The 72,089-nt window shown below is 47.2% G+C and overlaps 1 long non-coding RNA gene across 1 annotated transcript; it reads left to right on the top strand.

Annotated features, from left to right (window-relative positions):
• Positions 1-12,636: 12,636 nt before the first annotated feature.
• LOC144767533 (uncharacterized) lies at positions 12,637-70,388 on the top strand. The gene is made up of 4 exons (XR_013598247.1): positions 12,637-12,761; positions 19,515-19,648; positions 25,353-25,407; positions 69,650-70,388. It is a non-coding gene; the product is annotated as an uncharacterized LOC144767533 (long non-coding RNA).
• Positions 70,389-72,089: the final 1,701 nt, after the last annotated feature.

Raw genomic sequence — 72,089 nt, 5'->3', positions numbered from 1 at the left:
CCCAGAAGGTACCACCAGACGAAGTGCCTGAAGCAGAAGGACGTCCAGCAGAGGACTCTGCAGGAGCCAGACCAGAAGTAGCTGACAACGTACAGCCCAGTACCAGTCGAGCTACAGAATCAGCAGACGTTGGCCCAAGAATAGTTGACAACGAACTACCAGGAGCCCAGACTGCTGAAGGGGTAACGGAAGCTGAGCCAGAAGTAGCTGAAGACGAGCTGCCTAGCATATGGCCAGAAGAGTGGATTCCCTTGATTGATCTCACCGAAGACCCCATCCGAACAAGTGAACGACTTTGGGAAGGTAGAGAGTGGACTAGAGAGGAAAAGCAAGGCACAGGCGAAGAACCTCAGACTCTTGAGATTCACATCAAAACTGAGGAAGGAGAAGGTCAGACAGGGACAGAGCACGTGAATAATACAGAACAAGTGAATAAGACTGAACAAGTGCCCGATACTGAACAAGTGAAGGATCCTGAACAAGAGAGGAATACAGAACAAGTGATTGATACTCCTCCACTGACACCTGATATCGGGAAGGGACAGACTAGACATAGTGTAATAGTTCGAGCAGAAGAAAGTCCAGAGATCGAAGTGCTTGAACAGGATCAGATAGAATTAGAAGAACGTGTTCAGGAAATAGAGTCAGAGACACTTGAAGTGCAAACACACAAATTACCTGAACAAGGCCAGATTGGTACCCAGGCAGAAGAAACAGATGCTAGCCCTGGAATTAGTCAGATAGAAGAAGAAGAAACTGAAGCAGAATTGCCACAAGCGAATGAAAATAAGAGGGCAAGAGAAGAAAACGAAGTCCAAGTACCAACCAAAAGACTTAAGAAAAGAAAGCATCTTGAGCCTAAATACATAAAGAAATTGAGATTGAGAATAAAAACAGTAGAAGAAAAACGTGCAGAAGAAAGGAGAAGTGCTCGTATAGCAGAACAACCAGAAGACACTTCCAAAAGAAGGAGTGATCGGATAAAGAGACAAAACAAAAAGTACAAGTCACCTGAATGGACACTTGTGTTAGAAGAGCTTGAAGATCTCGATATCACTGACGTAAGCGACGGAGAGCCCGTCCCTGAGTACTCTGACGAAGAGGGAGAAGAGCCACCGTGAATTTGCACAAAGTAAGATACTCGTGTAAAGTCACAAAGAGGGGTCGAGAAACTTCTTCTGAAGCCTAAAATGTCTGATTCAAACGTGAGTGGTAGACCTAGTCGCAGCTGTTGCAAAACATGCTGCAAGGTATGTGTCTGTAGTATAGTTGTCCTGATATTACTCTGGATAGGACTAACAATTTTCATTCCCTTTGCTGTAAGCAAAGATACTAATATTGTCCCTACTGAAATTGTAAATACTGACAGTGAAGAGCTGACAACACAGAGTGTAGCTAGACATGAGAGAGCACTGAGACAAACAAAACAAGACTTAGAAGCATCAGATGAGGAAGAACTACACTATCATAGAATCAAAAACAGGACACGCTTAAATGTTTTCGCAAACTTGTTAATACACTATGTAGAGACTATGGAAATTGAAGATTGCTATGTCTGCATGAAGCTACCTACTTCTGTAGCTGAAGGCGTGACATACCATCACTTGCCACTGACATACGGAATTTCCTGTAGCATTTTAGCTAGTTTATTTTACAAAAGAGGACCGTTACAGTACTATTACTCTAATAATGACGTGATCTTTTCTGAGCTTCCTATACGTGGGAACTTGAATCCTGTACATACCAAAAGTGACGCAATACGATACATGGGGGATTACTTCCTAACAATAGGTAATATCGACATAGCTGACGCACACAGAGATAACTTGACTTGTTCTTTGCATGAGCAGGAAAAGATGTTCCTAAACATGGCAGAGAAAAGGAGAATTAAAATACAAAAGAAGGCTAATGACGAAAGTCAGAAAAGGCCAAAGTGGGCAGAGAACATGGAAGGCACCTCAACTGGTGGGGCGGGTCCTGCTCTGTTGCTGGATTTTGAAAAGAAAGGCAAGCTATGTCTTCACCGCGAGAAGACTAGCTATTATAATAACATTTTCATTGGTTCCAGTGAATGCGAACATAATTACAAGGTAATTGGAGGTTGGGGTTTCAAAAATGGGTCAGAGCCTGTGTTTCCTGGAATTTATTATATTTGTGGGGACAAGGCTTATTTCAAATTGCCGGATCACTGGTATGGAAGTTGCTATTTTGGCATTGTCTTCCCAAAAATATACCATGTGAATGGAGTTGCTGGAAGCAGTGAAAATACTAATGGCTTAGTGCGTAGTAAAAGAGAAAGTATAGGTGAAATTATGGGTAGTATTTTCAGTGCACTGATACCTGGAGTGGGAGTGGTTCTGAACACTCACAGAATTTGTAAATTGTCCACTATAGTGGATGTGTTGTCGACTGAGACAGCTCATGGATTTCTGCTGGTTAATACCGAAATGGTTGCGATCAGATCAATGGTTTTACAGAATCGACTTGCTCTTGATACCTTATTGGCGAAAGAGGGCGGAGTCTGCCGGATGTTGAAGGCGCAACATTGTTGCACTTATATTCCGGACAAAAGTGTGCAGCTCAAAAGATATGTGAGAAACATTACTAATTTGGTAAAGGAACTCAGACCACTCGAGGTTGATAGTGCCTGGAAGAGACTGGTAGATGGTCTCTCAAATGTAGGTCATTGGTTCGCTAGTATAGGTAAAGGCTTATTGCTCAAAGTACTGATGCCAATTGGAATTATAGGTCTCATCCTATTTTTCATATTTGTCTGTTGCAAATTCCGCAAGCACACAAAGAAGTATGAAGTGAATGCAAGAGAAGTAAATACAAGAGGAGTGAAACGGAGTGTGGATGAGCTCGAATTAGAAGAGATGAATAATCAGATCTATAAAAAGGTGAAGAATTCTCACCCTACCAAAACTGAACGAGAAAAGCTGGAGCGATTGCTAGAAGAGATAGAACTGTATAAAGTGTGAAAGAAAAGTTGGCATCTGGTTCCATTTATTTTGTGATGATAGTAAATATCATCAAAGAGGGGATTGATGAAGCAAAGTTTCGCATATTTTGCGACCTTGCCGAAGTCATGAACCTCGTCTATGTGTAACAAGGTAATAAGTGTACGTCTTACTAACGTTTATATTTAGTTTGAATAAGGATTAAGAAGCTTGCCTATGTGTATTCTTAATGATTTTAATCCGTGTCCGTAAAATATGGCCGCCGCTTGTATTTAGTTACTGCGCATGCGTCAGCCACACTCACGTGTCCTGACGGGTCTGCAGAAGTGGAGGGAAATTTATGCGCATGCGTAATTCATAGCTTTGCCTACAACGTGGTACTGCTCGTGCCACTGCTCTTGTGTATGTTATGTGTAGCTAACATTTAGACTGCATAAGTATATTTTGTAGTGATAAGTTGAAAGTTCAAAACCAAATGATGTGTTTTCATAACGTTATTTCTATGTATTAATTTGTTCTCGCTTACTTTTCATGTACCGCGGGGAATGGGGGTCTGTTTGTACCGATGAGCCATCTTGGAGGTCCCTTCTGCGCATGATCGCTTTTCCAGGGACCTGACAACTTTGGCTGATGGAACTTAGCCAGCTGGCAGTGATGGGCAAGATGCTCCTGAGAACTGACCTGAAAAACCCAGGAAAACAGAGACAATTGTCCTAGCTCGGCAACAATGTAAATTGTCACTCATATTTCTGCACAATTTCTCATGGGAACCCCAATCTCGCTAGGCGGTACCCAAATATGTAAATGTAGCATCTAAATAGACTGATATGATTGGTGTGTTACCCAAAGCCTACCTTAGGACCAATCGAAATTGGGGATTCTGACACTTTGCAACATTTGGGGGGTGGTACACTGACCCAAAAGAGTATATCTACCCTGGGTTCACCTAGGGAATTGTCCGACTTGTCTGGTTTAGCTGACCTGTCACTGACCCATCGTACTCAATAGGTGACTGAAGATACAGAGCGCTACGGAGCACTCTGTCCGAAATTGACCATAGACTAAGGTTTTACTGAACCTTAAAGTGCTGGCGAAGCACTCTCCTGGGAGTTCGCTGACCCAATCGGGGTCTTGATCAATAGCTGCAGAAAGGGTGGAACGCAGGCGTTGCTTCCAAACTGCGGGTGTGGTCCTGTCCTGAGCGGTCCTGTCCTTAGGGTTTGCTGTCCTGTCCTGAGGTCCTGTCCTGATTCCTAATCTGAGGGTATCCTGTCCTGTCCGGGGTGTCCATTCTGCACCTGCTGTCCTTTGAGGGGTATCCTTCCTTGAGGGTTTCCTGTCCTTAACTGACCCGTGGCCAGGGTTTGGTTTCCACACCAGTCTAGGTAAATACTGCTCTAAGTTCCTTAAAACTTGCACCTTTCTATATTTCTGTCTTTTGCTCAAATAAAGAGACATCTTGCATATGTTGATTTTTCCATGCTTTTGCCGCAAACTATTGAAACGTAAAGTCATTTGCATAATTTTTCTTGATATGTTCTCATGTTACCCTATCTTTTAGAAATCATATTTTGCATTGCAGTCTGTCATTTTCTGATATGGTCTAGAACGACCTTACTTAGATTTTCTAAAGAATTCCTGCCTTGAATGCATAGCATATTTCCTTTGCATCTCATTATTGCATTTTAATGATTACCCTGACTTTATTTCTCTATAGTTATGTACTTTTCATTATCTTGATTATCGATTGCCTTATTCTTGTAAATCTCATGCTTTCAGAAAACGAACTTTAGATAAACATTTTAAAACTTCCAGTTGTCCGTGGTCATTTACAACAGTATTGAATGTCATTTTGAAATTGCATTTGCTGCCTTTCCTTTTACAGCTAGGCCCCTGATCCATTGAAGTCATAGGTACCCGTGTCGGTGGATGGTAAGTCGGGTACACTAAGTAATAACAGTAGGGAACACACACAATTGGTAGCAGCCCGTGAAGTCGCCTGGTCAATGAATAGTGTGAATTGAAAGTATATGGGCCCTGAAGCCGGAAACGGCGAAATCATTGGCTGGGTGACCTCGCGCGCTCTATCAGTTCAACATCCTGTGATTCTGGCCAAATCACTTTGGACCTCATTTACGAGAAGTGGCGCATCGCTGCATGAAAGCAGCGATGCACCACTTTTCAGTACACCCTCCTTGCGACACCAATGATGCGTCATATTTACAATATGATGCATCATGTTGCAACGTATCTGTCAGTGCAAAAAGTGGCGCATTGCTGGAGTTGTGTCGGAAGCCTATTTAAATGTGGTGTTCTAGGTAGAGTAATACATTTTATAGTTTTGATAATCACTATTGTGGTTTCTAGTATGTGGTTTTCTTTGGGTTATTTTCAATGCACAAACTCTGCTTTTGTTCATGGTGCCATGTTTTAGTATGCCTCACTTAAAGCACTTAATGGCTTGACTAATGTAGTTGTATGCCAAACTTCATCCATATTTGGGCTGTTTAATTCCCCCACACAGGGACCTTAAGTCACAGGCTTAAGTACTGAGCAGCTTCAATTGTTAAATCTTGGAATATGTGCAAATGATAGATCTGGCTCACATGTGATGTCACTTCCTGTCGTGATGTCACTTCCTGTTGTGATGTCACTTCCTGCCGTGATGTCACGTCCTGTCATGATGTCACTTCCTGCCGTGATGTCACTTCCTGTGCCACCACCTAAATTGGAGAGTCCCCCCACTTCTTTTTTTAGGACTTGAGCCCTGTTCACAATAACATATAGGAAGGAAGTAGAAAGGTCACACTTACTGCGGTAATCTTGCATTCCGCCTCTGGCGTCCAAAGGATCACGGGCGAGCAGGGTTCCATGGGGTACAGCCGACCTTACATCCCTGACTGCCAACAACGGAGGACCCGTCCTGCGCTGGCGGAGGTCCGAGAGCAGCCGGACCCTGTCATCAGCGCCTCTGCAGCGGCAGTGTCACCGAGGGGCTGTACACCTTCGACGGCGCCGGTGACCCTCTCCAGCACTCCACGGGGGCGGTATCCGGGGCCGTTGGCACGGTTCCCTCCTCCCGACCGGCGCAGTTTCTTCGAGCCCGAGGTGCCTGACCTCAAAATGGCGTCCACGTGGTGACGGCGCTCGTACTCATCGGCCGACTCGCCCCGGAGGCTTAGAGCACGGTGCTTCAAAAGGTGAGCAGCGCGTGACATTGCCCCCCACTGCTCCTGGAAAAGCCCCCCCCCCCCTGTCTGGCTGGGATGCTTAGGGGCCAGATCAGACTACCCTTGCCATGGCTGCCTGTCCTTAAGATGGCGGCGCCCGGGACAGGGCAAGCGCCTTTTGAAAATTGGCACGAATTCGTCTATTGAGGGCCCTACAAGTTCTCCACTGCAGGCAGTAGGGGGCCTTACATTGACTCAGGCCCAGGGCGCCTTGTGGAGATCTGAAGAGCATCCAAGGCAGCACCTGAGAAAACCACTCTTCCCCGTGCCTGGAAGGAGTCTGGTTTCTCTTGCAAAGCGCTGTAGTTTCTCTTGCAAAGCGCTGTAGTGCTCTCGAGCCAGAGTCGCGCTATATAAAACTGCAAAGATATAGGAAAACAATCTTTCGAAATTAAAGAGCCATTACTCAATGTAGATCATAAAATAGCGCCACCTACAGTCATTTATGAGAAAGGTGCTCCAAAATGGCGCCACCCGACTCCGAGCACAGCACTGCTGAAACTGCCTGAAACTGCCTGAAACTGCCTGTTTTAGCTCAATCTTACTGACACAGCCTCAAACGGTCACCATTTTGGCTCAGTACTGCTGTTTCACGACCAGCCCATGCCACCTGACCTGAAAATGGCGGAATTGGAGACTTCGACGCCGCGCGCAGCGCGCACCTGCACGCCTATTTACCGAGCTGTATTAAGTGAGTCCACAGCCTGTCTTCCAGATGTTTCATCTTCACGGCCAGTGCTTCCTGCAGCATTCGGATAGCCCTATGGGCGTCTGCGAGTAATGCATTCCTCCGTCAAAATCGCCATCCGCTTAACTCTTTAATTGTGTGGTATTTATTTTAAACACTTTTACAGCTGCGCAGCAAGTAGTGCCAGCTGCACCGTTTAGGCCTTTTACAGCTGCGCAGCAAGTAGTGCCAGCTGCATCGTTTAGGCCTTTTACAGCCTGACGGCACATTAGCCCGGATTATGCGCCCCCTTTTTGCCCTCTTATTTCTCCTCACTACCGCTCTCCCAGTAACACCCCTCTCATCTCTCCCCCACCCTCCTTTGCCTCATCTTCCCAACATGGCCACCTCTCGAGTTAAGTCTGGAGCCAATTGCTACAAAATCATTTATCCTCCCGACCAGTCTAAAGCTACAATAAAACGACTGAAGCATAACACTATTGAACGTTTCCCGGACTCCCTTTTTGTGGATCAATTTTACAATGGTCGTCTTGGGAGGCTCAAAAACGATTTCATCTTCTTCACTCGCGACACCCACTCTTGGTCCAACAGTTTTTACAATTCCCTTAACGTCACCTCCTCCTCCTCTATCCCTTATGGGAAACAACTACAAATTTCCCCCTCTGGGTGCTTCAATGGCTACCTCACTATCTCACTCTATAACAACGGTACTGTCATGATCCAAGGCAAAGACTCCTGCCTCTCGCTCTTTGACCACCTCTTCCCCTCCTTACTCCCCTTCTCTGCAACCGGGTTTCCCCTTGACTCTTCCTCCAGCTCCACCCATTACTCCCTTTCTCCTCCGCCGACCCCACCTCACTCCAATTGGCTGCACTCTCGAGAAGCGCAGGTCGGCTCTCTTCCCTCCCCCCCCAACTCACCTCATCTCCTATCCCTCCCCCCCCACAGTATGTCCCCTCCCACATTACTTCAGCCTTACCACTAGCTAACACGCTCCTCGTCCCATCTGCACTATCACGATACTCCAATCTCTTCTCCTCCCCCATACTTCTTCCCATCACCCCCTTCTTCTCCTCCCCCATACTTCTTCCCATCACCCCCCTCTTAAGTCCACCTCTCCTCCAACACTCTCCCCCAATTAACTTTCCCTATGCTCCCCTTAGCCCTCCTTGCATCCCTCCTCTCCAACCCTTCATCCCCTCGTCATACACCCCGTTTTTGCCACATTCCCACTGCATCTCTCTCCTCCCTCCTACTCCTCCAGTACTGCCGCACTACCCCCTTTCCCCTCCTAGTAACCCCTTCCATCTCCCTCCCTTGGGCCCAGCAGAAACACTTCCCCTCCTCAACTTCCCTCTCTCTCAACCCCCCTCACTCTGCCAGATGACCGTTCCCTCAACGCTACCTCTCCTAACTGACAGGACCTCCGCAACCACTGCACCTCTTTTCCTCCCAAACCTCCTACATTCCCATGACGCCACACAGGCCTCCCCCCTCCTACTTCCCTACCGACGTGTTCCGCACCTTTCTCCCTCTAAATTTGTCCTTAATTCCTCCCCCTCATGCAACACCAACAATGACAACTCTCCCTTAACCCCCAATTCACTTACTTCCGCTCCCAACCTCCACCTTTCCCCACCTGTGAACCCCACCCCCGACTCACCTCCTGTTCCCCCACCTCTCCCTGCCTTCCACCACCAATTCCACCCCCCCTTATTTCAATCGAGCCACCCAACCTTCCGTGCTCTGCCTCCTTCTCACTGGAAAATACGCTAGGCTCTCTGATCACCTCCATCTCCCAGCTTACAGCTGCCATTTCACTTTTATGCTCTAAGATCTCCACCCCTCCATGTACCGCTACTCCCTCCCAACTTCCCCGGAGATGCACCTCGCCCCCTCACCCCAACACAGCCAAGCTCAACATGTCGTCTGCAAACGTCGTTAACTCACACAAGCCCGTGAACGCCACCCTTCTTCAACAGGCATACCCTAGCAACCCCACTGTCTACACGATTCCGACCATCACCTCTGTCAGAACAAAGCGTCCACCTAAACCCTCCCGAGCACCCCCGCATATGTACAATATCCCGATCACCCTTCAGAGCCCAAGTGCCCCCGTCACCAAAACAGTCTTGACAGAGCTGCGCTGTATGCTTCACAACTGCAGATCTGCAGTAAAACACAAACTTGAAATCTCCGACACCATCACCCTTCACAAACTTGACATGCTCTTCCTCACAGAGACCTGGTTCAAAGATACCTCTCACTCTATTTTTGATCTCCTACTACCCACAGGTTATTCCATATTTAGGAATGACAGAACTGAAAACACAGGGGGAGGTGTTGCAGTCATCTTCAGAAACGCCCTCCAACTTAAGGCGTCTCCTATCAGCCCCCCCTACACCTTTGAATGCCTTTCTCTTGAGCTTCAATTGCAACACCATTCACCGCTCAGATTCCATATCATTTACCGCCCGCCTCGTAGTGGCTCTTCGTTTATAGAAGATCTCAAAGACTTCATCAGCGACCAATACTCTCAAAGTGACAATCAGACCATCGTGGGTGACTTCAATCTCCACTGGGGCGCACCGCAAGACTCCTCTGCGAACTCACTGGCCACCTTCCTCTCTGCAAATGATCTTATCCAACACTGCACTGAATCAACCCACTCCAAAGGCGCAATCCTGGACCTTGTTATTTCTAAAGCAGGCATGCTTTCTACCAATACCCTAATTCATGTAGACTGGTCTGACCACCACCTCATCCCATTCTCTCTTCAACTTTCACACTCTATAACTCTTGGCCAACCCAAGAGGGCCATCTCCTGGTTCTGTGATGCCAAAAACATTGATGTCGGTTCCCTCTGTGAATCAGCTCTGCTATCACTTCCAAGGCTAGACCCGAACATAGCTGTTGACGATCTCACCTCCCAATGCCTCACAGTTCTTGCAGCTGAAATTAATAACGTCGCTCCACTTAAAAGCAAAAGGATAAGGCCCACTCCCTCAGCACCTTGGTTCAACAAATCCCTTTATGAGGAAAGGAAGCAGCTAAGATTCCTGGAGAAGCAATGGAGGCAATTGCCCTCCACCGACAATTTAGCCATGCTTCGCACAGCAAGATCCAAGTACCACAAGCACATCTTCCTTGAGAAAGCGACGCACTTCAAAACCCTCCTTGATTCTGCCAAAAATAGACCCAAAAAACGTTTCGATCTCATCAAGACTCCGAGTTGCTCTCCCCCAAACTCCAAGGTGGAGGATTCTTCAAAGAGAGCAGCGGATTTCGCTATTTTCTTCGATGGAAAAGTGAAATCACTTGTGGATCAGGTTGCTCATCCTACACCTCCAGAGGAGCGCAAATCCTTAGCCATTTGGCAGAGCTTTGACCCCATATCTGAAGATGCCCTTCTCAAGTGCTTACGCGAAACAAAGCCCTCCAACCATTCTCTTGACCCTATCCCCAGTGCCATTGCCTTTGACTTCTATACCCAATCCCTTTCCTATTGGACCACTCTGATCAACCTCTCCCTCTGACAAGGCTCCCTTCCTGTCTCCTTCAAAACTGGGCAGGTCACCCCTCTGCTTAAAAAGCCCACTGCTGATGCGAATGACCTCAACAACTTCCGCCCCATCACTAACCTTCCCTTTCTTGCGAAGATCACAGAAAGATGTGTAGCAAAACAACTCTCTCGTCATATCAAGGACAATGATCTTCTTGACAATTGTCAGTCCGGCTTCATCCAAAACTGCAGCACTGAAACAGCCCTACTGCAAGTGGTTGATGATGCGCTGAGGATACTCGACTCAGGGGGGTCCTGTCTGCTAATTCTCCTTCACCTTTCCACAGCCTTCGACACTGTCAATCACAACACCCTCCTCAATATTCTTCAACAGAGAATGGGCATGGAGGGCACTGTGCTTAAATGGTTTGCATCCTTCCTCTCTGACAGATCTCAAATTATCAAAATAGCGAACAGTCTTTCTTCTCCTGTGGCGGTGGGTCAAGGTGTTCCCCAAGGCTCTATACTTGCACCCACATTGTTCAATCTCTACTTAGAACCACTGGGAAGCCTCCTAAGCAAATCTGGGATTCACTATCATCTCTATGCAGACGACACTCAACTCTACCTCAAGGTTGCCTCCACTCATGATCTCTCCATCCTAAGATCTACTCTTGACTCCATTCAAAACTGGATGTCAACTCATCAACTGATTCTGAATCCCTCCAAAACTGAATTCCTTCTCTTCTCCTCCTCACTCTCTCCTCCCCCGGTTCAAGCATGGATGGATCAGATGAATCTACTATACAATAAACCCATCATTGTCGACAGTGCAAAATCCCTTGGTGTCATTCTAGACAAAAAACTCAATCTAACTCCCCACATCAATTCTATTGCAAAATCTGCTCGCTACCAACTGCGCCTTCTCTGGGGAATCCGTCGCTTCTTCCCGGAGCAGGACCTTATAACCCTGGTGCAATCGCTGGTCCTCTCCACACTAGACTACTGCAATTCTCTTCTTACTGGCCTCCCCAAATCTCACCTGTCCCCACTTAAGTCTGTCTTCCATTCAGCAGCTCGTTTCATTTATGGGGCCAAAAGAAGCGATCACATCACACCGATGTTATCCACCCTCCGCTGGCTTCCTTTCGAGGCTAGAGCTATCTACAAGACCGCTTGTATCACCCACAAAGCCTTGCACTCCTCCTCTCCCCGCTACCTGGCGAATAAACTGAAACTCTCTGGAGGCTCTAGACCTTCACGCAATGCGGAGAATCTACTGCTTGAACCTCCCACTTTCAAGAAGGAAAGAACAATGGCCCAATCCTTTTCAGGCAACGCAGTGAGAATCTGGAACTCCTTTCCGCCCCAGCTCCGGACCACTGCCTCCTCCCAGGCCTTCAAAAGGGACCTCAAAGTTCTCCTCCTCCAGAGACACCTCCAAAAGTAATTCACGCCCTCTTGCTATTTGTGAGGAAGACTTCCCACTACTGATAATTTCTACTTTCCATGACCATGGAAGTGCCTTCCCAGTGTATGCCTGTGGTTGGAGGGTCTGCCTTTTTGCAGTATTTTCCATGTACTGGTGTTCGGTGCCCTTTTGTAACATGCACACACCACTCTGCCCTTGTAACACACGGTTGCTACCTCTCACATGTTTTTACCTTTGATACTTGCACAAGTGTCACCTTGCCTACGTAACGCTTGTTCTTGTGCCGGAGTGTCTAGCACTTATTGCAGTACTATACCTCTAATTATACTGTTTTCTCTTATAACTGTACATGTCACTTTTCCTCTTGTGCATTTTTAACTACCTCATGTATTTTTGGTTGCTCACAATTTTTACTACCTCAAGTATTTTGTTTGCTCACAATTGTCACTAATACCTTTACTACCTCATGTATTTTTGGTTGCTCACAATTTTTACTACCTCATGTATTTGTGGTTGCTCACAATTGTCACTATTGCCTTATGTAAGTAACGTATGTTTTTGCAATCTGTTCTTTTGTAATGTTTCTCATTATGTTTCATTTCTGTTCCTAATGTGAAGCGCTCTGACGCCTTCGGGTAAAGTCCGCGCTATATAAAAATGCATAAATAAATAAATAAATAAATAAGTTCACAGGCTGTACTCCGTGCAAGGTCCTAACTCGGCAATAGAGAGTAGTGTCTTCGCTCCGCACATGCGCAGCAGTGACGAGCGGTCCTGCACGTGCGCAGCCGTGAGACGCAATGTTTTGTTCGCGCGCTTGTGGCTCGGCGTGAGATTGCGCATCACTCGGGGGTCAATAACACACACTCCTCACAGGCAGCCGGGCCCCCGGCGTGCCCCCACCTCTCCCCAGGCCCTGCAGCCTCCACTGAGCGGTGAACAAGGAGAGGTGAGGCACTCCCAGTTTCCAAGCTCCATTGGTACTGTACTCTTTGCGCGTGCAGGAGACAGTGTCTGTTCTCCGCGCATGCGCCGTTGAGACTGACTATTCTAAGCCTGGCTGCAGTCATCCCCGTTTCTAAGGTGCATTTGTCGCTTTGTATCTGGGACATTTAAACAGCCGCGGGGGATGGGAGGAGTTTGAAGCTGCTGGCTGCTGCTGCCAGCGCTCCCAGTGTGGTTATGGGACGGGCGGGGGAAGTATTGCAGTGTTCAAGAAGCTGAGTCAGTCACCACTTGTACAGACCCTCGAGTGATCATCAGAGTGGCAGGAATTTGATGGTTTTGCAGATTATCTTTTCTGAGAAAACCAAAGCCCCCTGCAAGATGCCGCATTTGTCATACACCAGCCCAGCTGCCAGGGTTTCAGATGTGTGACATTTTCTTAATTTCAGTGTAATTGTGAGTGACATTTCAACAACTATGAGTGACACTTTCTCACAAGCAAAATCAAGCAATGAGGACAAGGGAAACATACAATTATAAGAAATGACACCCATTTGAGCAACGAGAAACTCCTAAAAAGATCTTAAAATATATCTGCAAAGCACCAGAAATTGAAGGGCACAACCTAGTGCCCTTGTAACCTGTTCGGTCAGCGGTCAAAGACTCTCCGCATCAGGCAAGCCTCAGGAGAGTGAGACTGAGGCACACATAAGTTACAGTCAGCCAGGCTCATTGCTGCTCTCAAGCCTGTTAATACTGGACAAACGCTTAGTCAACAGTGGAGTCACAAAGATAGGTGGTAATTCAATTCAGTTGTATGACTTTGGCCATTGCAGAAAAGCACTTGCCTTGTTGTCAGCTGTACGTATATTATTATATCCAGGGCCGGCTTGTTTGTTTGCTGGACCCCCAATGACCACCTTTGCTGCGGATTCCCTTACTACCACCCCTTTAACAGTCCCCTCAATTCTCCATACCCACTGTAGCTCGGATGCATTTAACTAGGTTTATAGCGCCACTCATACCAGTGTAGGGTGTTAGAGCACTTTACATCACACACACACACTCATTCAAAATGTGTAAATCAGTGTATAGGAATGTTACTTAAGACAGAGAACTACAAGCATCCATACTGATAGACAGTATAGTTTAGGTGGACTTGGTCTGGAGAAGCAACAAACTCATAATTCAACATCTTACTCCGTGGTTGGCGGTTCTCTTTAATAATAACTGTTTATTTTTTTATCGAAATGACCCCTTTCTGCAACATTATAATAATGAAAGACTGAGGGAGGATCATAGCGCCCTAATCTGTACCTTCCAGTTTATTTCCAGCTCTTTTATGACAGTTATTAGTTCCCTGTTCTAAACTGGGATTTTAACTTTTACACTTCAAGTAAAAAATGACCTTTCTAACTAAAGCACTGACCAATTTTCCATATATGCACTCCCTGATACGCATGGATCGCGTATTTTGCAGTAGGTATACTAATCTGCTGTGCTACTTTGTAATCAGTCAAAACTTCCACTGGAGAAAATGATCGTACTCCAAGAAGAACATTAATCAGAGTTATCGTGCCATTTTTATTGTTGTATGAACATTTCAGGAGGAAATGAAAGCGACAGCAGGTGCTTCTTAAACTTAAATACTTACAAACATGGTGAACACTACTTGTAGTTATCATTAAGATATTTGCTGAGAATAGACTGTAATCGTGCTCCATTGACCAAGTGCTTCATCCACAGTTACCGTCTTAGAGCTCGAGCCTTGTAAACACTAGAGTAAAAGTCTCATACATTAATGGATATTTAGATATGGCTCTGAAGGCGCCCCAAGGGTATCTTCCAGAGGCCAAGAGACCAGAAAAGAGGAACAGAGTGCCCTGAGGAAAAAGCAGAGACTAGACAATTCAAAGCTTTATCGGACACACGAGCTGTTCGCTTGAAGCTGGTACTGTCAGATATGTGCGTTTCTAAACAAAAGTGTTTGCTCCGATGATACCAGGCATGTTTAGTAAAGTAGCAATGATTACCCCAACACTATCCAGGTCATTTGGTAAACAATTCTTATCACTGAATAAGACACTGCTGGCAGGCAGAGGCTCTAAATTATGGGAGCCACAACATTTGTAACTTTCAATGAACATTCTTCAATGAATTTATGTTATGCGTCCAGGAATTGCCTTCCGCATATACTTACTTAATTATGCAGTGATGGCCGAGAGAGTACAACTGCATTTTCCATGTCGGCCTCGCTTGTGTGATGCCTGACTGCCCGAGCTCGCTTGGGCCGGCTCAGTGTCAGCTGAGAGCTACAGACAGGGGTGCCGGTCCGGTTTGCTCGGGCGGCATCAAGATCACGGTGCCCCCCGTGGTGTCGTCCATGGGGGTCGGACTCATGCTTAATTGCAGAACCACAGCAGTCCTCATTTCACAGCGAGCGGGCTCAGTGGAGAATTAACTACTGCCCGCCCGGTGTCTACCAATGATTGGCGGAAGTAGCTGTGACGTCAGGAAAGTGCGGAATGCGCGCGGCTGCGCGGTGTTTATTTCAACAATCGAATGCATGATGTGGGCTTACCCAGGCCATCCTCTAAGTGTGTGGAGCTGCACGTGCTGTGCGGCCGGCTGCTATACCTTATTAGTAATTAAACAGGCCAGGGCTCGACCGCAGCGCTTGACAGCTGAGGACCACGAGCCCTAATATGCGTGACCTCGTATTTCAGTGCGGTGATGCGGATCACCACACTGAAATGCGTTAGAATCACGCCTGATGCGTGATACTTGGCAGAACTGCACCAGATACTCCTGCAGTGCAATTAGGATGATGATACTAAGATTTGGGCTGGATCTGTGCCTATACCTGCGTAAAATTAGTGTCATTTAAGCAATACATATTCGGAGGGCACGAATGTTTGTTTGTTGACATGGCCGAACATACTATTAAGTGGACTAATAATTACTGTATTGAGTTACTCTTTCTCTTAACTATAATACACTTGCACCGATTATATGGGGCCCCGGACTGAAAGCTGGGTATTTCCGGTTATCATACCAGATTTGGGCACACATACTCATCCTATATGGCTGAGTTTACTAAACCGTCGAATCGGGCGAAACGGTCTAGCTATTGCACGGTTGGCACTCTTTTACAGTGCTTCTGGCATCCGGCTCTGAACTCTCGACCATACTGAGTTGCCGGGTGACGAGTGAGGATCACGGAGGATGCCGCATACAGGTTAGAAGTGACGCCGGTCAGAGTTAACTCGCACCACGCGTCCTTTTTCTTGCTAGATATGGATGTTTGCTCGGATACTAATGGTAGTCCCCGTTTGTCCTTTGTATTTGCCTTGTAGCATCCAAGCACGGACTATTATACAGTTCGCGAAGCAGCACGCATACGAAACCGTGCTTTTTGAAAATAGAAGGATCTTTACAGCGCGCACACATATCGTGCGCTGATTTTGGGGTAAGCCTCATTTCTGCTTCTAATCAATGCACACGGTATAAATAGGGAAGGCGAAACCCTCTGTAGACTAATGATTGCCGAGCACGTAATTAAAGCCGCAAACCACAACACTAGAAGTTGATGTATGTCACCGGATATGAGCACTTACCATATAATCACATAATAGATGCTATATAAGTATGATGCAAGGGCTACATTTACACTTCTATGATAATGATAGTACCCATCATCTTTGTACAGAGAATTTAACAAGATTGACGTTCAAGATTACGTTTATTACCCAGCCAATCTTAGACTGGGTCGGAACTATAACCAGCCAGAAGGTATGTTTCTTACCTCCTGGTACTAAATAAATTCACAATCTTGGGATAATGAGCAATTACTAAATATGGTCACATCTGGCTACCCTCTTTGGGCATACAAAGAGAAGTTGTACTTTACAAGGTAGGTCTGAGCTTTTCTGCTCAGTGTGTGTTTGGGAGAGGACACAGATGAGTGTATTCTTACTGACGTATATTATTAAGTATAGTAATGCGCTTGACCCTTCCTACACTTTCCACCTCGAGCACCATGGTTTTTCTTTGTGATGTTCTTGATCTGTTGCTTATACTTCAACCTTTAACCCAGGATATTGGGGGCTTTTGTCTCTTCCTGTCCCTCACCTTTTTTTTCCCCATCTACTACCTCCAAGTGCTGGTGGGATTTGTGATGTTATATCACAACTTTAGAAATGTCATAGCATGGATTCTGCTAAAGTGATTTTAATGTAACAATGCCCGAGGAATTGCGGGATTACATGATGTTTTCTGTTTTTCTTTCCCAGCCCTGAGGAAGTCGTGGGCCCTACCCCATACGACGAAACACGTGTTGGCTGGATTCTGAGCAAGATACTAACATTAAAAGCATCTTTTCTAACTATTGTGCTCATTCTGTAACTTGAAAGTAATTTAACTTGAACAAATCTGTACTTTGGTGTGATAGGGCTTTACATGTACGTTTGGGATTTGCGGATCTATTTTAGGGGATTTTGCACCCAATAAAACAAATAATCTCCAGTAACCCAATATTGCCGAAAGATCTGACAGTGCCATAATCCATCCAGGATAAAATCATCCCAGCTTTTCTCATAGAAAGAAGTAGTCTACTTTTGTGTGTGGAAGTGGTAGGTCATTCACCAAAGATTAAAGCCACAGGTTTGGATTCGGGCAGCGCTCTTTCAATGACCAGGCTTCTAATTTGTTACTGTGTCAAATCCGTTGGGTCTGGGAACGAAACTAGAATATCTGCAAGAAATGTGAAATACATTGATTGCAACTGCTGTATGTATTAAGGAATTGCTGCTGCCCATCGGAATTGAGACACACATGTACATCAAATAATGCGGCTGGTGATACTAATGTTTCTGCGGAGAGATTGGACTTTTGTTGTCTATTGGCAGTTTTAACTGACCAACATGGCTAGTAGCTCTGATTGTAATTTATCCAGCTCCAAAGAATGCGTACCAGGCTTTTATCACAGAAATGACTGTATTTTATGAGGATTATAGCAATGAGTTACTGGTTTTGTCATAGAGATCCTTTTGCTATTCGTGCAATGTCTGGTGCACTACAGCACCTAGCACTGACCTGGGGGAGTGGAGGGTCAGGTGCTGTATATTCAGAAATAACATGGGTTTAAAACCACCTGCTGACGAATTCCTTGTGTGTCCAAGAGTTCTCAGGCAACAATAAAAATGTAAAGATGCCTCCTGTGAATAATGTTCCTGCTGGAGAGAGATAGGCATTTTGTCTAGTGCCTGTTTTTCCTCATCATGAAGTAGCGGAAAGGGTTAATGTGACTACTGCAAAGAACGTGTACTATGCAGACCACTTAACGGCATTTTATGTGGCTTGCTCAATGAGTTACAGCTTGCCACAGAGGTCCTTTTGTTACTTGCAGTTCATTAGTTACAATCCTAAAATGGCACAGTTAGGTATGAACTGTCTTCAAGAACCTGCATTCAAACTGTGTGTTATAGGTTAGAACATTCTTTTCTCCCCCAGTCTTTCATTATCCTAATGCTGCTAAAAAGGGTTAGTTTGCGTAGATGAGCATTCTTTTTACTTATGCCAATTACTGTGGTATGTTTTAAATCCTGAGTTTATGCTTCTCCAGACCATACACTCTTAAAATATACTGCATACTAGTATCTATGACGTGATTCCTACAACTTGCAATCCTCACCGTCATATGTAACATTTCCTATAGACTACATTTACACAGATATGATTGTAAATGTAAATGTTTTTGTACTTGTATAGCGCACAGCTACCCGCAGTGGGTTTCCCGACGCTTGTACGAATACCGCAAGGGAACCCTTCCTGGCTTTCCCTGTGAAGTGTCCACTCCTGGGCACCCCCATGGTGCAGACCAGGCATCCCTCGCGTTGTGGGGGCCGTTGTGGAGACTAAGCAAGCTATTGCCCAGAGTTGCAGCGCGGGACCCATGATTAGAATAGGCACTGAGGTGAGAATATCCAGTCAGGGGAATTAATGAGCCCGAGACCCGCCGAGGCGGGAATCAAACCCTGGTCCCTGGCCAGAGCTCTGCATCGAGGTCTGCCTGCTCTAACCATTGAGCCACACTTCATTGTCTCTGTATAATGTGTGTGTGATGTATCGATCTCTGACACTCTACATTGTTATGAGCAGCTCTATAAAACAAATAAAACGTATATGAGAAGGTAAGTACCCTTCCATTTTCATAACTTGATTTTGATAGAAAGTGTCACACATTTGGTCGTTGGAAGTCATTCATAAGTACACTGAAACTATGAAAATGTCACACATAAGCAATCTGAAACCTTGGCAGCTATGGAGATTTAGTGTGCCTCACTCACATAAAGGCACTTTTTGCATCAGAGAGTGATTGATACTGCCAGGATTCTGTTCCAGTGTTAGCCAGCCAGGTGTTCGCTTGGGAACATTTAAGGGATGCTACTACTATTATGATAGTAGTATACCAGGGGTGTTAGCGTCTTCCTTGTGGCTTTATGTAGCTCATACAGTCTCAATCTCCCTGATGTACGTACTGTACTATGCAAAGGGAGACCAACTTGGCCCATCAAAAGAGGTTGGAGAAGCAAAGATCATTCATGGAAATGAATTAATAGTTCAAAATGTAATTTTAGATTAGGAATCTAGGAATAGGTTATCTGATTTAAAACAATCAATACTGTGTCTGTCAAACTGTATTTTGTAAAGAGAGTACCACCAATCATTGTTCTTTTTATCTTTATTCCTTTCATAGCACCAAAGGGCAAGAGGGCACCCTCATAAGCAGCTGCCACCACCACCAGCGCCGCAGAACGTTGAAGACAACCACAACCAGGTCGACTCCCACCACCTGGTCTGCAGCCTTGGCAGATGGTTCTGGCGACCCCAGTAAATCATGTTTATTATTATTTCTAACTTGTAACTATTCCCACTAGTAAAAGTATGGCCTTGTACATTTATACTATTTACTTTTCTTCAACTTTACTATCAAAGGTTTTTTATCCCTTAATTTTCCAGTGTTTTTCTATCTTGTGCGGCTGACTTTCTCCTGTCTGTAACTTTTTTGCATGGACATCGATTCATCAAAATGCCAGGGGTATCAGAAGTGACATCACACAGCCTTTGACCTTAATGAATCATAGCATTTGTAAAGCGCACTACTTACTCGTGTTTATAGACGAGGGTTCCTCTGAGAGTGGTGTTGGGGTCGGTGTGGATCTGGAAGTGGAGGTGTTCGGTGGTGGTGAGGGCTTCGTCGGTGTTGGGCGTTTCCTCCTCCTACTCCGTTGGTGCGGTCCCTGCTGGTGATCTTGTAGCCTTCCGGGATGGCTATGGCGATGTCGGGTGCCGAGGAGGGGTTCAGCTAGGTCTCCGTCAGGAAGGTGACGTCTGGGGTGGTTGAGTCGAGTAGGTCTCAGAGTTCAACCGCGTGTTTGCGGGCAGAGCGGGTGTTGAGAATCAGAGGAAGTTATATCATATGACCTTTAATCCTGAGTCTTTCCAGGAGGTGAAGTCATATAACCTTAATCCTTAGGACATCACAAGAATTGACATCAATAACATTCTATAATAACTGCATCATTATTATGAAAATACAAGTTAAAGAAATGTCTGTTTTAATTTCCACCTGTATTATGGTGCTGATATGATCTTCGAAAGTGGTGGGAAATAATACTAGCTCTGAATTGTAGAAAGCGAAGCAAATGAGCCAAACCTCCTCTATGGAGTGTGCAGAGAGGTTCAGAAACTGAGGAAATGTTTTTAAGTATTGGGTCAAATAGTGCATTGTAAAGCACATTTTTCAAATAGATTAGCTAAAAGGGCTCTCATTAAATATTCATGTATTTTCCTATTATGCCAAGCCAATCGACCCCATTGTTTCAAAATGTGATCTAGGGCCCCTATATGTTAAAAAATATCTCTAGCATGTCAGGACCAGCATTTGATCATGGCTGCCCCGCTCCCATATCCCACTGTTGTGCTCCCAAATGCAAAGACTTACCTCCAATGTGCAGTAATCATATCTACAAAAACATCAGCGAACACATACAGAGGAAAAACCCTTAAAGTGCAGCTAGTCAATCATCAGTCTTAAAAAAGCAGGGGAAAAACCTTTCCAGTGCAGTGAATGTGTGAAAAGCTTTAGTCAGCTATCAATCCTTCAGAGTCATCAGAGAACATACACGGGCAAAACCATACCATTGCAGTGAATGCGGAAGTAGTTTTAGTAAGTGCTAAAACCTAAGGATGCATCAGAGGACACACACGGGGGAAAGCCATACAAGTGCACTGAATGCAGGAAAGGCTTTAGTCGCTCATCAGTTCTACACCACCATAAGCAAAAACACACCTTCATTGAACACACATGGAAATAATCCAAGAGATGCAGAGAATCTGGCAAGACCCTAAACACATCAACAATAATACTGACCCATTTGTGGACACACACAGGAACATAAAAGTGCAGATAGTGTGATGGAAGACTTGACTAGAAGGAAAGAAATAAAACGGAGATATTTGTGGTATTATGAAAGTGTCTATTCTCAGCAAATGTTCATTTCTCTACATGTAGGAAAAACCAAGAAGTACCAGGAAGCTTATTGGGAGACTAGCATAATGTGGAATAAAAGAAAAGAAACATATCTGTTCGAGTGAAACAGACATAAAGAAAAGCATCCAAGCACAACTGATCACGCTACTAGTTAAAGCAACACTATGAACAATACTTGGACTCATGGGTATTTTCAGCTAAATTTAGGGATTACTGATAAAACCCGATAAGCCATCAACCCAAAACAAATGTACTCCCATGGAATTCTCCTCCAAAAGTCAAAGGTAGTTCCTAATAGTGAACAGTGTAATATACACATCATCCAATCTGAAGGATGGTAAAGAGGCTTTACTCCAGGGGAGTGACAAGCACAAGAAGAGCCAACACAGGCTGACGCACAACATGCAAAATAGGCAAGCTACTGATGACATTTATCAAACAATATCCTAGGATAAAAGCTAGATATGAGCATAGTTTTTGTTCTCTACACTAAATAATACAATCAACCACTCACTCACTCGTGTCTCTCTTTAATGAAGAGTGCTGATACCATCAAATTTCCTGATACTCATTGTACGAAACATAGATGGAAGAAAGGCTGAGTCAGTCATACCGAGCTGACTGGTGTTCTGCCAGTTTATATTTCTATAAACCCTACCTTGGGAAGGCAAGAATAACACTATAACGCTATAAACTCTAAAGTAGAAAATCACTTGTGGGAGGGAGGCAGGAACTTGAGTCAGTCACACGTAATAAAAGAGGCACATATTTCCCCTATTGGAATTTATATCATAAGACAAACATATATGTTCAAAATCCGACTCAATGCCGATGAATATAAAAGATATTTGAAAACTGTAGACTGTATGAAGTGCTTTTTTAGTGTCATCACTGCCAGACGTTCATGGGCATGTGGCATTATTAAGAAATCGTTTTGGTGTAATAGTGGAGGAAGAAGGTGTTAGACAGATGCTGATAACATAACATATAACAAATCGAAATTGATCAGCGTGTGGGGACCATCGGTATATGTATTACACTGAAAGCTGGACTACCTGATCAGGATTTTTGGTTTTTGTCCTCATCTTGCCAACTCTCTTGCTAGGGTTGATCTTACCCCACAAATGTCCGGGAGGGGACGGAGTACATCTCTGCAGAAGAATACTGCTGGTTCCACTTCCAACTCCTTTACGAAAAGGGGACCACAACACAGGAGAGGCCAGGACCCACATCATGTTTGGCTTAATCATTGGACCCACTGATGTTTTCTCTCCAATTTACCAACATTGTCCAGATCTTATCCTGACTCCTTGGGTCACAGGCCATATCAGACTGGCTCGTATAGATGAGAATTTTGAGGCACTCAGAAAAAGATGGGGGACTTTCAGACTTCCAAAGCCTACATATCTCCCGCCTCGCCACCAAAACCACATAGAAAATAAACTTGGGAACAGCAGAATGTATTCGTACATCTTCCTCTTGGTTGAGTCAAAGAAAACAAGACGAGGGCTTACCTTAATCTGTTTACCTATTGCTTCCCCAAGAAAATCACACACCGAGGTCCAGTAAGAAGCGATCTTCGGACACAACATAAACATGCGGATCATCTGCTGATGGAAGCATACACCTTGGGAAGTTGTAGATATTACCTGTGACCTTTGATAGCTTCGCTGGGGACCAATAAACTCTATGGGTGGAAAACAGATGATTACGTTTAAGTGAGGCGGGTTTTACCAGAGTCCAGCGACATTTGCTTCAAATGTCCATCCCCAAGCTCCTTTGCACATAAATTTGAGATTTCAATATCGATCTTTTCATCCGCCTCCATCAAGGTCCAATACCAGAATGAGAATTCCTTTTCCCATCGGTCGACTCTCATGACCTGATCGAACTTAGAGTGGTAGAGTGAGGGCGGTAGAGTGAGGGCGGTATAGTGGCAGAGTGAGGGCAGTAAAGGGGTGGAGTGAGGGCGGTAGAGTGAGGGCGGTAGAGTGGTAGAGTGAGGGCAGTAGAGTGGTAGAGTGAGGGCGGTAGCGTGAGGGCGGTAGAGTGGTAGAGGGAGGGCGGTAGAGTGAGGGCGGTAGAGTGAGTGTGGTAGAGTGAGGGCGGTAAAGTAAGGGCAGTAGAGTGGTAGATTGAGGGCGGTAGAGTAGTAGAGTGAGAGCGGTAGAGTGGTAGAGAGGGCGGTAGAGTGAGGGCAGTAGAGTGAGGGTAGTAGAGTGGTAGAGTGAGGGCTGTAGAGTGAGGGCGGTAGAGTAGTAGGGGGAGGGCGGTAGAGTGAAGGCAGTAGAGTGGTAGAGTGAGGGCGGTAGAGTGAGTGTGGTAGAGTGGTAGAGTGAGGGCGGTAGAGTGGTAGAGTGAGGGCGTAGAGTGAGGGTGTGAGGGCGGTAGAGTGAGGGCGGTAGAGTGAGGACGGTAGAGTGGTAGAGTGAGGGCAGTAGCTTGAGGGCGGTAGAGTTGTAGAGTGAGGGCGGTAGAGTGAGGGCGGTAGCGTGGTAGAGTGGTGAGGGAGTGTGTGAGGGTGAGGGGGTATGTGAGGGTGATGGGGTGTGTGAGGGTGATGGGGTGTGTGAGGGTGAGGGTGTGTGAGGGTGAGTGAGTGTGGTGGTGTGAGGGGGTGGGGGTGTGAGGGTGAGGGGGTGTGAGGGTGTGGGTGAACAGGCACTATCAGTGGAGCAGAAGGCAAGAAAAACGAGTGCAATCAGGGGAGCCGTAGGCAAGAGAACAGACACAATCAGGGGAGCAGAAGGCAAGAAAACGAGTGCAATCAGGGGAGCAGAAGGCAAGAGAACGGGCACAATCAGGGTAGCAGAAGGCAAGAAAAAGGAGTGCAATCAGGGGAGCAGAAGGCAAGAGAACGGGCACAATCAGGGGAGCAGAAGGCAAGAAAAACGAGTGCAATCAGGGAAGCCGTAGGCAAGAGAACAGACACAATCAGGGTAGCAGAAGGCAAGAAAACGAGTGCAATCAGGGGAGCAGAAGGCAAGAGAACGGGCACAATCAGGGTAGCAGAAGGCAAGAAAAAGGAGTGCAATCAGGGGAGCAGAAGGCAAGAGAACGGGCACAATCAGGGGAGCAGAAGGCAAGAAAAACTAGTGCAATCAGGGGAGCAGAAGGCAAGAGAACGAGTACAATCAGGGGAGCAGAAGGCAAGAGAACGGGCACAATCAGGGGAGCAGAAGGCAAGCAACGAGTGCAATCAGGGGAGCAGAAGGCAAGAGAACGGGCACAATCAGGGGAGCAGAAGGCAAGAAAAACGAGTGCAATCAGGGGAGCAGAGGCAAAAAGAACGAATGCAATCAGGGGAGCAGAAGGCAAGAGAACGGGCACAATCAGGGGAGCAGAAGGCAAGACAAACGAGTGCAATCAGAGGAGCAGGAGGCAAGAAAAACGAGTACAATCAGGGGAGCAGAAGGCAAGAAAAAGAAACTGTCTTTCACCACTGCGGTTTTGTGTTTTAAACACAACTAGTACATAGATTGCACGACCAGAGTTTTCCTAATGCAGACTGCATAAATGAAACCAGCGGCACCGTTCGCTTTTGTAAAACAAGCTCTTGGCATTGCTGTGGGGGGGCGGGGCGGGGCGGGAGCGCATTGCTTTGAAGTCTGATGGCGGGGGAGCAGCATGGGAGGCAGCATTCCATTGCGGTGCGAGGCTGATGGGTTTGACGTGCACGTGCGTCTCAGACGACTGGTTCACTTGAACTGGACGTAATCTGCGCTTGGTCAAGAGTTTGTTTCGCCTACTAAATACTCTCGCTATTAATCCCTGCGGGATATAATAGCGAGACCTAACAATGTACATATGCAAGCATATAAAAACTGTATATAGCGTTTTCCTACTATGCTTTCCCGTATGTGTGTGTCTGTTGGTCTCTGTGTTTCTGTCTCCCATTCCCTGTAGGGAAAGTATGTAGCTCCCCGTTGTAGAAGAGTCGGTCAAGAAGGAGCACACTGCATTGAATAATTTCTTGGTATGCACTTTTTATTAGTGTTACAGGAAATCACAATGATTGATTTTCTCTGTTATATTCTTCAGTCCCTTAGGTGTGCCATGACCGCCGCCGTCCCTCGTACAGAAGGAAAAGACTCAGGTAAGTGTTTTTGCTTTATGGTTTAGTCAAGGGAGGATGTGAGGGATAAATAATAACTATGCATAAATGTGAAGGGAGGGTGTAGAGCACAGCTTTCCAAATTTTTCTTGTTGGTGACACCCTTTTGTGAAAATATTTTCAGGGACACGGTAACACGAGAAAGCGCAGCGAGCGAGCCCGAACCACCTATGGTGGGTTCGGGCCCCACACATACACACTCCACCCCACACACACACCCCACACACACCACCCCACAGACACACCACCCCCCCCCCCACACACCACCCCCCCCACGCACAACCCCACACACCCAACACCAACCCCACACACCCCCCACCCCACACACACACCCCCACACACCCCCCACACCCCTCCACACCCCTCCCCACACACACACCCCACACACACACACACCCCACACACACACACCCCACACAGAGAGACTTGAGGGGCACTGTTAAAGGGTACTAGTGAGGGAATCAGTGGCAGAGGTGGCCTTTCCCTGCATCTGTCTCCCTCCATCGGTCTCCCTCCCTCCCTCTCTGTCTCAATCCCTCTCTGTCTCACTCCTGCTCTGTCTCCCTCCCTCTCTGTCTTCCTCCCTCTGTCTCACTCCCTCTCCCTCAGACTGTCTCCCTCCCTCTGTCTCCCTCCTTCCCTCTCTGTCTCACTCCCTCTCTGTCTCACTCCCTCTCTCTCACGCCCTCTCTGTCTCACTCCCTCTGTCTCCCTCCCTCCCTCCCTGTCTCACTCCCTCCCTGTCTCACTCCCTCCCTCTCTCACTCACTCCCTCTCTCACTCCCTCTCTGTCTCATTCCCTCTCTGTCTCACTCCCTCTCTGTCTCACTCCTTCTCTGTCTCACTCCCTCTCCCTCCGACTGTCTCCCTCCCTCTCTGTATCCCTCCATCTATGTCTCACTCCCTCTCTCACTCCCTCTCTGTCTCATTCCCTCTCTGTCTCACTCCCTCTCTGTCTCACTCCTTCTCTGTCTCACTCCCTCTCCCGCCGACCGTCTCCCTCCCTCTGTCTCACTCCCTCTCTGTCTCCTTCCCTCTCTATCTCCCTCCCTCTCTGTCTCCCTCCCTCCCTCTCTGTCTCCCTTCCTCTCTGTCTCACTCCCTCTCCCTCCGACTGTCTCCCTCCCTCTCTGTCTCCCTCCCTCTTTGTCTCACTCCCTCTCTGTCTCACTCACTCTCTGTCTCACTCCCTCTCCCGCCGACCGTCTCCCTCCCTTTGTCTCCCTCCCTCTCTATCTCCCTCCCTGTCTGTCTCCCTCCCTCCCTCCCTGTCTCCCTTCCTTTCTGTCTCACTCCCTCTCCCTCCGACTGTCTCCCTCCCTCTCTGTCTCCCTCCCTCTTTGTCTCACTCCCTCTCTGTCTCACTCACTCTCTGTCTCACTCCCTCTCCCGCCGACCGTCTCCCTCCCTTTGTCTCCCTCCCTCTCTATCTCCCTCCCTGTCTGTCTCCCTCCCTCCCTCCCTGTCTCCCTTCCTCTCTGTATCCCTTCCTCTCTGTCTCCCTCCCTCTCTCTCTATCTCTCCCTCCCTCTCCCTCTGTCTCTGCCTCTGTCTCACTCTGTCTCTCCCTCCGTCTCCCTCTGTCTCTCCCTCCATCTCCCTCTGTCTCACTCTCTCTGTTTCACTCTCTGTCTCCCTCCCTGTCTATCTCACTCTCTCCCTCTCTGTCTCACTCTCTCTCTCTCTGTCTCACTCTATCCCTCTCCCCCGACCAACATATTCTGTGGGTTCCATAAGAGTCTGTGACAAAGAGGAAAAAATGTTGCTTTCATTCTTAAATCTTTTTTATATTTTCCTGTATTGGTGGTGCCCAGGTGCGCAGCGCCCCTACCCACTCCCTCCCCCGCACTCCTCCATGCCCAAGGCTCACACGGGCATTCTCCATTGAACTGAATTGTTTATGTTTTTGTTTTCGTAAGGTTACAAGCCGCAGCGTGCAGTATCATGTAAATGTGAAAGCTTCTATAGGGCTACTTGGCAGCTTTTCTTCCCGATGCACCGCGATCCCGGGGCTGCCCCAAACCCAGGCCAACCCCCTGGACCCAATAACCCACCGTATTCACTCATTGAAGGGGCCTTTGCCAAATGGACTATCCACAAATGAAGACCATTTAACGTGCTAATAAGGCTTTGTTGTTATTCATATAATAGCCCCTGCAGCGCCACTCTGCCTGTTGCTGGAAGGCCCGCGGGGGTGATCTAAACAGCATACTAAAACCGGGACATTTGGATGTTTTACCCGGACGCTGTTGTAAAACCCGGACATTTCTGTGCTTTGGAGAAAAGACACTGGGACACTCCGCCAAAAACTGTGGTCACCCTACTTCAGCACCCCCGCCCAGTCGTGTGTGGCAGCCCGGGACCGCTCACAGCCGCACCCGAGCACTTCACAGGTCTTTAAGACCTTGTGCATGTTAATAGGGCTTTGTTGTTGCTTCGCCCCTTCTAAGAGCCCCTGCAGCTCGACTCTGCCGATGCGACACACCTGCATATGGGTCACGCCACATAGTTTGGAAAGCTGTGGTGTAGAGGTTGGAGCAACCAAAAGAAAAAGAGTAGCCGATGATTTCTGCTCTTGTCTCTGTTTCCGTCTCACTTATTTCCTTTTCCCTTGGTCCCTTTCACCCATCATCCTCCCCTCCCGTCCCTCTCTTACTCAGCCCCTTTCCAAAGGCCCCGTAGACGCCCACGCACCTGGAAGAGCCACGTCACTCCGGGGCCGTGGCGTGGTGACTCTGAGTCCTTCAGTGAGGTCTGGTCTTCTGCTTCGGCTTTCCCTCCTCAGCCAGGTTCGGGTGTTCTGCCCGCCGACAAGCTGTTACATATACAAAGGGGTCCCAGTACAGATAACAGACAAACAATTGAATACTAAATGTAAATACAACTAAACTGAAGTCTTATCACACTTGTTTTTACTCACAGTGTGATAACATAGCAAAGGATTACACACATTACAAAACCAATAAAGGCATTTCATAATCATCATAGAAAAATGTGTGCCCCAAGGGAAGAGGGGAGAAGGGGAGGCAGTGCAGGGTGAAGGTAAAATATAGCAGATCTTAACTCCTATCTAAAGAGTAAACATTTCTTCATAGTTTATAAAACAGTCCGTAATAGCCCTGGCTTCAAATGTAAGCCAGTTATGAAGAACGACATCAACTGTTCATGACCATTTAGTTAGACAACATGCTCAAAAAGCTCCTGCATGTATCAGGTTAACTGTTAGCGTAAGCCGTTGTTGAGGTGAAAACAAAAGTCGACGTTTCGACCCCAATATGAAGGTAGGCGGCTGTTACAGCCTTAAAGCGCAGACAATCTGTGACCCCCCCTGGGCTCCGGTTCGCTCTCTGGTAAGGCTGTTAGTCCTTCTCTGTCTTTCCGGTCTTCCCCCGCTGGTTTCTCCGCCTCGCGTTCCCATGCCGCGTGTAGCTGGACCAATTACTGACCAACCTGACGCGCTCTCCGCCCCCGCCTTCTTCAAGTGTGTATCCTCTGATGTCTGTCCTCAGCTCCGGCTTAAAAGGGCCGCCTGCCGATTCCCCTCTCTCCACTTCTTGATGACAGCAAAGCAAACAACTGGTAAAAGGGGACTGTGAATATAGGAGGGGTGAAATATATGAAGGGATGGCATGGCACTCCTTATCCTATATCCAATCGTCTACCACAGGGGCTACCTGACACACCCCACCCCCAGACGTTTCCCATTCGGGGAAATGAGGGATGCGTGAAAAAAAATCAGCAACTTGGTATGCAGAGTATAAAAGATGACAATTCTAAAACTAGTGCCCAATCTGGAATAAAAGGAGTCACACCTAAAAATAGCTTATCCTAAAAACCCACCTTCCAAAAACAAGATACCAAACAAAAGGAAAATCTTAGGAGCTTCAGGTGATGTCCCTAGTGTCTGATTACTGGTGTTTGTTTAGGTTTACAGGAGTCCAGAGGTTACATAGCAGACCTTGTCTATGCATGCCGTGTATTTTTCACTCATTATTGTAATATTTATGTAATCCACTCATCGCGTGCCAGAAGGTAGATGTATTTGGCTACAGTTTATATAGTGCCAGACTAGATCTGGTCTGTGTCTTCTGCTCCAAAGCTTGTACCCGTAAAAGTGCATCAATGTCTCCTTCCCTTGGAAGCAAATCCACTTGTATTCCAGTTTAAGCATATTTATTCTCATAGAATCACTTTCAAAATCCACTGTTCCCCAAGTAAATTCAAATTCAGTCTGCCCCAATTCATTTTGGGGGTTCTCCCTTCATCAGGGTATGCATGTGAGGAATCTATGTTGTATGTTGTGTGCGGAAAATAGTGACATAAGAATTAACTTGCAATCAATCTAATCCTACAGATACATAAATTAATAGTTTACTACATGTCCTGGTAGAGCCGAACCGCATGTCTGCGTTTGTGTGATAATAATATGCAAAAGGGGGGACAGTGGAGGACGATATTTACCGGGGTCCAATGTACGTGTCCAATGAGCAGTATACAACAATTGTACAAAGTTCCCCTGAAGAGGAGGGAGAAGGGAAAAGGGAGGAGAGGAAACAGCCACTCTCAGGAGTGTGCAGCAGGGAGTTGAGTAAACCCTTTTCGGAATTAGGATGCCTCACACAATTAGAGGATTAGACAACAGTAGCCGCCCGTCCAAATAACTGTATCGTGTCATCATTGGCCTCCTGCTCCAACGACAAGCTGGCGGTGCAATGCCTGCCGGGCAACACGTAGTGTTACTCTTTTAGTGGAGTTCTTTTATTCCTGGCCAGTGGGTGCATGCGTGTGAGGGACCTAAGAGGTGCGATTGTGAGCGTGAGTGAAAGTTAAAAGGAAGTCAGTAGAGTCCATTAGAACATTTTTAATCAGGTGGCTCACTGCTTAATTAAAATTGATAAAGGGAGGGGTAGCGGAGCACAACAATAAGGGTGATGTGGCTTCGTTCGACCCTCGCCTATGGTGTGGTCAACATGTTTCACGCCAGTTATGGCGATTCTTCAGGACCTATGGTTGCTCATCAATTAATGCGAAGTCTCCCCCAAATCGAAGAAACTTCCATATACAACCTGTATATCAAGGCAGCGAGTGCTACTGCGGTGGTCCTTGCCCTAGAAGTTGGGAAGAAACAAACAAAATCAAAGCTGAATGTATTCAGGCTCTTGTGTGTAGCAGCAGATTCCCAACATACTACTGTAGTTAACCTTATATAGGTCCAAACCCAGTGAGATACGGGGAAGGGGAAGGCTATGTGCGAAAAGGGGAACTCGGGAATTGGTGAATCACGCAGAGCAAGTGCTACGGATACCGTGGTTAGATCTCTACCAATAATTATTAATAATAATTATTATTATTATACTCAGGTTGTGGCACCCGTTCGTGCTGTTACAACTTAGTGGTAGTATAAGGGGTATCAATTGAAAAAATTCTGCAAGTACATAGTGAACAGAGTCCCACGTGTGTTCAATCTCGCCATGGTGGTGTTTTCGCCAAATTATACATGCTGGTGAAATCTTACCTAAACCCATGAAGGTCAGGCCCCACCGACTGTCCCTGGGAAGGCCTGAGCGGCGGGGAGTCCCCTGCGTGGGGGGTGAAATAAATATTTATTTAAATTTAAATTTTCATTTTTGTCTTTTTTGTCATGAGAATGCGTGTGATCGCCAAACACGCTTTATTACAGTGTAGGGCCAGAGTTTATGGTGTTGTTGCTCACACGCATGCACCCACTGGCCAGGAATAAAAGAACTCCACTAAAAGAGTAACACTACGTGTTGCCCGGCAGGCATTGCACCGCCAGCTTGTCGTTGGAGCAGGAGGCCAATGATGACACGATACAGTTATTTGGACGGGCGGCTACTGTTGTCTAATCCTCTAATTGTGTGAGGCATCCTAATTCCGAAAAGGGTTTACTCAACTCCCTGCTGCACACTCCTGAGAGTGGCTGTTTCCTCTCCTCCCTTTTCCCTTCTCCCTCCTCTTCAGGGGAACTTTGTACAATTGCGTTTGTGTGATACCAGGGTCTCCACCTTTTTGATAGTGAGAGCTACTTCTGATCGAAGAGAATCATCCTGATCTACTGCCTTTATCACGTGGCTTAGCTAAGGGTAGATGAATGCCAAGCAACTTAATTGCGCCCCTAGTGCGCCCAGTCCTGCTGCAGTGAGCACATAGCATTTGTAGCACTGGGTTAGGAAAGGTTTACCTGTAGGGCCCCTAAGCCTTTGTAGCACTGTTAGGTTTACCTGCGGGACCCCAAGCATTTATAGTACTGTTAGGAACGGTGTATCTGCGGGGTCCCCAGGGACGCGTTATGTTAATTTTATTCTTATTAACGAATCCCATCTGAGAGGTGAGTGTTTCAATGAGGGTTGTGGCCTCTTTGTCATGCAATACATGGGATGCCATTGTTCTCTCTAAGTGCGTGAGAAGACAGAAGACTTCTATTATCTGGTGAGTTGCCCTTCTGTTCATTGGCTCCTGTCCAGATCCTGGCCCGGCTTTAACAATTCAAGATTAATGTTCAGTAGTGGCAGTCACAGTATAAGGACTGTAAGCAAGACCTGCTGTAGAGTTTTCGATGTCCTAGGAAAAATGTCTCAATGTAGGAAAAGTGCCTGTTTTGGACATGGTTAGCCTTCACTTTTTACCCGGAAAATGATGTAGTTTTTACTGGAAGTGGACAGGGTCCCTGCCAACCAGGTCCCCTGAGCCTGATCTCCTTCCCTAAAGTGTACCAGTCGTTTCCACGATTGTCACCCCATTAGCTCACTTATAAGTCCCTTGTTAAAGATACCTCGGGTACCAAGGGCCTTGTTGTTAAAGAGGGTCGCTGAAGGCTGCAGCACAAATTATGCCACACTAAGGGACCCCTCACCAAGCACATACATACATACATACATACTGCCACTGCAGCTGTGTGTCTTGGTGCAGACAAAACTGAAGAGTCGACGTGGCACACATCCCTATATGCGATGCCCATAGGGACTGTCTGAGATATCGGTAAGACACCCCTCTAGCAGGCCTTATAGTGCACGCTGCTTTAGGGATATATCCTGTGAGGGCATATCTGCATGAGCAGATGTGCCCCAGCAATATCCTTGTCGATTCCGGGATATTACAAGTGACCATGGAAGCTCTATTGTAAGTACATTGGCTGCACACTTGTCATTACGAGTTCCACAGCTCCATGAAGGTTTCACTGAAATATGGGATATTTGATGCCAAAGATCTCAGCATAATAAACCTGTGCCAATTGTAGTGTCCGATTTATAAAAAATAGCACACAGAGTGCCACTTAGAGGGGTCCCCTAAGATCTACCAATCCTTAGTGTGATCATCGACTGGCCTCAGCCAGCCTGCTACCACCAGACAGTGTTCTGACCTCATGGAGAGCGTGCCTGTGCACTTTGAGGTTGATAACAAAGCCTTTCCTGGGTGGAGGTGTTCACTCCTCCCCTGGCCAGGAAGAGCTATCTGTGGCAGGGATTTTCAAAGGACTTGCCGCTTTTGTAATGCGACCCCAGCCTCTCCTGTTAGAGGGAGCAAGCGATCTTCCTACCCTCACCCCCTTTTTGGGCGAGGACAGGTGGAAAACCTTAGATAGAATAGGAGGTGTGCCCCCCAACGTCCCCTCTGCCAACTCCAACCCTCAGGTTTTGGAGGCAAGGTGAAGTACACTTTGTAGTGCCCACCATCTTGAAGATGGTGGGACTTATCCAATCAGGGCTAGGACTATGTCCCCTTCCCACAGGAGGTGGGCATGATAAAAGGGTGTAGACACCCCTGGAAAGTGGCCCATTGGCCACTACCTTTTACTCCCTTGTAACACTCTTAAATCAAGATTTTAGGTGGCATCCTCAGACCCTGAATTTCAGTTCCTGGCGACCTAAGAAGAGCCGGGCACTGCAGCCTTCTCTGCTGGTGAGGCTCTGTAAAGAACTATAATAATAATAGGTCCACTTATAAAGCGCAATGGTTACACTCCCGGTGAAGGATAGGATTAGCTTTAAATCTCTCTGTGTTGCCCACCAATCCTTTTGGGAAACCGGTCCATTGATTAATCGCCCTTTAATTACCCCTTATCTTCCCAGCAGACAGCTTCGGTCTACTAACGCTTTACTTGCTGTTGTACCAAAGGTCAAACGGTCTAGATCAGGAGGTCGTTCCTTTTCCCTGAATGCGGCCAAATTGTGGAACAGTTTACCTTTTCACCTAAGGTCCAACCCGGACATTACTTCTTTTAGGAAACATCTGAAAACTTTTCTGTTCAATAAATAGTGTGTTCTTTCTTCTGCATTTCAGCCCTACTGAAAACACTTGTTAGCATTCAGCGCTGGGACGCCCCCGGGCAGCTATCTGCGCTTTACAAAATCCATTTTCATTTCATTTCATTTCATTTCACACTTATGCCAGTGTGTTCCCGCGCTGCGGTAGAGTTAGCCAGTAATCAGATGCCCACTACCCTCACCCTACTAAACTTGGGGAAAGAGAAACGTTTTTAGTTTTTTCCTGAAGCATCTCTCCTGGGCCTCCATCCGGAGCTCCATTGGGAGAGCATTCCATTGCTTGGCCGCCAATAGGCGGAAGGACCGACCTCCCTTCCTGGCTTTCTTAATGGCGGGTACGCACACCAATCCTACCCCACCTGACCTCAGCTGACGTGTGGAGACATAGGGGGTCAGGAGATCCGACAGATACGAAGGGGCCCTTCCCTGCAGGATCCGAAGACAGACACAAAGTGCCTTGAAAGTGACTCTTTCTTTAATCGGGAGCCAGTGTAACGCGGCCAGGGCTGCCCTAGCCGATGCCCTTCTCGGACGCCTCAAAATAAGGCGGGCTGCCGCATTCTGCACTCCCTGCAGACGGAGCATACACTTGGTTGTTGCGCCTAGATAAAGGACGTTACCATAGTCCAGGCGCGACGTCACCAGGGCATGAACCAGAGTCTTCCTAGCCGCCACAGGGAGTAGGTCCAAGGTTTTACGCAGGACCTTCAGGATCCTAAAACAGGCGCCTGCCACCCGTCTTGTTTGATAGTCTTAGGAAAGACTGGGATCTAACCAAACTCCCAAGTTCTTTGCCTGCACACAGGGCGTAGGTGACCCCCCAAGTCCTGGGGCCACCATGCCGATGCTAACACAGTCGGGGCATTACCCACCAAAAGCACCTCTGTCTTGTTGCTATTCAACTTCAGGCAGTTCTTAGCCACCCATGCAGCCAATTCTTGCATGCATGCCATGAAGTGGGAGGCAGCCGACTCCTGTGCCTGTGTCAGGGAGACCACCAGGTGCGTTTAATCGCCATAGGATACGACCCAGATCCCGAACCCCTCAGCAGTCTCCGTTACGGGAGCTACATAGAGATTAAACGGGGTCGGGCTCAGAGTTGAGCCCTGCAGAACTCCCTGGTTCAGCATGATGACCCTGGAGTACTGTTTGCCCTGTCTCACCTGGAAGCAGTGACCCGACAGGAAATATTTTAGGCAATTCAGGGCATTGCCAGACACCCCACCCTTCCTCAGACACTACCAACGTGTGATGGGCTACAGTGTCAAAGGCGGCACTTAGATCCAACAGGATCAAGGCCACCGTTTGACCTGCATCCACAAATTGCCTGATGGATTCAGTGGCAAGAAGCAGCGCGGATTCTGTCGAGTACCCAGCTCGAAAGCCGGACATGGTCCCAGCCCTACTGGGCTGTCTGCATCCCTGGATGATCCTGAACCAAAAGTCAACTCGTCTTGCAGCCCAGCGACCTCCAGAACCTTGGGAGGACTGCCTGCCTTCGATCAAGACCAAGGTCTCCAGAGAAAAGCAGACCTATTCACAAAGCAACCCTCTTCAAAGTAAAGACTCTGTGACCGGAAGAACTGCGCAGCCTGCCCCCCGGTTTTAACTCTGCACCCGATGCCACCAGCCCGAGTCCAAGTGGCTCACCAGTTCAGCAAGGTTTCCCTGCTCTCAAGAGCCCAACTCCACCATGAGCTGTCCTCTCCTGGACTCCTAGAAGTTGCCTGCAGCTTCTGCAAGAAGACCCCTCAACCGCGACGTGCACTGGTTAGCCATTTCTGACACCAAAAGGCACCCCTTCACCCGTCCATCCTGGGCCTTGGTGAAGAGGACAAAAGGTGTTCCTACGTCCCTGAGCATCATAACTTACCTCAATGGCTGTTGGTTTCCTTAGATCGGCCTCCTGGCTGGAGCCTGCAGCCCTTTTCAGATTTGGCCTGCCTCCATTGCTTTTCATTGGGCACCCGATGCTATGTTGGCACCCTGCATCCAGCCGCCCCTGTGCCGCTAGTGTTGTAGTATTGGTGCTGCCTTAGCCCCTGCTCAGTGTTTTCCTCAGCCCTGGAGACTGTTCCTCCAAGCTACTGCTTCTTAGCTGTAAGCAGCCTCTGTCCGATTGCCCCAGTCCCGTTTAATTTGTATTCAGTGACTGACCTTGAACTTTCACCATGTACCCGCCCACCCCTTTGTCGCTTGTGGTGCACTGTTGGTGCTGAACTGAACCTTGCCCTGTACTGACCTTAACTTCCGAAGACTGGAAGAGGAGCTTCCGCGCCGCCCTTTGCACTTATCCTTTCTCAATCCTGATTTTATCGAAGGGCTTTTGAAGACAAGCTCTGGCTGACTTCAACATTCTTCGAAAAATCGAAATCGGACGCTCGGGTCCCTACTTACATGGCCCGCCCCGAGGCGACACCGGGGGCTCAGTTGCTAGCCGGGGAGTAATCAAACAACATCGGCTGAAGGGGTTGTTCCCCTGGACGGCCTCTGTCTGACTTTCGGTTTCACTTCCTACTCCCGGCGCGGATTGACTATACTGCGGCATAGATCGCCTCTTGCTCTGGCCTGGTTTTACGGCACTGTTCCAACCATTCCGTTTGGCCACCGTGTCCTCCACGCTGCTGATATTTGCACCCATTTGGTCCAGTTTCATGGCTTTTTGGCCTCATCACGTTCGGCCATTTTCACCAGGTCGTGCGGGCCCCTCCGGGGTCCCTATTCTAATATGGCCGCCAGACATGAGTCGGAGAAACGTAAGACCAGGGCACCACTTCGTGGGGGCCCATCCCAGACGAATATTATGGATCATTATTCTCAGCTAAAGGGATCCCCCGGCAGTGCTAGCCGTTCGCCTGACGATCCAAAGTCTATGTCTGCCGCGACGGAAGTATCGTTGCAGGATGTCATGGACGCCATCACCGGCCTTAAGACCTCCATGGGACAGCAATATGAGGCGCTCGCCTCCAAGATAGACACGGTGGCTGTGGATGTTACGCTAATCAGAGCGGACTTGGCGAAGACAAATGAACGGGTCAAGGAGTTAAATTTGAAGACCTCCAGTCTGACTACTGATGTGACAGAAATCCAAACGGAGATCGGGAACCTGCGTTCCTCTCGTGACATGATGGCACGTCGTCTGGAGGATTATGAAAATCGGTCCCCTCGCAATAACGTGCGCATTATTGGCATTCCTGAGACTTCCGAGACCTCTGCTACTGATCTCCTAGTGGAAGATCTGGTATCGAACCATCTTGCTCCCCCCGGGCTCACCAAATTCTTTGCGGTTGAGCGAGCTCACAGGGTTCCGGGAGGGAAGGCTCAGCCCGGGGCTCCCCCGAGACCCATTGTTGCCAGATTGTTCCACTTCAGGGACAGGGACGCTATCCTGCAAGCTTCCCGGGAAAAAGGCCCGGTGAATTCGAGAACTCTAATGTGAATTTCTACCCCGATTTTACTCCATTCGTTCAACGGCAGAGGATGGGGTTTCAGGGAGTCAAGAGATGTTTGCGGGACCTGGGATTTAAAGTATGCCATGCTATTTCCGGCCAGACTTCGTGTGGAAAATGGTGAACGAACGTTTTTCTTTGATCGTCCGGACAGTGTCAGTGACTGGCTTGACTCTTTGCCCAAAAGGGATAATCGCACTGAGCACCCCGGTGGTGCTGAAGGTGGCTTGTCGGAGCAGGAATGATGCTGTGGATACTGGCGTTTGAACTTTTCTATTCTTTCGGCTGAGTCTTGACTTTGGTTTCTTTTGCTTTTATCTTATTGCTTGGGCCTGAGGGTGGCGGGGGTTACTTGGGACTCTTTCTCCTCCTAGGTTCTTCTTGTAGAGTAGTTTCACTATGGGGCGACAGGCACACTGCAAGTTGGGGTGGCTTCTTAGTCGTGTGCAGGGTGGGGGGCGTTGTAACGGGTTTCGGTTGGGGGGTGGTGGGGGGGGACTGTGTGTGTTTTTCTTTTGTCACAAGGCTTCATATTGACTTCTCTTATTGCTCGTGTCATTTGGGTTCGTGTGTGGGGTGCCCTGCCTCATTCTCGGGGATGGGGGGTGGTGAGTTGAGACTATTGTCCTGGAATGTTAATGGGCTGGGAGACAGGATTAAGCGGGGGGGGTCTTGCAGTTCCTCAGACGCCATTCTCCCGATGTTGTACTCCTACAGGAGACGCATCTGATTGGTAACGTTTGTCAAGCCTTGAATAGGCGTGGCTATCGTTTAGTTGCACACTCTGGTTTCACTTCTGGTTCCCGGGGGGGGGGGGCATTCTTATTCGGTCATCTCTCCCGTTCGAGATTGATGAAGTGATACTTGATGATAGAGGGCGCTATGCGACCCTCACGGGTAGATGGGAGGGGAAGACTCTCTCTATTTTTTCGATCTATGTCCCTCCGGGCCTACAAGTTTCTACTTATGCTGATCTGGGTAAGGTTCTGTTAGGGCTACCTGAGGGTCTGCTTGTCCTTGGTGGAGACTTTGACTCTGTTGTCTCTGGTACTGTTGACCGTTTTCCCCCCCGGGAGTTGGTCCGATCTCAGATGTGGCTTGGTGATCTGCTGGAGACTTTTGGGTTCGGTGATAGTTGGAGACTGATGCATCCCACTCAGCTCCAGTACACCTTTCACTCCGGGGCGCATGGTAGTCTCTCCAGGCTAGACTATTTTCTGATGCCATCTGCCCAATCCTCCTTCATTTCTGAGGTTTGTCATCTTCCCAGGGGTATATCAGACCATTCTCCTTTGTGGCTTCGGTTTCGAGTTGGAGTTGGTAGTGCGGGTAGGGTGGCCCCCATCAACCCTTGGTATTTCCGTGATCCTGGGACCCGTTCTGATCTTGTGAAAGCGATTGACCACTACTTCAATGACAATGTGGGATCTGTTTCTTCTTCTGTTTCACTGTGGGAGGCCTTCAAAACGGTTATCCGTGGGCAGTCACTGTCACTTATTGCTGCTGCAAAGAAGGCTAACAATGAAGAGATTGTGCGCATTGAAACTGATATCACTGCACTTGAGAATGCTCTTGGTTCTGGAGAGACACGTTTAGCATCGCATGCCCCCAGTTTGAAGCAGGCTGATTACAGAGCCCTTGTTACTGATGCGCCAAAGGTGATGCACAGTGAGCAACGGGGCCGGCTGTATGATGTGGGGGATAAGGCTGGCAAACTGATTGCGTGGCTGGATAAGAAAGAGAGAGAGAATCGTGTTGTCCCTGTGGATGGTTGGTGAGCGTGTTACTGAGCCAATTGGGATCGTTGATTGCTTTGTTGACCACTTTCAAACTGTGTATGCCTCGGTTTCTGATAGAGACGAGGATGACTCCCGGTCACCAGCCGACTGGACTACGGCAACGCCCTCTACGCCGGAACCACCGCCAAGCTCCAGAAGAGACTCCAGCGGATCCAGAACGCCTCAGCCAGACTCATCCTCGACATCCCACGAAACAGCCACATCTCCGGACATCTGAGAGACCTGCATTGGCTCCCCGTCAACAAAAGAATCACCTTCCGTCTCCTCACCCACGCACACAAAGCCCTACACGATCAAGGCCCGAGCTACCTCAACAACCGAATCAACTTCTACGCTCCCAAACGCCACCTCCGATCAACCAGCCACGCCCTAGCCGCCGTCCCCCGCATCCGAAAAGCGACAACAGGAGGAAGGTCCTTCTCCTACCTGGCCGCCAAGACCTGGAACTCCCTCCCTCCCGACCTGCGCCTGACCCAAGACCACCTCTCCTTCAGGAAGAAGCTCAAGACCTGGCTGTTCGAGCAGTAACGCCCCCCCCCCCCCCCCAAGCGCCTTGAGACCCTACGGGTAAGTAGTGCGCTCTATAAATGTCTTTGATTGATTGATTGATTGATACTTCTTCGGGACATTGCCCTGCCTTGTCTTTCAGAGGACGACAGAGACCTCATGGACGCGCCCATCATGGTGGACGAGATCGCGGGTGCTATCCATTCCCTCCGCTCTGGGAAGGCAATGGGCCCCAACGGCTTACCCATTGAATTGTATAAGTTACGACCGGACGCCTTGGCACCCTATTTAAGGGGGATGTTCTTGGAGGCTTTGGAGCTCGGTTCCCTGCCCGCGGATCAGCGAATTGCCACCATTGTGGTTCTTCACAAGGAGGGTAAGCCTCGTGATCGCTGTGCCTCGTATAGGCCCATTTCATTGCTTAACGCCGAACCCAAAATTCTCGCCAAACTATTGGCTAATCATTTGATTACGGTGATCGGGGACCTGGTCCATCCGGATCAGTCCGGTTTCATTCCTCGTCGTAACACCGCCCTTAATCTGCGTAGATTCCATGGAGTTCTCGCGAGGGCAGAGACCCTCACTGAGTCGGCCATTTTAGTTTCAGTTGATGCTACGATGGCTTTCGATACCATTGAGTGGTCATACCTTTGGGCGGCCCTCTCTAAGTTTGGGTTCGGCCCGGGGTTCATCGCTTGGGTTAAACTTCTTTATGAGAAGCCCCTGGCCCAGGTGGTGGTTAACGGTAAGGTGTCCGGGGCCTTTACGCTAGGGCAGGGTACGCGGCAAGGCTGCCCGCTGTCTCCGTTGCTCTTTGCCCTCGCCTTGGAACCGCTGGCTGAGTGGCTCCGTTGGGAGCCTTCCATGAGGGGCATCCGCTGGACTCCAGATTTTGAGGATCGTATCTCGCTCTATGCGGATGGCATCCTTCTGTATCTTACCTCCCCTCGGAAGTCTCTTAATGTGCTTTTCGATGTTCTGTCCTCCTTCGGAAAGAACTCGGGTCTCATTATTAATTGGACTAAATCTTGTGTCTACGTTTTGGCTGGAGGACTCCCTCCATTGCCTCGTAGATTTCCAATTCAAGTGGCGGAGACCGGCTTTAAATACTTGGGGATCTACGTCTCCTTGGATGCCACCGTGCGTTACGAACGTAATTTGCTACCTCCTCTTCAAAGGCTGAAGTTGGATGTCGCTCGCTGGCGTCAGTTGCCGTTGTCCCCACTGGGTCGTGCTGCTGCTGCTCTTTTTAAAATTATGTCGCTGCCCAGATTTCTGTACGCTCTCCAGAACTCATTTTATTTGGTTCCCTCTCGATATTTTCGTGAGGCAGAGGGTCTACAAAGGCGACTGATCTGGGATGGGCGTGTGCGCATTGCCCTGTCTAAACTCACATTACTGTGGTACGACGGAGGTATCGCCCTCCCTGATATTAGGCGCTACTATTGGGCTTCCCAGCTGAGTGCGGTTAACCACGCAACGTATGCCCCTGGTCCGGCCTCGGCCTCTGCCGGGGGGTAATTTCAACAGGGCGCTTTATTCCCGGAAGCTCTGTAGACCGCTGACGGGACCCACTAAGATTGCGGTACGAGTGTGGCGTGATGCGAATGCGGCGTGATGCGAATGCGGCTTTTGGATGGAATGACAGGCTCACCCGTGCGACCCCTCTGTATGATTCTGACTGTTTGGGTAATTTGTGGGGAACTAAAGGTTTTGATAAATGGGACATGATTGGTATCAGCAAGGTGGAGGATCTCTGGTCCAAAGGAAATGTTAAGTCCTTTGCGGTGCTACAGGCTGAATACGAACTTGGGGACAGGGAATATTTCCGATACGCCCAGGTCCAACATGCCCTGTTATCAGTTTTCCCTGCGGGTACAGAAATTCCTGAATCCTCCCCCCTGGAGGATCGTATCCTTGACGGCCATGTACCTGATAGCTCAATTTCTCTGATTTATAAGAAGCTTATAAATAATAGAGCTGATCTGCTTGTGCGTCTCAGGGCTTCGTGGACCGCTGATGGCCTAGAATTGGACGATGAGGACTGGCAATCCGCCTTATCCTCACCTAAGGAGGTCGCCATACCAGCGCGCCTTTGATTCGTTCAACTTAAGATCCTCCATCGTGTGTACGTCACTGGTCCGAGTCTGGTTCGCATGGGTTATTCTATGGATGATCAGTGTAAGCGTGGTTGTGGCGTGACTGGCACCTTCCTCCATATTCTGTGGGAGTGCCCGGTGGTGTGTGAATTTTGGTCCCGTGTACATGCTGTAATGGAAAGGGTGACTGGTGTTGCATTATCCCCCGAAGTCAGGCGTTGTCTCCTTATCGTCTGGGAACCTAATGACTACAACACGGCTCAGATCACCTGGGCGACCCTGGGCAACATGATTGCAAAGAGAGACATTTCACAGCTATGGGGATCCAATAGGCCGCCAACTGTATCGTCCTGGAAGGAAAACATGGATTGGTGCATGTTTAGGGAGAAAACTGTTTATTTGTCACGGGGTCGCCCCAGGAAATGGAGTAGAATTTGGTCGCAGTGGAACTCCTATCGTGGAAATGTGTGCACCCCCCCACATGCTTTGCTTCCCGACGTCACTTTGTCCCCATGATTGACATTCCTCGTATTGCCTTTTTATGTATTATCACTTGTCTCCTCGCTGCCCCCCCCCTTATTCTGGATGCTGACTGTTTGTTATATGCCGTTACGCTGGCGCGCCTCCTGCGCGGACCCATGACCAACTGGTCAATTGTCATCGAGCCTTGTGATGTTTGTTGTGTTTCTTGTTAATTTTCAATAAAAAATTAGAAAAAAAAAAAAACTTCCGAAGACTGGTCTTTTATGTGAATGTTCCGTATACGTATGTTTAATGTTTTTTTCCTCCCATTGCTTAACATTGTAAAGTCTGAAAATTGCAGTGTGTCCACTTTTTATATTGAAAATGTATTTCTATTGCAAAAAGTATTTACCTAAGAAAAGTTCTGCAAAATAAATCCAACCGAGTGTCATTTTTTTTATGAATTGGTCTCAGATTTAATCATTGAGTGTGTGTCTCTTTTATTGCCACGGTGTGTACAACAAATGCTTACGACTACCCTCGGATAAGCCTAACTGCTCTTTCACACTACTACAAAAGAGAGCATTAGTATTATCTACTTGAGCCTCTGTAAAGCCTTTGGGGATCCACTGGACTCTCTGCACACTCTACCTCTTTTTGATATAGTATATAGAGAGCCAGCTTCCTACACTGGTGGCGCAGCGGTAGGGTACACGACTTTGCATTTGCTGGACCACTCTGACAATAAGTGACAACAAGATTCAATCCAGAAATTGCCTTTCGTTAAATTGTAGTTTTGCAAATTGACTATTTTTCCAAATTTTGAAATATGTCAGGGCCCTGGTTCGGTCCCCTTGAGTACAGCTGTTTCAAAGTCAAACTCTTGCTGTAGTTAAGAAACCAGTATTAGGGATTTTTTTTCTCCAAAAAGGTCCCATCTTTGTAAAGACAATGAGTGCTAGAAGTAGTCACTCAGAAGAGCTGATACAGGTGAAGGAGATCGACCTCACACCTTATGCCTTTAAATATAAAATAGCTCAGAGGCTTGGGTAAAACCTATAGGCTCAGGGCGGGGTCAAACCCTACCAAAGCAAAGCTCCAGGATCTTTTGGCAGAATATGACAAAGAGCATCCAGAGGATGACTCTGATCTTACAGATCAAAATACTGACAGTAGGAGTGACCGTGTGACACCCCAAGACAAAGAAGCCTCTTCAGACGAAGAGCTTGCTCTGCTAAGACTAGCCAGGAGGGCAGCTCTAGAAGCCCAACTCCTAGCTACAGAAGAGGGAGAAAGGAGTTTGGCCGAGGACCCATCTTTGGTGGCATCACAATCATAAATAAGGAGAAAGTAGATTCCTTTGACCCTAAAAACCCCAAAGGGATTGCCCCAATATTATTTGAGGGTGATGATATCACCAAGTGGTTCATTGCTCTTGAGCGGGCCTGTCGTAGCAGGCAGGTCCACAGGAAGCCGTGGAGTCCTATCCCGTGGGAAATGTTCTCAGAATCCTATGACCTCATGAGGGGTACCCTAAGTGAGGGCTTTGGATTCAGTACGGAGTATATCACCAGTTTCAGGGAATCTCGAAAAACCCAAAGCCAGGCCTGGGTAGATTTTGTAGACTATTCACTGAAATCAGTAGGAGGTTGGTTAGTAGGTAAGAATGTGCATGCCTTTGAAGGGCTTTATCATTTGATAATGGAGGAGCATCTTTTAAGTAATCGTTACCAGGGGAAGCTACATCAATTCCTGGTAGACCTTGGTCCACTTTCTCCTCAAGAGTTGGGGAAGAAGGCAGACCACTGGGTCAAAACAAGGGTGACCAAGACTCCTGCTGGTGGGGGGAGACCAAAAGAAAGAGGCCAGAAAGCGACCCTAGGGAAATGGGAGGCCACTGCAGCTTGCACCGCACATTGCATTCAAGTATTCAAATTGCTCCTTATGCAAAATCACGCTTTATCGTATCATATGAGGCCCATGGCAGCAGTTCTTCCACCACTGCTGCTGGCTTTTAACTTAATAAAAAGATTTCTCTGCAAAAGTTACAAGCCAGCAGCTTGCAGCCATGAGCCCTACACTATTATTTAACATGATCGTACATTTCAAAGCTTCAATTGTACACAAATATAATGCTGGTCAAAGGCATTAATTACTTACCTGGAATCCAGGAGAGTCGTCTTAGTTTAAATTAATCAGCGACGGAGGAGGCCTGCTTCTTGACACGCTCATTGCTTCTGTCCTGTGATGATGATTAACTGCTGCAGCTGCGCAGTGTGCTAGGCGGGCCGAGGGTAAAAACAACTACTGATTGGTCCGATTTGGGGAACAAACTTCTAATGTTATATTTTGCAATCTTTTATTGGTAGTGCATTATGCTTGCGCGCTACCAATGAATGACTGCAAAAAGGAAATGAGGATTGACGGTGTTGGTGACCTACGTCGAGACCCAGCCCAGGCCCCAGGCAGTTTCAGTTGCTGGCGGTAATGTGAGGTCTGTGGCTCACATTTAGGCAGGCAGCAGATTAGAAATAGTTTACGCCCGCTTGCATTGATGTTTTATTTCTTCGCAGGGTTGGGAGAGGCTGAAATGGTGGCACCTACTTCGATAATGCGCAGTCAATTATTGATCAATTGCATGTGGGCTCGGCTAGAGTGTAGACGCGGCCCTGAGATATAAGCACCGGCACAAATTAAGCACTGGGTAGTAGTCTCTTCATCCATACCAGTTGATTGTTTTCTTGGCAATGATTTGGAGTCCTTAGCCTGGGCTGAGGCTGAACTGAGGATCCATGCAGAAGTGCTTGGAACCTCACACTGTGTGTGTGAAAACCATAGCTCCGAGCAGAGCCCGGGTGTAAAAGAGGTGCTGAAGTCTCGAATAATGGCCCAGTCCTCCAAGAGAAAAGGCAGGAAAACTGGAGAACCAGCTTCTAGTCAGACACCAGACCGTTCTCCTCAGGAGGAAGAAGGGTCAGCCCCAGAGACAACTGAGCCTCAGGAGCTGAAGTTTTACCAGGATGAGCTTTTGGCCCTGGGGCGACCCTCTAGGGAAGACCTGTGCCAGGGACAGAAAACCTGTCCCACTCTTGAAAACCTGTGACTGCAAGCTGCAGCACAGGAAGGAGGTGATGGCAGTGGTGCCCACAGGACGTATTGGGAGGAAATCCTTTACACTGAGGGCAAAGACCCCAAACCTAGTGCCACTAGGAGAGTGGTAGAGCCTCGGGCGTTTGGGGAGTGTTGGACTTGGCCCTTATGGCAGGTTCACCCCTAGACTTTTTGCCTTTAATGGTGACCTGGGGATGGTGATTTTTGGGTTCTGCGCACTTTCACTGTGTCCCAGTGGAAAGTGCGTGCGCACTTTGAGTGCATGTGATGAGCTAGGCCTGCCCTCCCATAGGAATGCATGGGGAATGGATGTGTCCCTGGTAGTTCCTGATGCGTGGGGTGTACAGGCTCGAGTCTGGTATGTGTGGACTCGTGTGATTGAATGCTGCAAAATGGTGTATGCGGCATGTATGTGTCTAGTGGGGAAGTGCCACTTCTAGACATGGCTACGTGTGTGCTGTGAAGGTGCTGGCGTGTGATTGGCTGGAGCTGGCTGGTGAGCCTGGCTCCAGGAAGGCTGGATGGGTCTGCCCGGTGGTGAGTGGGAGATTAGCATGCTGATGGCTGGGGAGGAGTGTACCTGTGTCCTGAATGAGGCTGGGTTTTCCCCTGACAATACTGGCTCCGTCCCCCTGTGGTGCATTCAACGACCCTAGCCCTGCCAGTGAATAGAGAGGGTGGTTGAGCCCATCAGCAGTGCTCACAGACCAGCTGCGACTGGTTCTGCCCCCACCCTGCACCTACAGACAAAGGATTTACTGTATAAAAATGGGGCTGTGTCCCCACAGAAGTTGTTCTCTTCCAGGATCCTGAGGGGGCTGCTGCTGCTGCTGGGCCAGAGGACCGCCACTTGGAGTGTCTCCCTGCCTGGAGACCCAGTGAGCTGGCTCTGGGCCCAGCCTTGCCCCCCTGCCTACCAAAAAGAACTTTGTTGGGTCTTGACCTTGCAAGTAGCGCTGGGGAGCGCTTTCTCTGGACCCTCTTGACCCCCCTAGCGCTTGGGAGCGCTTGATTCTGCCATAGCGCTTGGAAAGCGCTTTATTTCCCCTCTAGCGCTGGGAGCGCTGTATTTGCCGTTATAGCGCTTGTGCAGCCGGTGCCCACCCGGCATTTGGCCGCTTTAATTGCCGATTTTTGGCCGAGCGAGTGCCCACCTCGCTTTATATTTTAATTGGAAGCCGGTGCCCACCCGGCATTGCCCCGTTTATTGAATTATTTAAAAGCCGGTGCCCACCCGGCATTGCCCCGAGATCACCGCCGCAGCCCAGGGACATCGAAACCGTGGCCGGGCCGCTGCCTAGTGCGACCCGGAAGTCCCGCCTTCATACCCCCAGGGCCACGCTGCCATTGGCGGCCCCAGAGGAAGTCAGGCGGATTGCTGCGTGACGGGGCCAGGCGGAGAAGCAGGAAGCAGCCTACACGTCCAGCCGAGGCTCCCGAGTGAGAGGAGAGCCCCGGACCTCTGCCAGCAGCCGGTGAAGAGGAGCCATCCCAGAGAGGAGCCCCCGCCCGCCAGACTCCCGGTGAGTGAAGCAGTGTTGCCCAGGGAAGGGGGAGGCGTCGGGGCACATTGCCGGTGTCCCCCCCCCCTCGTGCTCTCTCCCCGAATGAGGGGAATTGTTGGTGAGGCTTGAGAGGCTCGGGGGCAGCCTAGTCCGGAAGGTGGCATTTCGTGTGTGAGCCTGAAAGGCTCGAGGGGGCGTTTGTTGGTCTTGAGTCCAGGAGGGACTCCAACGGTGGGGGGCATTTCGTGTGTTCGAGCCCCGAGGCTCCGGGGGCATAATCTGTTAGTTGAGCCAGAGAGGCTCCAAAGTGCCCACTATTATTTAAGAGCCCCAGAGAGGCTCTAGGTGCCCCCATTTTGCTTTGAGTCCCCAGGAGGGGGATTCCAAGGGGGCACAGTGGTTTTACGAGCCCTGAGAGGCTCAGGAGGGCCAGTCATTTGAGTAGCGCCCTGAGAGGGGCTCGTGAGTGCCCACACTGTTATTTAGAGCCCTGAGAGGCTCAGAGGAGGCATTTGGTTGCGTGAAGAGCCCAGCGAGGCTCCAGGGGGAAACAAGTGCTTTGTGCAGAGCCTGAGAGGCTCCAACGTTGTCCCCCCCCAGCATCGCTTCCCAGTTGCCCAGCACTTTGTGGGCAACTGCCACGTTTAGGCTGTGTTCTTGACTGCCTGCGCAGCCTGCCTGACTTTGGACACAGGGCGTCCTAGCCCTAGAGAGACCAGTTGGCCTAGGGACAGTCACAGGTGGTGACTTCTGTGAGTTTGGCGCAATTGTACTTTTCCTGCACCTCTGAATGTGTTTTTATGCGTCATGTGCCTTGTCCTTACACCTCTGAATGTATGTTATGCATTGCATCATGTGTTATGTTCTTACACCCCTACAGGTATTGTGATACTTAGGTGGTTGTTTTTCTCCTAGTGCAGGTGGTGCTAGTGAGGTCCTGCTTACCAGTAGTTACTGGTGGTGTGCTATTTTGTGCTACAGTGATTTATGTTCTATGTCCTAAGTGCTATTTCTAAAAAGTGTTACTTCTAAAAGTACTGATTCCTGACAGTGGTCCAGGTGGCCCTGTCTTGTACATATCCCCTGTAAATTCTGCCCGTGCCTCTGGCACATTGTAAAGTGTGTGTTTTATCTAATGTGTTTTGGTGTAATACAAAGGCTATTTTTATATAACCTTGTGTGGAGTTTCCTTTGTGGTGGGTCCTGGGTGTTTCTTGTTGGGGTGCGTGCGCACATACTTAACTCACATCGCCTCCAAGTTTAGCCTTGCTGCTCGCGCCACGTTACCTAGAGGGTGAGCAGGGGTTATCTTGGCGTGTAACTCCCTTGCCCTGACTTAGGAGTGGTGGTCTCTGACTGACTTTGGCGAAAGCCCTGGCCAGCCAGGGATCCCATTTCTAAATGTGCATTATAAGCAGCCACATATACAACTTATTCTGCCCAGACCCTTTGAGATTATCAACGAACGGACTGTGCTTCTCGGCTTTCCATGATAGAAGTTCTGGTCAGAGTTGTATATGACGTATTGTTTGGCGTCTGTGCAGCCACATCTGCTTTAAGATCAGTGAAAGCAGCCACAAAGCATATCTGGATGAGTGTCTTGAAGGTAAGTAACTCCCAGAAGCTCTTGTTAAGCCATCTTCCCTTCAGTGGGGCAAACTTGTTTGTATCTTTCCTAGAGGACCCGGTTATGGCATCCCCCTAGCTGGACACCTTGACCAGACCAGAACTAAAGGCCAGGGATGCACCAGAAGGTGAAGGAGATTTGTAACTCCTGTCCCATCTGTCAAACCAGTGGCATGACAGGTGGGCACCCAAAGGCCCCCTTAATCCCGCTTCCAGTTGTTGGTGTTCCCTTTGAAAGGGCAAGGATTGAAATTGTTGGTCTTCTTGACCCCCTACAGCATTGTCGTAAATAAATTATTTACACTATCATAATTTCTATAAATAAATAAATATCAAAAGGGTCAAGCATAAATGAGGAGCAGAGTCCGTGGTATTAGAGTCAATGGGCTTTATTGCATTAACTCGAGTTAAGGGAGAGCTCCAGCTCCAAGCGGGCACAGGAGAGTTCTGAGCTTTATTCACAGAGTACAATATTTATACATTCTTTGCATACATAGGGAGGAGCCCTCCAAGCAGAAGGAAAGAAAAAGATATGAGCATGTAGGCGTTCACTGTAATGAGTCATAGGTGGGTGGGTGCATAGAGGGGGCAGCAAGGTCAGCTAAAACTCGCAATGCCTGTTTGCGTAACTTTATCAGACTTCTCCATGAGGGCTGTTTCCTTTCTGTTGGCCAGGGAGGGCCCTGGGTGTCAGAGTGACTAGCATGTCTGGTGTTATCTCTAGCTCGGGGCAGCATGCAGATTGCTCTCATCTGTAGAAGTGTTGCTGCTTCATACTAGCAGTTGGTTTGGCCCTTCCTGTCCACCCCTTGTGTAACTGTCTTGGAGGTTTCCCTTGACATGGGCCCCACTTATCTCTGAGAGCCGACAGCAAAACTGGGCCTTATCTCTGCAGAGGGGCTTCTGCTCGCCTCCTGCTCGGGCCGGAATGCAGCTTTATCAGGTCGACCCTTGTTTGACACTGTTAAGACACCCCGGGCTGGGCCTCTTCTCCGTGACTGCTCAAAAAAATATCTAATGTGCTGCAGAGAAATGTAACGTGTGCCTTTTTCAGGGTCTGGCATGGAGGGGCCTGGTGACAGAGAAATAAGACCTCTGAATGTGAAGTAATGCAGGGGTTTTTATTCAACATGGCAGATGGTGAGAGGGTAGCGCGTGGGGGCACGAATACATATAAATATGTAATTTTCTTCATTCCCTCCTTGTCCCCAAGCGCACCCCTCTAATACACCTCTATTTTCATCAGGCCGTTAATGTGTTCTTGCAACATGATCTTTTCATTTTTTCTGCTCTGCACATGTGGACGGGGAATGCAGGCAGTGGCGCACAGACCGCAGATGGCCGGGCCGCATTGGATGCAGAGGCAACAACTGAAGATGATGAACAGTATTGATCCTACTACAGTCAACACTTTCCATCCCCATGTTGATACTAATCCCCACAACCAGCTGCTTAAGGACCATTCTCCTTTATCCATGTCTAGCTGACTTGACATCTTGTGTAGCTTGGCAATGGCTTGGTATACCGTAGGTGCGTTATTTGGAATAAACACACAACAACTCGTGGAGATCAATCTGCATACACCACCACGGTCAGCCAGAACGATGTCTAAAACAATGCGATTTTGTAGGGTCATGAGTCTATCTGCGACCACCTCGGCTGTGAGATTAGAGAGGGCACCTGCTGTTGCATCTATCGTGTTTTGCACCACTCGTGTGAGGTGGCGGATGTTCCTGCTGTTTACCATGGGACCCCAAAATGGAATGACTCCGGCAAAGAAGTCTCCCGCCTCCTGCCCTGCTGTATCTTCTGTATCTATGACCCCCCTTCGCCGTCTGTTATAGACAGTCAGAGGCTCAATTTCATGATAGTCCGCAGGGGCAGTGTAGGTGGGGGGAAGGAGAAAAGCAATGTAACAAGTGCCGGACCAACCCTGTGGGAGCCATGTATAACCTTTATCCCCACATATGAAGTAGGTGCCCTGTGCGGCTATAAGCCGTGTATTGTTTGTTCCATTCAAATTGACTGTGTGATTGCAGATGCTATCACCCATACGTATCTTTCCTTTACTTTGGACACAAAAAGGGGCTTTCGTTGATGCCACAAAAACAGGTGAAACGGATCTTTTTCTCCTGTCCATATACTGATAATATAACTTATTAGATCTGTTACCGTGGTCAGCATAGGCTTCCTGCTCTAGTGGAGTACCACATGCCCTGATCTTTTCACCTCGCCAACATAAAATGTATAGGTGATATCTGAGCTGAGACTGCTCTTTTGTATCCGTATTGGCCATATAGGAAGCTTTGTTTGTTTCCCACCAACCGGTACAAGAGCCTTCATAAGAAAAAGGGAGAGTGATGAAAGGCATGCCTTTGGCAACTGTATGGGGAAGAAGACCGCACACCCAGCAGTTGGATGTGTTTATGGCCAGTTGATGCTGTTGTAAAAGGGTGATGAAAGTATTGTTCTTAAATTCATTTCTTCTGTTCTCTAAGTGTACTGGGAGCTCAACATGTGAGTGTACTATGGTGGCGTTCTGTGAGACAGCAGGTGGATAGAGAACATGTAAGAGCCAGCCAATACTTATTACCACAATGCTCATAAAAAGTACAATAATCAGAGACACTATACATCTGCTGTGTAATAGCTTGCAGTATTTCTTTCTCATATTAGTCCTTTTTTCTTTACTGTTCACTAGTTTATTCAAGTCAGACATCATGTTCAACCGCTTCACCACCGGGTGGACTTAGACAATCAAACGTCGACTGACCTTCTAGATCTCAGTTTGGAAGTGTACTCTTGCTGGGGAGTCTTTTCCAGAAAGGGGGGCTCAAAGTCTGTACTGTCTTTGTTTTTAGCAAATGTTCCGGTAGTATTTTTTACAGTGACTGGCATGCAGCCACCCCTTTCTTCCCTCGACTTTGATGGCCGTCCTCGTCGTCAGCAGGACCAATTTTGGTGCCTTCCACCTGGGGTCCAGAGGGCTCGTCTGGTCAAAATTCCTTATCAGCACCCAGTCCCCTGGGGCTATGGCATGGTCCTCGACCTGGGTGTTGTCAGGGAAGGCAGCGGCAACCTGCGAACGGCAAGAGAGTAGTGCAGACATCAAGGAAGCCAGGTAATCTGTGAGCATAGTACTGTCAACATCAGTTATTCTTTTAGGTATTGGTGTACCCCACATATTCGGTGGTCTTCCAAAGACCACCTCATAGGGGATAGGCCGGTTCTAGAATGAGCTACCATGCGCATGTAAAAGAGGGCAACCGGTAAGGCTACCATCCAATCCACGCCCTTTTCTGCACAGACTTTAGCTAATTTTGTTTTGAGGGTCTGGTTATGTCTCTCTACTAGACCTGCTGCTTGGGGATGCCTTACACAATGGAACTTCCAGGTATATCCCAACAGAAGGGACACCTGTTTCATGAGCTCAGAGGAGAAGGGCTGGCCATTGTCTGAGTAAATGACACGTGGCAACCCGTATCTAGGGAAGAACTCCCTCACTAACTGTTTGGCTGTTGTAACTGCAGTATAATCTGGGACTGGGTAAGCTTCTGTCCATCTGGTTAGGGCACACACCACTACCAGGACGTACTTGTGACCTCTACATCTGTCCATTTGAATATAATCCATTTGGAGAACCTCAAAAGGGTGATCAGGGGGATGAAATCCACCCTGTTCCACTGAGATGCCTTTTCCAGGGTTGAATTGGCAACAAATCATGCAAGTCTTCACTTTCTGCTTTGCTGCCGCTCGCAAGTGTTTGTTAAACCAGATATTCTGCAGGCCATCCAACATTCCCTTCTCTCCCAAGTGTGCCGGGCTATGTGCTGTCTCTATTATCACCTGTACCATGGAGTCTGGGAGGAACCATGTCTTTTTGATTTTAGTCATCCAACCCTGGTCAGTCTGGACCCCTCCTTGTTCAGTCCATTTCTTTATTTCATCTGGAGTGGCATGGGTCTGTATATCTTGTACATCTTTGGAGGGATCCCTGACTGTCATAGTCCTTGTCAGTGGTAATACCTGTGAGTTTGTTATGTCAATTGGAGTCTGAGCTGTCTGTTTAACAGTTTGGTCTGCCAGGTCATTACCTTGGGAAATGACATCTGTGGCCTTGGTGTGTGCTTTGCATTTCAGGATCGCTATGTCTGTAGGTAGGTGTATTGCTTCTAACAAGGCCTGTATGAGGGGGCCATGCTGTATCTTGGCCCCGTGTGAGGTCAGAAAACCTCTCTCCCTCCATAGTACCCCAAAGTCATGAACTACCCCAAACGCATATTTTGATTCAGTGTAGTTGTTAACCCTTAACTGTTTTGCTCGTTTGCAGGCTTGCGTCAAAGCAATGAGCTCTGCTGCTTGTGCTGACAGGATATCTATTCTTTGTGTCTCTATGATCTCATGGTCAGTAGTTACGGCGTATGCTGCCACTAATTCTCCTGCCCCTGTTCTCATGCATGATCCATCTACATAAAACGTTATGTCAGGGTCTGGGAGTGCAACATCTGTCAAGTCTTGTCTTGGCTTCGTCACTACATTTATTACTTCCACACAGTCATGGGGTGTGGTGTCATCTGTGCTTGAGGGTAAAAGAGTGGCAGGTTTGAGTATGTTACATCTTCTAATCTCTATGTGGGGTTGAAATAGTGTCAGCTCGTATCCTGTCAATCTTGCTACAGTCAGGTGTTGTGTCTGTGTCCTATTCAGGAGAACTTCCACTGCGTGTGGTACTTGTACTGTCAGGGAGTGTCCCAGCACTATCGAGTCACTTTGTCTTATGGCCAAAGCTGTGGCCGCAACAGATTTCAAGCATGCTGGCAGAGCCTGTGCTACAGGGTCCAGTGTACTAGAAAAATAAGCACATGGCTTGTGTTTCCCTGCTTGGTCTTGTGTGAGGACAGATAGTGCTGTTCCATCCCGCTCTGTCACGAACAGGGTGAAGTGTTTCTTGTAATCAGGAGTGGCTAAAACTGGCGCTTGACATAATGCCCGTTTTAGTTCCTCAAATGCTAAGGTGTGCTCTGATGTCCAAGGGAGGACGTTAGAGGTGGCTGCCTCCAATGTAGTCAATTGTATGAGTGGCTTGACTATGTGGGCATACTGGGGAATCCATTGTCTGCAATAGGAAGTAAGGCCAATGAATGCACGTACTTCTTTCTGTGTTTTGGGTTGTGAAATGTTGGAAATCAATTTAATTCGTTCTTGTGTCAGCTGCCTACCCTCCTTGGACAGCAAGTGCCCTAAGTAAGCCACTTGCTGTTCACAGAACTGTAACTTCGAAGGGGACACCTTGTGCCCCTTGTCCGCCAGAAAATGAAGGACCGTGAGGGAAGCCTCTTCACAGTCAGTTTCTGATCTTGCTGTGATGAGAATGTCATCCACGTACTGTATTAATGCTGTGTTAGTAGGCATACTAATACTGTCAAGTTGTCTCTTTAATGCCTGACTGTAAACACTTGGGCTTTCTGTAAAGCCTTGGGGAGCTCTTGTAAATTTAAAGCTGCGTCCTTTGAAACTGAATCCAAAAAGATATTGACTGTCAGGATGTATTGGAATGCTGAAGAATGCATTCTTCAGGTCAATGACCGTGAAAAATGTTGCCTCAGAATCAATGGCAGTAAATAATGAGGAAATGTCTGGGACCACTGGGTATTGTGGGACCACACATTTGTTCAGTTCTCGAAGGTCAACTACTAGTCTGTAAACTGGGGGTGCTTGAGGGTCTGTGCGTTTAAGAACAGGGAGGACGGGGGAGTTACACACATTCGAGTCTGTCTCCACCACCACCCCCTGTTCAATGAGTTCTTGAATTATTTTTAATAAGGCTGTTTCAGCCTCAGGTGGAATCCTGTACTGTCGTATTCGGGGTAGGACTACTCCTTCCTTAAGAGTGACCTCGTGTGGTGTTATATCCATGTAACCTACGTCAGTCGAACCTTGTGCCCATAGATACTGTGGGACATCCTGAAGTCTGGGATCAAAATCTCTAACCGTGAAATGCCCTTTGAAATCACGCAAAAACAGAAACCATTTCACTTGCCAAACTTGCTGGATTGCTAACCTGTCTTCGCTGACCGCCTGGGGAGAGTTGTGTCTTCTGAGAACCATCTGTTGCTTGTCTCCCGCCGCCCTCCGCTCTTCTGTCATCAGAGCAGGGCTGCCGAGAGGAGACGAGCGCGGACAGAACTACAGCCCCCAGAAGCCCCTGCGCTCTGCCGCGTCACCTGTTTAGCGCCAGGAGGCGCTCAAAAGCAGTACTACCACGGTCGAGTGGGGGGAAACCATTTCACTTGCCAAACTTGCTGGATTGCTAACCTGTCTTCGCTGACCGCCTGGGGAGAGTTGTGTCTTCTGAGAACCATCTGTTGCTTGTCTCCCGCCGCCCTCCGCTCTTCTGTCATCAGAGCAGGGCTGCCGAGAGGAGACGAGCGCGGACAGAACTACAGCCCCCAGAAGCCCCTGCGCTCTGCCGCGTCACCTGTTTAGCGCCAGGAGGCGCTCAAAAGCAGTACTACCACGGTCGAGTGGGGGGAAACCATTTCACTTGCCAAACTTGCTGGATTGCTAACCTGTCTTCGCTGACCGCCTGGGGAGAGTTGTGTCTTCTGAGAACCATCTGTTGCTTGTCTCCCGCCGCCCTCCGCTCTTCTGTCATCAGAGCAGGGCTGCCGAGAGGAGACGAGCGCGGACAGAACTACAGCCCCCAGAAGCCCCTGCGCTCTGCCGCGTCACCTGTTTAGCGCCAGGAGGCGCTCAAAAGCAGTACTACCACCGTCTCGCGGGACGCCGGACGAAGCCCGGGCCAAGGGCGGGCCCGTTTAAACCTGTTAAAGACCGGATAAGACTGGACTGGGCCACCCTATTGACATTTTCAGTCATCCTTCCACCTTATGATATATTATTGTCGCTTCTGGTGTCTTGTATTATATTGGTAAACTGTGCTTATTTTAATTGTTAATATGTCACCTAGAACAACTAGAAGCAGCAAACCTTCTCATGCTGCTCCGGTAAAAGGCCCAATAGACCAATTTATTGCAAAAGCAAACGACGCCATAAATCAAGGCGTCCTTTTGCTAGAAAGGAGGGTTTCCCAAGACTTAGCTGCAGCTAAACGTTCCTCTCTGGGACTATTGGCAGAAGCTAAAACCCCACTACGCAATTTAGATCCTGGCGTACTCCAAGCAACCCACATAGTCCCGGGCACCGTGGATTTATCAGTGTCCATTGATCTTTCAGCGACACAATTATCACATCCCTCCCCATCCCATTTATCCCTATCCATCGAGAGAACCCCGACTCTCTTTATTAATCCAACTGAGGAGGATTCTCGTTCCCCTAATACTAGGGGTAAGAGGGAAGGAGCTATACTGAAAAAAAGGAAGGGGAATAATGGGGACAAGAAATCAGCTCAAAACAATCCTGAGTTTAGGCAGGGTTCCCCGACACAATCCATTGCTCAATCCCCTAGTCCAGATCAACGTATAACTCAACCATCGTTATTTCAACAACAGACTACTGATATAACGCCAGATATTATTAATCTTTCATCTGACATATTCAACCCTATCTTTAGTGGTAATGCGGGAGGTGGGCGGGACCCCCCCATTCATGATTCTCATATATTGGTTTCATTGCAGGCTCTAATTAAATCACACTTGAAACCCATCGAGCTATCATTGTCAAAAATTGAAAAAACATTAGAATCACTAATATCTGATTCTAAAACAAAGAAAAGCTCAATCCCTATTCCCTCACTCCCTGAGGCCCAAACAAACAACCCCAAAGCAAAAACTGTAGGGGTAACAATACTCCATCCAACTATACCCCACCAAACACCCCAGGCTCATAAAACAGTAACGACTACAGCGGTAGTCCATCAAAAACCTTTAAGCACAAGTGTGCAGCAAACGATAACTACCATAGCCGCAAAAAAGAGCCTTGTTCCACCTTCTCTTCCAGCTCCACCCTTGCCACCGGTCCCTTCTAGCACTCTACCTAATGTATCGAACTCTGCAAAAACACCAGCAACTAAAAATGCAGCGTACAACATTAGACGAAACGGAGCTCGCCCTGCCCATCTCCCCCCGGAAGCAACTTCATACGTCATTATCATGACTGGGGTTCCTGTGTTGCACTCCAATTCTGAGGAACCAGGTTGGTCCCTAAAAAAAAATAAAGTGCTTCATTGGCTATCAAGCAATAGGCCACTTCCCCCCTACGCCAACAATAGAGTTATCTCAGTTCGTAGAGTCCCTTGGGTAGGGAAGGAGTCAAAAACAATCCCAGGAGACTGTGTAATAATAAATTTTGAAGACCCTCAAACGGTCGAATATATTTCCTCTTGGGATTCCCAAATGTCCTTAGAGGGAATAGGCACGAAAAGACTATCCTTTTTCTATCCTCCAGCCAAATCCCAAGCCCAAGGTCCAGAGTGGAACTGGACTCAGGTAGGAAGCTGGAACAGAAAACCGGATCGGTCAAATTGGTTGGGTCAAGGAGGTAGAGATACTGCGCCATTACTTGACTGGAGGGGAGTTTCCACGTATAACAGGTTTGACTGTTTAGAGATGGTGGATTGACCACCATCGGCTAAATATCTGGATAGCAGGAATCTCCCTCCTTCTGGTTTATCAACACCTATGTCTAGAAATTACTTTCCACCTTTGATTCCATCATCCAAAGTAACGTCAACTCCACCTGCTGCAGTCTCAACGGGCGCAGTAAACACTCACCTTCAACGCTCAGCTGATATTCAGTCCTGTCCCTCTAACGCAGATAACTGCCTAGACGATATCCTGCCCTGTCCTCCTAATATTGATAACTGTATATCTCTTGGTGATCCAGCACTTAATATTGATACTTCACCGACCCTGCTAGTACCTATATTATTCTGGAATGTAGCAGGTCTTCGATCGAAGATTCTACTCAAATCATGGCTGGAATTTGTATCTGTTCATCAGATAATCTGCTTGCAAGAGACATGGACAATTGACCCACTACACATCCAAGGTTATAAAACATATCACTCTCCAGCGAGTCCAACTACACACGGTAGACCCATGGGAGGCCTAGCAGTATACATCTCCAATAGCCTGGCAGTAAGGAAAATTTCCTCTCTTTATACCACTTCGAACTATCAAATAATAGTGGTCATTCTTAAAAATGGTACGTCATATTGTTTCATTAATTTTTACAACAACCAGTCTCCAATAGAATGTGCGAAAACTGTGTCTGCAATTTCCCTGTTCATAAATGATTATCGCTCTAAGCAATTAACATCTGCATGTAATGTGATATGGGGAGGGGATTTCAATGTCCCACTGTGTGCTAACTATAAAAGAACTAATTGTGGCCTTCTAGATGAAAACGATTGCCCATTGACACACTTTACTCATTCCCTCGTAGGCGACTCTCTTAATGACAGTTTTATGTCCCTAGAATTGATGTACGCTAACGAAATTGCAGACCCTCCGGTAGAATTTAAACCTACTTTTCACGGTAGAGGATGTTTTAGCACTATAGATTTTATATTGTGTTCCAATTCTTTAAAGGGTATAATTCTTCAGTTTATTACAGGTTCAGAAATTTCAGGAGACCACTTCCCTAACAGTATTGTTCTTAAGCTAACCTCGAATGATTCCTATCCTATTAGGAAGAGCCTACTGACCCAGAAATCGTTGACCATGAACAGAACCAACGGTTTCTCTGTGAAATGGTCAAGGATTGATCCATTAATAATAACAAATAAGGTCATATCCAAGGCACTCCCATGGATAGACATCTGTTTGGCGGAGGATTCTCCCCCTGAGCAAATTATATCCAGCTTTAGGGAGATCCTAAAAACCATCCAGGCTGAATTACATCGTAATCATAAAGTAGGTAACCAGCCTGAGCCAAGATGGTTTGACTCGGCATGTCGAAAAGCGCTAACTGCCCTAAAGAAAGCATTACATAGTCCAACTAGAGATAAGAACAGAGTAGCTAAACTAAGATCTGAGTATAAACAGGCCCAATTTAACTGTAAAAAGGACCATAAAAATAAACTGTGGGCTCAACTACATGAGAGCTGGCATAGCAAGGACAGCGCCCAGTTGTGGCAGGTAGTTAAATCCCCATTCCTGGTTGAGGCAAATTCTCACCAGCACTTGGATGTGGCTGTGACCGCAGACGAGTGGGTGACCCACTTTTCAAAAATCTTTAGTGACTCCCGCTCGATCTGTGCCGCTCAGGCCAATGTAACAACTGTTTCCTCAAAAAAAGAGGTATATCCAATAGATCTCCATTTTTCTCTTGGCGAGGTCATAAGTGCTTTATCCTCCTCCAAAACCGGAAAGGCTCCTGGTCCAGATGGAGTTCCACTTGATATATTCCTCACTAATATCGACCTGTGGTCCCCAATTGTCACCCAGGTGATGGCGGCAGTTTTAAATATTGGCCTCTTGGACTCATGGTCCTCCTCTATACTCCTCCCCATTTTCAAAAAGGGTGAAAGAAACAACCCCGCCTGCTACAGGCCCATTTCCCTCCTGGATTCACTGGGAAAGGTCGCGGGTCGCCTAATCCTGGAACTTCTTCAGGATTGGGCGACAGAGAAGAACATCATTACCGACCTCCAGTACGGTTTCCGGGAGGGACTGGGTACAATGGAACAGGCCTTAAACTTAACCCTTTTAATAGGAAAGTATGTGGGAGCTAAACGGGGTAATCTATTCTTGGTTTACGTCGACCTCAGTGCGGCGTTCGATTGTGTGATCCACGCCAAGCTGTGGTCCATTTTGGAGGAGTTGGGTGTGGATCCTCCGCTCATCAAGTTTCTGCGTGAGCTTTATTCTGATGCCTCGGCTTGCGTTAGATACGGGATGGGCGGTGAATTAACACCCTCTTTCCCCATAACTCGAGGAGTCAGACAGGGCTGTGTCCTGGCTCCCTTCCTGTTTAACCTATATACCAACGGCTTGGAAGTAGCTATGTTAGAAGGGAGCCAGGACTTACCTACCATCAACCACCGCCCTATTCCAGCATTACTTTATGCTGACGACTCCGTCATTCTCGCCAGAACCTTAGTTCAGCTACAAAAACAGTTGGATAAATATTGTAATTTTATGCTCTCGTTGGGGCTAAAAGTGAATAAGAGTAAGACCTTCGTCATGTATACAGGGCCAAAGATAAAAAATTCCAAACATCTAGTTATTGAGCAAATCAAGCTTGAACGAGTTAGGGAATACCCCTATTTAGGTATTTTAATTGATGACCAGCTAACCTGGAAGAGGGCGTTGGTGTGCAGAAAACTGCTTTACCAGAGAGCAACTTCTGCCCTCGTTTCTTTCTCCAGGAAATTGGGCAAACCATCTCCATCCGTGTTACTTAAAATGTATCTAGCGAAATGTCACAGCATTGCAACATACGGAGCAGGTGTATGGGGCTATGCAAACACTAATGAGCTGCAAAAAATCCAAAATGGCTTCGTAAAATATCTATTGGCACTCCCACAGAGCGCCCCTACATACGGATGCCATATTGAGCTTGGTATTGACTACCTCATAGACAATATTAAATGTCAACCAATTCTCCTATGGCACCGTATTTGGACCAAGCCACAATGCCACTTAACACGTGCCCTGATCTCAGAATGTTTAGAATTAACATCTTGGGAAATAATCCCATGGTTAAAGTATGTTGCCAATTTCTTGAAGGACCTGGATCTTACTCATTACTTTACTGAGCCATCTTCAATAACAGAGATAAGCAGAAAAGCCTTGAAACATCAATGTCTCAATCATTTAAGAGAACTGCGTCTCTCTGGTGAAGTAGCCAAACAATCAAATGTTCAAGTAATGATGATCCAAGTGTCCCGAGGTATTCAGCCCTACCTCACATTCTATATATCAAATCATGAAAAATACCTACTAACTAGGTTTCGTTTTAATTTGTTTTACCGTTTGGTCACATTTCCAACAGTGTTAAATTGGTCTCACGACCTAGTAAAATGTCCTTGTGATCAGGTCTCCCCCCAAACGACTATTCATGATGTGTTGTTTTGTCGTTATTATGATCAAACGCGCAAACGTTGGATTATTCCACTGTTGCGCCAGATGGGGTTGAGGACCTGTCGCCCGGCATTTCTAGCACTACAACAACTAGAAACACAATATGTGGCAAAGAATGTAGCGATGTTTCTGAAATCCTGTCTAACAATCCGTAAAGCTATAGGAACAACGCCTAACTGAATCCTCGATTAACTGTATTAATCTTGTATATGGATTTAACTGTATTAATTTTGTACATGGATTTAAAAGATAAATCTTTTTAATATTTTTAACTTGTAATGTAATAATGTGATTTTATGGTGATGTATATAACTTTTATGATGTACTTTTTATGATTATCAAAACGATCAATCGAATAAAAGATTTTGAACTGAACAGTCTTACTCCTTCTGGTGAGCAACATATAACTGCTCCCAGTTCTTTTAGGGTCTTTATACCTAGTAAATTTTCTGGACATGTCTTGGTGAGTAGTAGGTCTGTGGTGCGTGTCAGTGGACCCACCCCTAAAGAGACTGGTTCTGATACTTTGTTGACAATTGGCTTTCCAGAAAATCCCAGGGATATGTTCTGTGAGCCCGAGAGAGGTGCCCCTGGGACCTCGTCATGACTGATGGTAGTCCTGCTTGCCCCTGTGTCAATCAGAAACTTTCTATCTTGCCCCAGCAAACGAGCATGTACATAAGGACCCTCTTGGTCCACAGGAACTGGGATAAGGGGCAAGCAATCTTCCCTCTCGATGCTGTTTCATGAAAAAGATTGGTATTCTGGGTAGTCTGACTGCGTGTACTGATACATTTGAGGTGCAGCGGCAGCGGGCGTCTGGACCTGCGGCGGGGTGGGGACTTGTGTCTGTTGAGTGTTGTACTGTCTGGGTGTATAGGGCCGTTCCTTTGTTTTACCTGTGGCTATATTGTGCTTTAGGACGGGGCATTCCCTTACAAAGTGACCCTGTTGTTTACAATAATTGCAGGTCCCTTTAGTGGGTGCGGTACCATTCTTGTTCGTGTTTGCAGGTACTGTTTGGGCAACTAGCACCTTCATTTTTGTATCCTTCATGCGCTTCTTTTCTTGTTCTTGCTCTTCCCTTATTCTATTTTGGTGGTATTGCAACATCTGTAACATTTGTGAGGGGCTATTTGCTTGCCAAGTGCTCTCAACCTTCAGCACTCTATTCCTAATCTGAGGAAGGGCGTTATCTACCAGTTTGGTCACAAAAAGGTGGGGATGGGCCTCACTACTGTGTTTTAAACCACTGTTGACAGCGAAGCATTTTTCCAACCTAGTGTAGTAATCGCTCGTGTCTTCCTCTGGTTTCTGTTTACAGGCTGAAATTGCATCCCAGTCTTCCTTTTTAGTCGTCAATAGTCTTGGTAAAATTTGTATAAGGAGTTCGGGGAGCCCCTTAATTTTTTCACCAAGGCCATCCCCCGGGGCCCTACCTGCATCTTCAGCTTGCAACTCTGCCCACTTCAACATTTTATCTCCCACATCCCAGTCTTTCTCTTTAAGTTTCTCGTAAATGCCTGCTGGTAACAAGACCTTTAGTAACCTTAGGATAGCAGGGTAAGTATAGTCTCCTATACGGAGTATATCTTTTATTTCTCTGTGAAACCCCCCCGGGTCTTTATCATGGGAAGGTAACAACCTCTTCATTTCCAGTATTTCTAGCTTGGTGAGAGGGGTATAGACATATATCCGCTGGACAGTGCCATCTATTTTTCTTATGGGGTGGACCTCTCGCAGGGGGTACTGTCCTCTGGGGCGAGGGTCTGGTGTCATTGAGGCGGACAGGAATTGCTCATATTGGAGACGCAAGTCTAAAATGGTGTTAATCAGTTCTGGGCCCTGTTACATCCATCTATCTAGTATTACCTTTTCCAGTATTTTATATAATTTGCCAGGGTGGTGATATTGGCTCTCATACAACGTGATCAAGTGTTGGACCATATAGATGCTGGCCAGGCGTTGTTCGAGTGGTGGGAGGCTCAGGAACATCTGGGCCACTATGTCGGGATTATATACATGATGTTGGGACACCCACTGGGTGGCCGACCGAGCCAACTCCCTCTCATGTGGCGTGAGGGGTGGCTCGTCGTCCATCCAATGGTCTAGGGCTTTTTCAGTTGTTTGGAACAAATCCTCAGGAGAGATGTTTGTTTCCTTGTTAACCCTTGTTTTCTGAGGTCGATGGTGTTTGGCGCCATTACAGCGCCGTGCTATGCCCAGAAAATTCATTTTGTCTGGCGTCTCGTTATTATCCCCTTCCTCTGACACACTATCCCTGCCTTCCTTCTCGGCGTTACGTATTGCTAGTATTTTCTTTTTAATCTTATTCGTCATTGCTTCTGTCTGCGCTACCTTATCATGTTTACCGTCATTGATGCTGTCGCTCCACTCTATTAAACTAACCTCCACGTCCCCATCACCCTCATCACGTTCCCTGATCAGACAGTTGACAATAAAACGGAGGATGTTGTTCTTAGCTTTTACTTTTCTATTTTCCATAGCTTGAGCTACGCATTCATGGTTCCGTCCTGTTCTGATGAACTCATACAAGGCATCTAAATGTGTATTCATATCAGGCAGTCCATCTAGCTCTGCGATGGCTTGCCTTACTCGTATTGATATGGCGCGCATTGGACCAGTAATACCTGGCTGTAAATCATATATACATCTAGGGAGTTCGACGTCATCCTTTATTTCCTTATCCCCCCCCCTTCCGCACCCCCGGAAGCCTGTTGTTGGTTCTGGTCTGGCTGGGGCACGGCCTCTGGTGGGAGCGGGGGAAATGGTGCGTCTATGTAGGCTGGGGGTGGCTCTGCTAGGTAGGCGGAAAGGAACGCCTCTGGTGCCGTTGGTTTAATTTTAAGGGGTACATTTTGGGGAACTTCCTCCGTAATCTCCTCTGAGAGTACAGGGTAGATACCTGCAACAAGAGCATTTCTTTCCCTATCCATTTGTTCCGCTCAAACCTGTTCACCCTCTTCTAGTAACTCTTTTTCTTTTGCCTGTTCTGACATTTGCCTGCTTTTCTCGGCCTTGTTAAGTTCTTTCAGGGCCCTCCTATTAGCCTCCTTGCGCCATAATTCAATGGCCTCTTTCTGCGAGGGCCTCGACTTCCTTTTCCATAGTTGTTCCTCTATTCTCATAATACATTCTGAATCCCATGTGCCGTTAGCAGGCCATCTATGCACCGTCTCTAGATCCTTTGTGTAATCTACCCAGAGGTCTAAATAGAGAATAGCGCTGATGCCATGTTTGTTATACATAAAATGGCCGGGAGTATCTCTTGGCGGGACATTAACTGCCTCTTCTAATATTCCCTTTTTAGTGCCTATTTTACACAATTTTGAAAACAGCGGCATGCTTAAAACCCAATTAAAACAATTTCAAACCTAAAACATATATAACATATTCCTATGCACTGAAATACAGTACAACCATACCGGTCTTGTGAAGGAGACACGTCTTTACCGTGTTCATTAAATGAACCCGTCTTTATGCGTTCTCAGTGGTACTCACCGGGAAGCAGAACTTGAAGACCTGGTCATCGGACGCTTGACGCTTGCGCAGGAATGGCGGACCTCTGAAGACCTCGGACTCGGCTCTCTCACGGGTTGGGCTCTGGGTCAGGACGCTCCGCAATCTTCCTCACCGCCTCGTGTGGATGTCTGGTCGCAGTCCGCCTCCTCCGTGGGCCTGAGGGAGTTGGCGGGAAGTCCCGCTGGCGTGTACACTTGAAGTCCGTCTAGGCTGTAGAAGGGGGCAGGGTCCGGACCTACATCACCGGCGCGTGGGGAAGAGGATGCGTCCCTATTCGGGCGCCAGATTATGTCGTAAATAAATTATTTACACTATCATAATTGCTATAAATAAATAAATATCAAAAGGGTCAAGCATAAATGAGGAGCAGAGTCCGTGGTATTAGAGTCAATGGGCTTTATTGCATTAACTCGAGTTAAGGGAGAGCTCCAGCGCCAAGCGGGCACAGGAGAGTTCTGAGCTTTATTCACAGAGTACAATATTTATACATTCTTTGCATACATAGGGAGGAGCCCTCCAAGCAGAAGGAAAGAAAAAGATATGAGCATGTAGGCGTTCACTGTAATGAGTCATAGGTGGGTGGGTGCATAGAGGGGGCAGCAAGGTCAGCTAAAACTCGCAATGCCTGTTTGCGTAACTTTATCAGACTTCTCCATGAGGGCTGTTTCCTTTCTGTTGGCCAGGGAGGGCCCTGGGTGTCAGAGTGACTAGCATGTCTGGTCTTATCTCTAGCTCGGGGCAGCATGCAGATTGCTCTCATCTGTAGAAGTGTTGCTGCTTCATACTAGCAGTTGGTTTGGCCCTTCCTGTCCACCCCTTGTGTAACTGTCTTGGAGGTTTCCCTTGACATGGGCCCCACTTATCTCTGAGAGCCGACAGCAAAACTGGGCCTTATCTCTGCAGAGGGGCTTCTGCTCGCCTCCTGCTCGGGCCGGAATGCAGCTTTATCAGGTCGACCCTTGTTTGACACTGTTAAGACACCCCGGGCTGGGCCTCTTCTCCGTGACTGCTCAAAGAAATATCTAATGTGCTGCAGAGAAATGTAACGTGTGCCTTTTTCAGGGTCTGGCATGGAGGGGCCTGGTGACAGAGAAATAAGGCCTCTGAATGTGAAGTAATGCAGGGGTTTTTATTCAACATGGCAGATGGTGAGAGGGTAGCGCATGGGGGCACGAATACATATAAATATGTAATTTTCTTCAGCATCAGGGAACAGTTCTACTGGTAGTAGATCATGCCTCCAGGTATTCTGAGGCTATTCCCCTCAGGACTACCACTGCCCCTGCAGTGGCGAGGGCCCTCATTAGCATCTTTACCAGGGTGGGCTTCCTTAAGGAGGTGGTGTCATACAGAGGTACCAACTTCATGTCTGGCTACTTGAAACATATGTCGAAGGAGTGTGGCGTGAATTACCGGTTCACTACCCTCTACCACCCACAATGTAATGGCTTTGTTTTTTTGGTTTTTTTAGAACTTTATTTTAATTTTGTCAACATACAACCTGGCAGTCAGAGTATACATAGACATATCATACCAATATGTTCTACGTCAGTAGGTTAATCAAGAAGCAGTCACTAATTACACATGCACTTATCTGCTTTCCCATTCTCCAGGTGATCAATAAGTGTCCCATTCCCCTAATTGGGAATGTACCTTGTAATTATCATGTGGAAACACCTCTCTGCTCGTCCCCAGTGTCGTAGTGTTCTGCCTCATCAGTTTCAGAGCCAGAGTCTGTGTCTGTTTTCACTCGGGAAGTAGGAGCTAGGAGTCATCTGTATGAGCACGGCAAGTGTTTGGTGTATCCTCAAATATGTCATCCTTTCTGCTAATTATAAACAAACACACAATATGCTTACACCACCATTATCTATACACAATCTTATTGTAAAGGTCGAACAAGAACTTCCTTAGTTTGACCAGGTTTTTATATTTATACCAATCAAAGACCAATGACAAAGCCCTGATGAGATTCCAGGAACTGGTTTCCTGGTCTCGAAACGCGTCGGCAAATGTGAAGGAGTAAAATGTTCATCTACAGTATAAACTAGGAGTAGCTGGTTTAAAGATTATCGAGTGATTTCATTTATTGACTGTACTCCTTGCTTAATGACTTTGTATTTCATTCTTTGAAACCAAGTATACATGAATATATAATTTTTGTTTTGTTTAAAAAAAAATATTTTTCTTCTTTTTTTGGGATGTATGAAGTTGAAAATTCATTTAATTTAGTGTATATATGTATTGTTCCATTTATGTTTGTAAATTGTATTGTATATTAGTGTAAATATATGAATGTACAGTTGTCTCACTTTTTTGCATTAATGGATTCAAAAATCTTTCAAAAAGATAAAAATGATTGGTATAATAAAAATACCTGGTCAAACTAAGGTAGTTGTTGTTCGACCTTTACAATAAGATTGTGTATAAATAATGGTGGTGTAGGCACATTGTGTGTTTGTTAATAATTGAAAAGGGTCCAGCCTACCCCATGACCCGATGGGCCTAACTCCTTAGGGTTTCAAAAATCCTTTCTGCTAAGGCGCATATGTGTCTCCTCAGCTAGCGCCCAGTCGATCGCATCTCTATGCCAGAGCGCAATCTTTGGGGCATGCTGGGACAGCCATGTGATTGCAATTCTACGTCATGCCAATACCATAGGCGACTGACCAAATTTATAGGTTATCTTGCGCCCTTCTGGCATCTAAAGAGGCCTAATAAACAGCATTTGGGTGTCAGCTCAATACTTAGTTGTGTGGAATGCACCATTTCTTTGACAGCTAGTTGACAGAAGGAGTGTATTGCATCGCAGGGCCATGGTTAATGTAAGAAATCAGCCCCCACAGTGTTGCAGCGCATCTTTCAGCTTTGCGGACACCCCTATCTGGATTTATTTGCGACCAACCTGAACCGCAAATGCCCATTCTATGCAAGTTGGCTTCCCCACTCAGAATCGTGCGGGAATGCGTTTTTGATGAACTGGTCAAAAATATATGCTTACGCTTTTCCACCGATTTCTCTAGTCGCTAGGGTACTTTGGAAAATGCGGAAAGAACCATGCTGCATTCTTCTCATAGCCCCCAGATGGCCTCGCCGGTTCTGGTTTACGGAGCTCCTCCTTCTGTCGGAGTGCAATCCAATTTGGCTACGCCCAATTTTGAATCTTCTTACTATGAACCACGGCCTGATCTGCCATCCGGCTCCAACTTCTCTGCGATTGGCACCCTGGCGCCTGAGCACTATGTGTTTGCTAATTTGATTATTCCACCGGACTGCAGGGAGGTCCTCACTAACGCTAGAGCACCCACCACTATCAAAACCTACAAACTCAAGTGGAAACGGTTCTATCTTTGATGTGAAGCTTCAAATTCAAATTCTCCAGGTTAAGTCTGAGAAGACAGAGATTCTACACTGTGCAGTAGGTAGAATCCCTCCTAAACTTCTGCTTGAATTTTGGCCAACATCCCCTGCTACTCCATTGGCTCAGAGTAGCGCGGTACGTAATCTCGGAGTCATGGTTGACAACAATTTGACATTAGAAAACTATGTCAACAAAACAGCTGGAAGTTGTTTTACTCTGATCAGAGCATTTTGGAAAATCCTTCCGATGTTCTCTTAACAGAACAGAGCGCTGAAAGTCCGGAGCACCATCCTCAGTAAGCTGGACTATCTTAATGCCCCGTTACTAGAATCCCCGCAATATCTGATTGAGAGATTGCAGAGAGTACAGACCATGGTGGCCAAACTGGTACTAGTGCAACCACGCCGCTCCTCCGCCTCCCGGGCACTCTCAGCTTTACACTGGTTGCCAGTCTCGCAGAGGATACGATTTAAGGCACTATGTATAGTATTTAAGGCTCTACATGATCATGGGCCAAAATCTCTGCAGGAGAAACTGACATAGTATGTCCCTCCACGAGCACTGCGCTCCTCATCGGCTAATCTGGTGAGGGCACCTAGAGTAAGGAAAGTTAAATCAGGAGGTAGGGCCTTCACTGCGGTAGCGTCCTGCCTTTGGAATACCTATTCATTTGATATGAGACAAATAGACAACATCCTGCAGTTTAGAAAAAGGTTAAAAACCTGTCTCTACCCTCGAGTATGCTCCTTGGCATCCTGCTAACTCCTTCCTGGCAGGGGACACAGTCTCTCGGCCCTAAGCTAGTCGCCTGTATCGCAGCTCCAGGTTACCCGTAGGGTGTCAGTTGCGCTTCACAAATCATGATAAATAAAATAAATAAATGTTCACTCTGTTCACGCTACGCCAGAGCAGCTTCTGCCTTTTTTCTTACAATTAGCAATCATAGAAAGACTGATGGACATAATGAAGCAGACCTAGATATACATGCATAGCACAGACAAGATAAAGGTCTTGATTTAGAGTTTGATGAGCAGGGTACTCCTTCACAAGCGTGGTGTAATGTAATGTAATGTATACTTGTAAAGCGCACTGTTGCCGAGCGGCGTCCTGGCACTGTATACCGCTGAGGAACCTCTCCTGGCTTTCCCTGTGGGAGGGTCCCTCCTGGGTATCCCCAAGGTGAAGCCAGTCATCCCCGGCGTTGATGGGGCCGTTGTGGAGATGAGGCAAGCTAATGCCCAGAGTTGCAGAGTGAGACCCCTGGTTAGAGTTGTTGGGAATTGAACCCTGGTCCCGGGCCGTCCTCTGCTTCCGGGTCTGCCGCCTCTAACCAGTGAGCCACATTACTACAACACATATTGTAGATCAACTTCCTATAGATGGTTGAGATTGCTTTTTCGGTCAGGGGATTAGTTAGCAGCTGGTCCTCCAGTGGGGATGCACCAGGCAACTCCCCCCCCCCCCCTTCCCAGATGTTACCTTGCAGAGCGTGACCCACCTGCAAATGTCAGAACCGTTTTTAGTCGCCTAATTCATACCAACCGGACCATCGAGTTGCACCTCCACCAGCGAATAGTCTGAGATTCTTCTGTCTGTCAAACCACATGCCATTCACTATTTCATAGTGTTTTTCTGCTTTTATTTACCACTTGTTTTATGCATGTGGTTGGTTGGGGGGGAGATGGGCGAAGCAGGGGAGGGAAGGGGAAAGATATTTCAGAGGGAAGAATTGTGTGTGTCCCCCAGTTAGTAAAAAAAAACAGCATAAGTCTTGGCTGCTTCTGCTGCACCCAGAGTCTTGTGGGTCTTTTCAGTCTAATTTTTCTGTCTGGAAAAAAATTGTGTCCTGTTTTTCTGCACAAAAGCCTAACGACTGATAATCAGGTGGAATAAAATGAACACATGAAAGTACTCCTTAATTTCATTGCCCTTGATTCATACTCTGGACCATAGTTGAGGGATAGGTCTAGGCATAGTCCTCGCAACACACAATAGATTTGCGTGCGGCAGAGGCCAGAGCTCAAAAGTCAGGTTACCAGATACAAGTAGGTGGTAACTCAGGGCAGGGCGAAATGCCTGTTGTCCTTGGAGGGGAAATTCCCATCCTAGAAATATACATTAAAATTAATTAATAGTATTCTATTTTTAATATCTTTTTGGTGCCAGTCCATATGACTTTAATGTCTGCTTTTGGGATTCTATGTTACAAGTCCATAGGGTACATGTATCCTTTCTGAGCTTAATAAAATGTTGGAAATTCTACAAATCCTCACTCCTAGATCCAAGTACTCTAAGGCTACCATTCTACACTCTGCTCTGTCTGAAGAACAGCTCAACACTTTCAAAATTCTGCAATTCTGCATTGATATGGCTTGTAAATTATTTTTGGGGATATTTACGTGTATTAACTATTTAATTTTAATACTATAGGTGATTGAAATTACGGACGAAGAAAGCAAGATTTAGCACCAGCCAACTGAATGTTAGTGCCATAAGAAGGATTATTTTGAAAAACCGAAGGACATCCAGCATTCTAAGTTTAAACAATTTCCAAAATCTAGGTGTGGCGAGGAAGTGGGAGCTGAGGAAAGTACTATACCTGTAAGTGAAGTCTCTAATTTTGCATTTCGTTAACCCAGAGCAAAGTCATATCTGTCCACACAGCATTAGAAATAGTGCCAGAAAGACCAATCACAACATCCTCATCTGAAATATTATCAGAAAGACAAATTGCCTCAGCATGACAGAATAACGTTCATCTAAAGCACGCAGGATCTAAAGCATCATGTAATTCCAGAGTGGAAGCACACACTGCATAAAAGAAAGATATAACAAAAGGTTTCTTCTGCAAACCATCAAAGAAAAGACTCTGAAAGAAGACTCCGAAGCTGACACATTAACAACCAAAAGATTGGAAAATCGCCTCTGTTCAACAACCGTTTATAACCTGTCACACAAGTTTGAGACTATCTGCCTCGGGATATAACACCTCGACCCACTCTGCTCATTCTGGCGAAAACCTTAGAAAACCTTAAAAATCCACCACTTTATTGTGTTCATGACCATCTCAGATTGTTTCCTTTTTAATGTGTACTGTTCTGTAATTCTATGTAAATCGCCTCAACTTTATCTGTTGTGCAGGAGTGATATGTAAAAACTGATTAAATGAGCACCGGTGCACTCTAGCTAATGTAAATAAATCCTTGTCTTCAGAACTACACCTTACACCAAACATAGAAAGGGTAAAATTAACTGATGTTCTGCGACTGGTGAGCGACAATAGTACTGTGCATTTTCTAATGTTCTCAGTTACTGCCATTATGTCAGTGTAAAAAGGTACTTCTCAGTTTAATCATTAAATATCAGACTAACACCTTATCACTGCATTGCTAAGAACCTATACAATAGTTTTGAGAAAAACTTCAGTCACAAAAAAAGTTGCTGCCGGAGAGGCTATAACCAAAAGACTATTATCTGCTAGAAACATTTCGACAGGTGTTACAGGGCTGCTTCTAGACATATTTTTCTCAATTATATTGTTTAGAAGATTACACAAAATGTCTTTTAGAGATAAATACTGAACATTATCTAAACAAGCCCGACTCTAAAATCGGGTTCACTCGTACCGTGGCATATAAGCAAGAGAAAACTAAATGTAACTCTAGGAATACACCTTATAAAGACACGTGCTGTGAGAACAAATTCAGTGTTCAAACCCGCCTCAATCAAAGCAAAATAACCCAAGTTGGGGAAATAAGTTACCTGTGCCAAATAAGATTCAGCGCACACCCGGGACACACTCGGTGTCACTGTGGTGGGCCCGATGATGAAGCATGCCACCAACTAGGTTGGTGGGTGAGGGCTTCATGAACAAACCAATCGGTTTGCCGGCACGCGTACTTGAGTTTCCCCCCCTTCCTTATAATCAAAGCTAGTCCTTTTGGATTTTGCCAAATAAGATTCAGCCATCAATCTTATCTCACTGAATTTGAGAGAATGCATACTGGGAAAAACCTCTCTCAGTGCTCTGAGTGCCAAAAATGTTTCAGCAGTAAATATTATCTCACTGAGCATATGAGAATCCACACTGGGGAAAAACCTTATCAGTGCTCTGAATGCCAGAAAAGGTTTAGTATCAAAGCGAGTCTATATCAACATGCATTAACCCACTCTAGGGAAAAACCTTACCAGTGCTCTGAATGCCAAAAAAGTTTCAGCAGTAAATCTTATTTCACTGACCATATGAGAATCCACTCTGGGGAAAAACCTTATAAGTGCACTGAATGCCAGAAAAGGTTTAGTATCAAACCGCATCTTTATCGACATGCATTAACCCACTCTGTGGAAAAACCTTACCAGTGCTCTGAATGCCAAAAAAGTTTCAGGCGTAAATCTTATCTCTCTGAACATATGAGAATCCACACTGGGAAAAACCTCTCTCAGTGCTCAGTGTGCCAAAATAGTTTCAGCAGTAAATCTTATCTCACTGAGCATATGAGAATCCACACTGGGGAAAAACCTTATCAGTGCTCTGAATGCCAGAAAAGGTTTAGTATCAAACGGAGTCTATATCGACATGCATTAACCCACTCTGTGGAAAACCCTTATCAGTGCTCTGAATGCCCAAAACATTTCAAACTTAAATCACTTCTAACTGCACATTTGAGATTCCACACTGGGGAAAAACCTTATCAGTGCTCTGAATGCCAAGAAAGGTTTTGTAACAAAGAAAGTCTTTCTCGACATGCAATAACCCATTCTGTAGAACAACTTTATCAGTGCTATGAATGCCAGAAATTTTTCAGTGTAAAAAATAGTCTCACACGCCACATAAGAATCCACACGGGGGAAAAACCTTATCAGTGCACTG

This window comes from Lissotriton helveticus, chromosome 1_1 (assembly GCF_964261635.1).
Source record: "Lissotriton helveticus chromosome 1_1, aLisHel1.1, whole genome shotgun sequence".
Lineage (NCBI taxonomy): Eukaryota > Metazoa > Chordata > Amphibia > Caudata > Salamandridae > Lissotriton > Lissotriton helveticus.
Note: the sequence above shows the minus strand (reverse complement) of the source record. Positions and strands in the feature narration are given on the sequence as shown.